Source organism: Erythrolamprus reginae, chromosome Z, assembly GCF_031021105.1.
Source record: "Erythrolamprus reginae isolate rEryReg1 chromosome Z, rEryReg1.hap1, whole genome shotgun sequence".
Lineage (NCBI taxonomy): Eukaryota > Metazoa > Chordata > Lepidosauria > Squamata > Dipsadidae > Erythrolamprus > Erythrolamprus reginae.
Genome location: NC_091963.1, coordinates 127,699,422 through 127,770,582, shown reverse-complemented (window position 1 = coordinate 127,770,582; position 71,161 = coordinate 127,699,422). Strand labels below are relative to the sequence as shown.

Genomic DNA, 71,161 nt, shown 5'->3' with positions numbered 1-71,161 from the left:
TCTGGAAAGAAAAAAAGCCTATGGTGGAGGGGAGAGGGACACCCCAGTCCCCCCCCCCATTTCTTCACACCTGGCGGCAGCAGTTCTCCCACTACCACTCCCCTGGCAGCTGTGGTAAGAGTTGCACTGGCCAGAAATGCTCCCTTATAAGAAGTCCAAGGCACCAACATTTGCCAGCATGAACAGCCATGCTGGACACTGTCTGGAGCGCAAGGCTGGGAGGAGGAGAAGGAGCAACGGCGACACACCATTGGCACTGGCAAAGTTTGGCGCAGGAGGCCTCCCAGTCCAAAATGGGCTGGGGGAGAATGTGTGGGAAAGCACATATGTGTGTGGGAGTCATGCACGCATGCACAGGTGGAGTATGCATTGCATTGTGGGTGCTGGCATGCATGTGTATTATTGCGGGCATAAGACATACACATTTTTGGCATGCAACCAGAAAAAGGTTTCCAATCATTGTCCTAAATCATTCCAGACAAATGGATGTCTGCCTTCTTAAAAACTTTCATGATGGATCACCGACTCATTTCACTCATTAATTGTTCTTACTGAACAAAATGCATTAAGTATGCCTTTTTTTTACTACCGGTTCTGTGGGTATAGCTCTATGGGCATGGTGTGGTGTGGTGTAGCTTGATGGACGTGGTTTGGCGTGGCAGGTGAAGGATACTGCAAAATCCCCATTCCCTCCCCACCCCACCAACCTGCTCTTCAGTTTCATTCTCTTTTTCAGGGCAACAAATAATAATAATAATAATAATTTATTAGATTTGTATGCCGCCCCTCTCCGAGGACCAACTGATCAGCTGGGATTAGAGAGGCAAAGAATAGATCAGGGTCAGGGTCAGCCGAGAGTCGTATTTGCCAGTTCTCCAAACTACTCAAAATTTCCGCTACCGGTTTGCCAGAATCAATCAGAACCGGCTGAATGCCACTTCTGGTATGTTCCTATTTATAGCCTAACTAATCCACCCAAAGTTGCTTGGTAAAGAGATGGGCGGCATACAAATTTAACAGATGAATAATCAATACCATCTTTAAATTATCTGTGCAAACTCTTCTGAAAAAAGAGTCCCAGTAGTTTTTATTGAAGAAAGGAAAAAATAGTTACAAACAACCTAGTTGCTTTCTTCAGCAGAATGCTCATCTCCGAGACCCATTGACAGTTTTAGTATCTATCAGTTAAAGTTATTTAAATATGTTGGTATTTCCTTGACAGTTTGTAAAACACACAAACAGCTATCACTGCCTGGAGCCATAAATTCTCAAATATTATTCTGTCCTACATCAGTTGCAATGTTAGTAATTAGGATTCAGTTGCAATAAAAACAAAGTAAAGATAGATGGTGGTTGGCTGGTTATTGTGATTTAAGTTCTTAGTCAGTTATAAGTTCCCCAATGTGTATCTTACATTTTTTTAAAGATTGAAACCTGATATAATTTCTGTAGAGACTCACATGTCACTTTGCAGCCATAAATTAGGTTTTAGTGGCACTTCCTCACTTATTTGATTTTACTAGAAATGACTTTATAAATTATTAAATGCTGAATTTCCTGGCAAAGCTTGCTTCAATCCATTAATTCAGGACTTACCTTTCACTTTAAATAAACATTTAAACATTTGCCAGATTAACATTTAAACAGTTACATCATATCTCAATCTAGTAGATTATTTATTAACCTGTACTCAGCCTATTGGAAATTGTCCCATATCTTTTACATGCGTTTGTATATCTAAACATTAGAAAAGGCAGATTTCAAGAAAAGGTTCATAGTCCAGGTATTTGGGTTATTGGGCTTCTTGTAGTTTAAATCATCATAGAATATAAAATTATATCCATGTGCTTAGTGTGGTTCCCACTGATGCCATGAGCTTCACTAGCTTATTTGATTCCCTGGCTTGTGTTGGAAGAGACTTGGTATTGTCTTCTTGTCAAGTGGGGAAAAATGGATAATTAGTTAGAACAGTAGTCTCCAAGGATGGCAACTTTAAGATTTTTGGACTTCAATTTCCAGAATTCCTCAGCCAACCATGCCACATGTCTAAACATTACCAACATTGGAGACCCATAGCTTAGAAGAACTTGAAAACAGCTAAGAATGGGAAGCAGCTTGAATATATTGGTGGTGGTATACATTGGCCACCTGTGGACCCATTGGCCCAGTTCTGTGTTAGCAAAAACTTCAGAAGAGAAGGATTTAGGGGTAGTGATTTCTGGCAGTCTCAAAATGGGTGAGCAGTGTGGTCGGGCAATAGGAAAAGCAAGTAAGATGCTTGGCTGCATAGCTAGAGGTATAACAAGCAGGAAGAGGGAGATTGTGATCCCCTTATATAGAGCGCTGGTGAGACCACATTTGGAATACTGTGTTCAGTTCTGGAGACCTCACCTACAAAAAGATATTGACAAAATTGAACGGGTCCAAAGACGGGCTACAAGAATGGTGGAAGGTCTTAAGCATAAAACATATCAGGAAAGACTTAATGAACTCAATCTGTATAGTCTGGAGGACAGAAGAAAAAGGGGGGACATGATCGAAACATTTAAATATGTTAAAGGGTTAAATAAGGTTCAGGAGGGAAGTGTTTTTAATAGGAAAGTGAACACAAGAACAAGGGGACACAATCTGAAGTTAGTTGGGGGAAAGATCAAAAGCAACGTGAGGAAATATTATTTCACTGAAAGAGTAGTAGATCCTTGGAACAAACTTCCAGCAGATGTGGTTGGTAAATCCACAGTAACTGAATTTAAACATGCCTGGGATAAACATATATCCATCCTAAGATAAAACACAGGAAATAGTATAAGGGCAGACTAGATGGACCATGAGGTCTTTTTCTGCCATCAGTCTTCTATGTTTCTATGTTTCTATGTGGTGACAGGACTTGCAATGAATACAATAGGTGGCAAACATCATCTGTTCTTCCATTATCTAATCACTGAGAGGTCCATAACAGCCACAGGACAGACTGAAAGGACGTTTCTTGTGATTTACCAATAGACTCAAATCTATCTTCGAGAATGGCCAAATACATCTCATAATCTGAATATTTAATGAAAAGTTTATTTTCCAGAATTTTTTGTCTGGGATTCAGTTGAACAAGGGATAGAGGCTTGAATATATCATAGAAGATCAGAAGAAGTTTTTTCAGAATGGCTGAAAGAGAAGTTGTAGATGAACTTTGTGCTTGGTTATTTGAGGCAGTGGCCCAACCTTCCACTCCCAAGGCAAATTCACCTCTGTACCTTTCATAAAATCCACAATAAAAAAATAACTATCCTTTTATCTACATCCAATAAAACAAGGCAGTAAGCAACAAGTGTGAACTCTACAGGCCTTTCAACATTATACATGTTGTTACTACACCTAATTGCAAGGCAATGTTTGTGAAATGGAATCAATAATTTTATTATTCTACCAGGATGGGAAAGACAAGGTCTGGCCTTAAATAATTTCAAACACTCCCATCATACTTCGTTCAAGGCAGCCTTCCTCAATATGGTGTCCCTTTCCAGTGATGGGATTCATCCAGTTTTCACTGGTTTGGCAGAACCTATACCTAACTTTTTATTGAGTTTGGCGAACTGGCTCTGAACTGGCCAGATTGCATTCATATGCCTGCAATCGCTTGATGAAATCTGGCTTTGCAGCAAGCAAGGAAGTTGGTGGCACATGAATACACATTAGTCTGGTGTCTCAAAAAAATCTTAATTTTAATTCAAACTGTAATAACGCAGGTCTTTAATCTAGCTTTTTTAACTGCAGCTCAGACATGAGTTTTATAGAGATGTGATCACATTTAGCAGCTTCTGTTCCTGCTTGCTTACACGCACACAATAGATCAATAGACTTCTGGTAGGAAAACGGACGGTTCAATTTCAGAAGGTAGATAACCTGGGGCTAACTTTGAAAAGTGTTCGGAAACTTCAGATCATGCAGAATGCAGCTGCGAGAGTAATCATGGGCTTCCCACGGTATGCCCATGTTACTCCAACACTGGGGGCAATTCTAATCTCTGGGGGGAGTTGGTTCCAGAGGGCCGGGGCCGCCACAGAGAAGGCTCTTCCCCTGGGCCCCGCCAGACGGCATTGTTTAATTGACGGGACCCAGAGAAGGCCCACTCTGTGGGACCTAACTGGTCGCTGGGATTTGTGCAGCAGAAGGCGGTCCCTGAGATAATCTGATCCGGTGCCATGAAAGGCTTTATAGGTCATAACCAACACTTTGAATTGTGACCGGAAACTGATCAGCAACCAATGCAGACTGCGGAGTGTTGGTGTTACATGAGCATATTTGGGAAAGCCCATGATAGCTCTTGCAGCTGCATTCTGCACAATCTGAAGTTTCTGAACACTTTTAAAAGGTAGCCTCATGTAGAGAGCATTACAGTAGTCAAGCATCGAGGTGATGAGGGCATGAGTGACTGTGAGTAGTGAGTCCCGATCCAGATAGGGCCGCAACTGGTGCACCAGGCGAACCTGGGCAAACGCCTCCCTTGCCACAGCTTAAGTTTCTCTAATGTGAGCTGTGGATCGAGGAGGATGCCCAAGTTGCGAACCCTCTCTGAGGGATGCAATGACTCCCCCCCCCCGGGCTGATGGACGGACAGATAGAATTGTCCTTGGGAGGCAAAACTTACAGCCATTCTGTCTTATCAGGGTTGAGTTTGAGTCTGTTGACACCCATCCAGACCCCAACAGCCTCCAGGCATTGGCACATCACTTCCACTGCTTCGCTGACTGGACAAGGGGTGGAGATGTAAAGCTGGGTATCTTCTGCATACTGATGATACCTCACCCCATGCCCTTGGATGATCTCACCCAGTGGTTTCATGCAGATATTAAATAGCAGGGGGGAGAGGACCGACCCCTGAGGTACCCCACAAGGGAGCAACCTAGAGGTCGACCTCTGACCCCCCACTAACACCGACTGCGACTGACCGGAGAGGTAGGAGGAGAACCATTGAAGAACAGTGCCTCCCACTCCTAACCCCTCCAGCCGGTGCAGAAGGATACCATGGTTGATGATATCGAAAGCCGCTGAGAGATCAAGAAGTGCCAGGACAGAGGATAAACCCCTGTCCCGGGCCCGCCAGAGATCATCCATCAGTGCGACCAAAGCAATTTCCATGCTGTAACCAGGCATGAATCCTGACTATTGAGGGCCTAGATAATCAGCTTCTTCCAAGGATCGCTGGAGCTGGAGTGCCACCACCTTCTCAACAGCCTTCCCCATAAAGGGAAGGTTGGAGACTGGGCGATAGTTGTTGAGAATGGCTGGGTCCAGGGAAGGCTTCTTGAGGAAGGGGCGCACAAGCCCCTCCTTGTAGAGATCCGGGAAGGACCCCCTCCCCAGAGAAGCATTGACAATCTCCTGGACCCAGCTCTGTGTCACCTCCCTGCTGGCTGAAACCAGCCAGGAGGGACACAGATCCAGCAAACAGGTGGCGGAACTCACAGCTCCAATGGCCTTGTCCACTTCATAAGGTGTCACCAGATCAAACTCTTTCCAGACAGGTGGACAAGTATGGGCCCCAGTCACCTCGACTGACTCATTGTCAGTCGACTCTGTTTTCCAATTGGAGTCGAGGTCCACTTGGATCTGAGTGATTTTATCAGCGAAAAATGTGTTAAAGTCCTTGGCACTACTCTGCAAAGGCTCCCCAACTCCCCCCTGATTAAGAAGGGAGTGGGTCACCCTAAACAGAGCGGCCAGGCGGGATTCTGCTGATGCAATCAAGGCGGCATGATACGCGCATCTTGCCGCCATGAGCGCCACTTTGTAAGTCTTAATATGAGCTCTTACAAGTGTTCGATCGGATTCGGACTTACTCTTCCTTCATCGCTTTTCTAGCGTTTCAACTCCTGGAGCTACTCGTTGAACCATGGAGCTCTACGGGGTCTAGTGCCGCAGAGAGGTCGCAACGGCGCAATTGGGTCAAGGGCCTCCGCTGCAGCCATGTTCCAGGCCTCAGCCAGAGACTCTGCCGAACTGTGTACGAGTGTATCTGGAATAACCCCAAGTGCCTTCTGAAAGCCCTCTGCATCCATCAGGAGTCTGGGGCGGAACAACCTAATCGGTTCCGCCTCCCTGCAGGGGAGGATTTGAGCCAGGAAGTCAAGCTGCAATAGAAAATGGTCTGACTATGACAAAGGCAACACTTCTAAAGTCCTTAGTCTCAGACCATTACTCAGTTGCTCAGAGAGGAATATCATGTCGGGTGTGTGCCCCCCCTCGTGAGTTGGACCCTGTACTACATGGGTCAGGTCCATGGCTGTCATGGTGGCCATGAACTCCCATGCCAATCCTGAGGTTTCGCCGAGCGACGTCAGGTTAAAGTCCCCCAAGACAATAAATCTGGAGTACCCCACCGCCAACCCGGCTACCTCCTCGTGTAGCACAGGCAGGGCTTTTGACATGCAGCTGGGAGGCAGGTACGTGAGAAACAAGCCCACCTGAACCCCTAAGTCCAATTTCACCAAGAGTGACTCGCAACCCGCAATCTCTGGAGCAATGAATCTACATAGGCAAAGGCTCTCCCTGTCTATAATAGCCACTCCTCCCCCCCTTCCCCGGGGCCGAGGTTGATGCCATATCTGAAACTCGACTGGCAAATTTCACAGAGAGGAACTTTTCCTTCCGAACCCAGCCAGGTTTCAATTACACATGCCAGGTCGGCCTCCTCATCCAGGATCAAATCCCGGATGAGGAGAGTTTTATTTACCACCCACCTGGCATTGAGCAGCAACAACCTGAACCCAGGGCCAGAATTTATTTATTTATTTATTATTTAGATTTGTATGCCACCCCTCTCCGAAGACTCGGGGCGACTCACAACAAGATAGAACAAATCATAAATAATCCAAATAACATTAAAATATTTAAAGATTTAAAAGAACCCCATATACTAACAGACACACACACAAGCATACCATGTATAAATTGAACATGCCCGGGGGAGGTGTTTCAATTCCCACCAGTGCCCAGGGTTGAGCTCACGGAGCCAGAAAAGCAGCGATCCCTCGTTCCCCTGGAACGGCTAGCTCCATGGCTCCCGCCATATCTGCCTCTCCCCAGCAACCCCGGGATATTCCGACCCTCTTCTACCCCAGAGATAGATGGTTTTAGGATGTTTAGTCTGCAAAGGAGAAGTCTGAGAAGAGACTTGATAGGTGTCTACAAATATCTGAAGGGCTGTCACAGAGCAGAGGGATCAGCATTGTTCTCATTAGCACATGGAAGGACTAGAAAAAATGGAATGGAACTGCAAGGGGGTAGATTTAGATTAGATATCAGAAAAAGCTTTCTAACAGTAAGAGTGATAAACCAGTGGAACACTTTGCCACAAGAGGTGGTAGGATCGCCTACACTGGAGGTCTCCAAACAGAGACTGGACAGTCATCTTTCTGGGATGGTTTAATGAATCCTGCATTGAGCAGGATGTTTGTTTGTTTGTTTGTTTGTTTGTTTGTTTGTTAGACCCCTGGAGGGCTCTTCCAACTCTATGATTCTATGATTGTCAGCCATGAGAGTGATTTAGATTAAGAAACCACTGGGTGGAGCTCTGAGATGGGAGCCTTCAGCTGAGTTGCTACTCTGACTGGAAAAGGAGAGTGACTCACCCCCAGAAGCAACAGCTCGATGACTGATTTGCTTATAAGTGAATAGTAACAGGAGAAATCTAAGACGATAATTCAGAAACTTTCAGAAAGCGCACAGTCTGTAACGGCTAATGGCCTCTGAGTCAGAGGAAAACAGTTGCCAAGCTGAGAATTGCACACAGGAATGCCTAGATATCCACAAAATCCCACTGCGGCTGTGTGAAGGGCTAATTGGGTCCAAATCCTGCCTGGCAACTGATGATGCCCTGTAACTAAAATGGTGGCCAGCAGTCTTGGCCAATAATCAAAGGGCTCAGTCACTCAAATTCAATGGTGGGAAGCATAGTGATACTGAGAATTCCCCGTCTGGCACACACAAATGCAATATTAACTGCTGTGGCCGCAGAGGGGCTGAGCCTCTCACTGCGAAGCATATAACGCCAAAATTGCAAGGGATGCCCGCTGAGGGCAGGGACCCTCTGTGGGTCAAATGAGACCCTCTTCAAGCCAGTAATGGCCTGTTTCCCAACTTCTGGTGGGCCCAATGGACTTGTGTTTCTCCCTCTCCAGACTCCAAAGGCTTCCCAGGAGCCAGACCCCCCCTCATCCCCCTGGAGGATCTTTGGAAACCAAAAGCGCCCTCCAAGAGCCTCCGTGTGAGCCAAAAATCAGCTGGCCGGCACACACATGCATGTTGGAGCTGAGCTAGGGCAATGGCTCATGTCCAACAGATAGGGCTCCGCGTGCCACCTGTGGCACCTGTACCATAGGTTCACCATCACTGTTCTAGGATATGCTATCCAAGGTGTAAAAGATGTAAAAAAAATATGTTGTTGGAATTGAGTAGGTCTACTTTAATGAAAAAAAGGACTGGGGGATTCAAATAATTTAACAACCGTGGCTGGTTGGGCATGGCCATAGTGGATATGGCCAGGGTGTGTGACAGGTAGCACTCAGTCTCCTGCACCCCCCTGGGAGCACAAACAGTCCATGGGGGGGGAGACGTGCCACCCCTGCACCCTGTTTTCGGACTTGTAGGGCTCCCTGCAGACTCCTGGGAATGAGAACAGGTTGCAGGGGGGCACGCCCAGCAGTGGGCTACTAACCGGAATGCTAAATTGTGCTTGCCACCGCGGCTCGTAAGTGCTTGCGGGGCCAACGCAATTTTGCTTCAGCACCTGTGGAGGTAGCAAAATCACACATGGAGCCGCAGGTGCACCCATGTTTTGGCATGTGCGGAAGTAAAAAACCTTCACCGAAACACAGGCGCACCTGTGGCTATGTGCGCAATTTTGCTACCTCCACAGAAGTCAAATCATGCCCGCCACTGGCCATTCCACATCCCCTGTGCTCCATTTTGGGCCTAGTAGGCCTCTCTGAAGCCTCCTGGGGGTAAAAACAGGCTGCAGAGGGGGAGGCTATGCCTTACCACCACCCCACCCACCCCATGCCCCGTTTGAGGCTTAGTAGGCATTCTTGCAGCTTCCTAAGAGAGAAAATGGGCTGAGAGCTATTTTGGGCGTAGTGGCCCTCTCTGAACTTACCTGAGAGCCAAAATGGGATTCCTGGAAAGGGTGGAATGGGAAGAGGCAGGGCAAGGCCAGCAATTAAACTACCAGTTTGCCTGAACTGGCCCAAACCGACTGAATCCCACCACTGACTATGGGGGACATAATATCTCAGGAATCTCAAGCTAATCTCCAGACTGCTATTTATAGTAGCCTCACTAATTACCACAGCCCCACCCAACCACAGGTGGCCTCATTTTCTTTGATAATAATCTCTCAGTTGTTACTGCCTATGCATCACTCTCCACATGCGTGGCTGTATCGTTAACTCTTGTTCCGAATCCAAGGAGGAGCTAGATAATTGATCTCCTTCTGAGCTGTCTGCCACACTCTCCTCCTCCCTGTCACTCATGTCTTCTTGGTCAGAGGAGCCTTCATCATCAGATTCTACCGGGAGCAAAACAGGCCTGCAGCATGTGGATGTCTCCCCCACACCCACAGTCCTTGGGGCAGGAGCTGGGCCAGAGCTAACCACATCATCCCCCACCCACAAACTTGTCACGTTGCCCACTCAGATTGTGCCAGCATGGCAACTCCTTCTTCCGCTTTCGCCCAGGTGGTGGACATATGATGACCTTGAACTTCTCTACAGAATGCTTTGTAGCTGCATCTGTTCCCTCATAAAATCACCCCCGTCCCAAGTTCCCATAAACATCAGGCCTTCTACAGATAGTGTGGCAAGCTGTTATTTATCACCAACTTCTGCGCCAGCTTGACGGATGGCCTCCCCTCAAGAAAAAATATATCCTGCAGCACAGAGAGAGAAAGATCACAAGAAGGTAATCGGTTTAATCCCCTCCCCCAATGTTGAGGGAATTATTTGTTTAGTAGAATGATGGCGTTCAGGAAAAAAACTGTTCTTGTGTCTAGTTGTCTTGGTGCTCTGTAGCGACGTTTTGAGGGTAGGAATTGAAACAGTTTATGTCCAGGATGCGACACTGCCCTCTTTTTGACTCGGGCAGTATGCAGGTCCTCAATGGAAGGCAGATTGGCAGCAATTGTTTTTTCTGCAGTTCTGATTATCCTTTGAAGTTTGTGTCAGTCTTGTTAGGTTGCAGAACCAAAAAACCAAAATACTAAAAAAACCTAGATTGGAAGCAGGACAAGTACAAATAAGATTGAACATTGACTAAGCAAATCTCCAACCAGTTCTGGACTACATATAATGAAGAAAAGCCTTGAAAAGTTCTAAAAGCTTTCCTATTTTGCATTATCTTTAAATAATATCTGTCTTATATATATTTTTGGATTACTTTTAAGAATGCTTGATATTTCTTTAAAAATTGTGATTGTTAGAGTGATTGAAAAAAATTATGAAGTTTTACTAGATTGATTATAGATAATTGATTAGCTTTGAATTGTAAGTTTAAATAACAGTAGTTAAGACAAGACTATAAGAAAAGAAAAAGTAAGGGGAAAAAGTAATAATTGAAAATTTGTGTAAAGCTGTGTGTAAGATAAAAATGGCTACCTTAAATGGGATGACCAGACTAGGGGAAAAACAATATTGAATCCAGTTATTTATTTATTTTATTGATTGATTGATTTTGTCCAATACACAATGAGGGTTTTAGTGGGTATACACATAGTAAAATACATGATGAAGGTTATAGAGGATATACTCATAGTAAAATATATCTGAGAAAGAATAGAAGAGAAGATATAGGAACATATCAATGAACATATCAATGAAAGAATAGAAGAGATATAGGAATAGAAGAAAGGTATAGGGGATATAGGAGAGCAATAGGACAGGAGACGGAAGGCACTCTAGTACACTTGTACTCACCCCTTACTGACCTCTTAGGAATCTGGATAGGTCAACCATGGATAATCTAAGGGTAAAGTGTTGGGGGTTTGGGGATGACACTATGGTAATGAGTTCCACGCTTCGACAACTCGGTTACTGAATTCATATTTTTTACAGTCAAGCTTGGAGTGGTTAATATTAAGTTTAAATCCTCACCAATACAAAATCTAAAAGAAACAATGACAGAAATGGAAAAAGAGGATAGTGCAATACTTAATATCCTAAAATATACAAGCAATATTACAAAGCATTCAAGAAACTATAGTTACAACTCAGCAATCAATAAATAAAACACGGGAAACAATTGCTAACAATTGCAAGGAAACAAAATCTCGTCACATAGAAATAAAAACAGAGATGGGGAGATGAAAGAGGAAATGAAAAATATGAATGATAGAATTGAGAAAATTCAAAATAAAAATATTAGAAAATGAAAGCAAAATAAAAACAATTGAAGTGAAAATGGAACAAATACGTGATCTGGAACAATCAATCATGTATTTAGAGTGGGAAAGGGCAGCTCTCCAACTGCATTTTCAAAATATACAAGAAGAGAAGGATGAGAATGTAAAAAAAAAAAAGTAGAAATACCGGCAGCAATGGTACAAATAGATAGATAGGAGATTATTTAAGAAATAGATTATGCTTATCGGATATAAGAATAAATTGCTGAGAGAATTTTTTTGTTTTGATTTATATACCGCTTCATAGTGCTTTACAGCCCTCTCTCAGCGGTTTATAGAGAGCAAGCATATTGCCCCCAACAATGTGGGTCCTCATTTTACTGACCTTGGAAGGATGGAAGGCTGAGTCAACCTTGAGCCTACTGAGATTCGATCTGCCAAACTACTGGCAGCTGGTGATCAGCAGAGGTAGCTTGCAGTACTGCACTCTAACCATTGTACCACCGAGGTTGATGAATTGCGTGTTAAAATTTATAAGGAGAACAACTAGGGAGGATATTCTAAAAAAAATCCCAAGAGGAATGATTTACTTACATGGGAAAAGAGGTAATAATTTTAAAACAAATCAAAAAGAATTAGAAAGGCAAGACAGTAATATTATTTCTTAACAGCATAACTTATAAAGAATAATATACCATTTAGGTGGCTATTACTGGAAGGCATCCAAATAACATGGCAGGATAAAAGAATAAAAATTGATTCAGTGGAGAAAACACAGGATTTTATGAAAAATGTATTCAAAAAGAGAACCAAAAAAAAAAAAGGAAGGGTAAAGAATAAGAGGAGAAGAAACTATGGAAGAAAGACAGCAAGGAAGAGACGAGGAAAGAATACAAGATGTAGTAAGAGAATCTAGGGTCCCAAGGAAGTAATTTAATCTCGATCAATATCAATGAATTTAATGCTCCAAAAAAGGGGGGGGGGAACCTTTGCAAAATAAAAAAAATGGATTTAGATATTATATTGCTCCAGGAAGTCCATATTAAAAAATGAACATAAAAAACTATTGGACAATAAAAACACACATATTTTTATAACATTATAAAATTTTATAAATATATTTTATAAAATTATATAAAAATATACACATCTTTATCAGTTAACAAAAAGGAGTAGCAACATGTAACCAGACAAAATAAAATCTAAATTTATTTATGCAGATGAGGAAGGAAGAATTTTAATAGTTAAATTGGAAATAGAGACAAAATCTGTATTTTGATCAACATATATGCAGTAAACATGAATCAATATGAATTTTGTAAGGCAGTACATAATAAAATTACAAAGACTCTCTGTCCAAATAGGGCCGCAACTGCTCACTAGGTGAACCTGGAAAAACGCCACCCTCGTCACAGCTGAAAGATGCTGTTCTAATGTCAGCTGTGGATCGAGGAGGACACCCAAATTGCGGACTCTCTCTGAGGGGGTCAATGATTCCCCCCCCCCAGGATAAAGGATGGACAGATGGAATTGTCCTTGGGAAGCAAAATCCACAGCCATTCCGTCTTGTCAGGGTTGAGTTTGAGCATGTTGGCACCCATCCAGACCCTAACAGCCACCAAGCACTGGCACATCACTTCCACTGCTTCACCGAGTGGACACAGGCTGGAGATGTACAACTGGGTGTCATCAGCATACTGACGGCATCTCACCTCATGTCCTTGGATGATCTCACCCAATGGTTTCATGTAGAGTCATATCTTACGAGTCTGGGTGGGATTCCGTTGATGCAATCAAGGCGGCATGATATGCGCATCTTGCTGCCTTGAGCGCCACATTTTAATTTAATAAAAGCTCTTAAAAGTGTTTGATCAGACTTGGACTTACTTTTCCTCCATTGCTTCTCTAGATGTCTCTTCTGGCATTTCAACAACTGGAGTTCCTTGGTGAACCAAGGAGCTCTCTGGGGTCTAGTGCCACAGAGAGGTTGCAACGGCACAATCCAGTCAAGAGCCTTCATCGCAGCCATATTACAGGCCACAGTGAGCGACTCTGCCAAACTGTGTACAAGTGAATCTGGTAAACCCCAAGCACCCCCTGAAAGCCCTCTGGGTCCATCAGACATCTGGGGCGGAACCACCTAGTCAGTTCCACCTCCCTGCAGGGAAGGATTGGAGCCTTGAAGTCAAGCTGTAGCAGAAAATGGTCTGACCATGACAAGGACAAAACATATAAGCCCCTTAATCTCAGACCAGTACTCAGCTGCTGCAAGAGAAATATCATGTGAAGAGCGTGCTCCCCCTCATGAGTCAGACCCTGAACTACTTGGGTCAGGTCCATGGCTGCCATGGTGGCCATGAACTCCTGCACTAACCCAGAGGATTCACTGAGCAATGGCAGATTAAAATCCCCCAAGACGATAAGTCCGGGGAACTCCACCGCCAGCCCGGCTACCTCCTCGAGCAGCACAGGCAGGGCTGTTGATACGCAGCTGGCAGGTACAAGGGCAAAAAGCCCACATGAACCCCTAGGTCCAACTTCACAAAGAGGGACTCACAACCCGCAATCTCAGAAACAGCGAGTCTGCATAGGCTAAAAATCTCCTTGGCTATAATAGCAACTCCTCCCCCTCTTCACGCAGCTGGTGCCAAACCTGAAACCCAGCTGGGCAAATTTCAGAGAGAGGAACTCCTCCCTCTGGGCCCAACCAGATCTCATTCACACAAACCAGGTCGGCCTCCTCATCCAGGATCAAATACCGGATGAGGGGAGCTTTATTTACAACTGACCTGGCATTGAGTAGCAACAGCCTGAGCCCAGGGCTCGGATTTCGCTCATCACCAGTACCCTGGGTTGAGCACATGGGGCCAGAACAAGGGATCGATTTCAAACAGCAAGTTCTCATTCCCCGAGAGTGGCCTACCCCATGTCTCTCGCCATATCTGCCTCTCCCCAGCAGCACCGGAATATTTTAGCCCTTTACCACCCCAGAGATAGACTCCCCCAGACACACACCTAGGATAAGATTAAGGTGACCAGATGTCCTGCTTTTGGACAATTTGTCCCACATCCTGCGGTGTTTTCAAAAATTCCCAATTTTTTTAAAAAAACGGGATGGCTGATCACCTTAAGTGAAGGGGAAGGATCGGGCCAATCTGCAATGGTCTTGGGCTTGGAGACATTGGCCAGGAAGAGCGCCACCCCCAACATCTGACATCCAAAGGTTTGGCTGTGAAGAGGCAACTCCAGGCTCCGAGCGTGCTCCCTGAGCGAGGAGGGCTGGACCATAAAAAAGACTAGCACCGAGCAGCTCTTCCCAGCACCGCAGATGGAGTGGTGTGGGCTGGTGGCTCTGGCTCCTGCTCCTCCTTGCTTGGTTCCTGCCTCCTCCACTGGCACCAATCTCAGGAAAACAGGCGAAGTTCTACTAAACGATCACCAATCTCTCTCTCTCGTAAATTTGGGGAACAACCGATCTGACCTCCAAGGTTCCCCCCCTCTCCCAGCAATTGTTTTGCCTTCAAATTTCTAGGTTCTATCATATCTCAAGACCTAAAATGGTCACCTAACATCAAAAACATCATAAAAAAGCACAACAAAGAATGTTCTTTCTGCGCCAGCTCAGGAAGCTCAAACTGCCCAAGGAGCTGTTCATACAGTTCTACAGAGGAATCATTGAGTCTGTCATCTGCACCTCTACAACTGTCTGGTTTGGTGCTGCAACCCCACAGGATCGACACAGAATTCAGAGGATAATCAGAACTGCAGAAAAAACCATTGCTGCCAACCTGCCTTCCATTGAGGACCTGTATACTGCATGAGTCAAAAAGAGGGTGGGGAAAATATTTACTGACCCCTCACATCCTGGACACAAATTGTTTCAACTCTTACCCTCAAAACGTCGCTACAGAGCACTGCACACCAAGTCAAGTAGACACAAGAACAGTTTTTTCCCGAACGCCATCACTCTACTAAACAAATAATTCACTCAACACTGTCAGACTTTTTACTAAATCTGCACTTCTATTCTACTAGTTTTTCTCATCATTCCTTTCACTCATTTCCTCCCATGTTGACTGTATGACTGTAACTTGTTGTTTGTATCCTAAGATTTTTATTAATATTGCTTCTTCATTGCTCATTTGACCCCTATGACAATCATTAAGTGTTGTGCCACATGATTCTTGACAAATGTATATTTTATTTTATGTACGCTGAGAGCATATGCACCAAGACAAATTCCTTGTGTGTCCAATCACACTTGGCCAATAAAAATTCTATTCTATTCTATTCTAAGCATCGGTGCTTTTTGCAAGCTGGTTTCATACCCTGGTTGAAGCCTGCGTGAGTTTAGGCTCATGCTGCCATCCGTCCATCTGTGTTATCCCCCGCCCGAACAGTGTCCAACTTTCCCAAGGTAATAATCTGGTCACTTTAGATAATATAGAAGAAATAGAAGTTAAAAAAATATTCAGATAAAACCAATGAACAGGAATACAGAAGATAGAGAAATGTTAAACAAACCAATTACTTCTACTACTTGCCCCTGTAGGGATGAAAGGGTTAGGCCAGAATGCTTGCAGGGTCACAGGGGAAGAAAAACCCAATTGCAAACTACCACAAAAACTTAGAGGCAATCCCAGCATGGCAGTCAAAAGGGAATAACAAATGTGAAGCAGGCTCCCAACAGAATAATAAGCTGAAGCTTGACTGCAAAGCTTATTTTGGAGGACTTTGTTCCACATACCGATGATTAGCCTATCTACCAGCCTGGATTCTGGCTCTTGTATTTGCACTTGGCGAGAAGTGCTCTGAGCCAGGTTGCAAATTGGCTTATCGTTTCTCCCTTAGCTTATTTGGAACACTTGAATTTGTGCCTGTATATTCTGGACAGCTTGGTCGGTTTGAAGTGGGCCTTCAGCTTGGCTGTTAAGGTGGCCCATGGTACCGATCTTACCAGGTCTGGATTTGTGAGTGTTTTGGCGAACTCGTAGCTAAATGGCCCGCAGCTCTTTAGGAATATCGCATGATTCATGTTGTCACTGGCATCCTTGTTGCTGGACGCTTCCAAGAAGTTTTCAAATTTCTCCATATAAGTGTCCCAGGTGGTTTTCTCTGGGTTGAAGAATTCTGGTGCCTGAGCAACTGAGGATGCTTCCATGACTTCATTGAGCATTGGTTCTAGTTTCCTTCGTCGCCAATGTTAGATTCAAAATAAGTTGCAGGACACGTGGTCACCTGATTCTTCTGTATTAGGAATCAGCTCGTGTGGAACAGAACTTGCAACAAAGTATATGGTAGGATTCACAGTTAAAGAAAAGGTGCACGGCTTGGATTTCTCTTTTTAAGGGATTTTTTCTTGCAGGCATGGCTTTGACAGCCGCTAGAATTTCCCGGCCGCAGTTTAGCCAATCTGCGGCCGGTATGTAAATGATACGGTTTAACATACAACATTACCATAACCTATTTACATATTGGATATTTACATGGGTACACAACACCATCCTTCTTTAATCTGTTATTTGCCTTGCCTTGGAGATCCTGTAGTTTGGTCACCCTCCCCACTCAATTTTAGTTTAAAGCCCTCCTGACAAGTTAGGCCAATTGTTTTCCAAGGACATTCTTTCCAGTCTTAGTGAGGTGTAACCTGTCCTTTGCCAAAAGCCATTTTGGAGGGAGCACAGTCCATGGTTTAGGAATCCAAAGTTTTTTTGGGTGACACCAACCCTTTACAGTGGTTTACTTGTAGAATTCTTATTTCTCTCACTGGATGTTGTCCTTTCATTGGTAATATAGACGAAAAAACAACTTGTGCACCTATGTCTTTGACTTTCTTGTCCAGCTGATCATAGTGCCTCATTATTGTTTTCAAGTCCTTTTTTATGTGGTTTATTCCTACATGGAATAATAGTGGGGGTAATAGTCTGTGGGTTTTATTATTTTGGTTAGTTTCTCTGCTACGTTGATGATTTTCACTCCAGGGAGGCAGCATACCTCTCTGGATTGATTGTCTAGTTGATTGCCTACGCAATCTGATTGTCTGATTGATTGATTGATTGTCTGATATTTTTGATTGTCTGATTGTCTGATTGATTGCCTGTGTGAGGTCAAGCCTAACAAAAATCTTTCTGTTGCCCAGGGAGTGTAATAGATGCTGTACAATATGTACAAGGTAAGCAGGGCTTTATTAATTGTCCCCTTGTGGTCACACGTACCGTGATTGAGCCATCCGGCTTCATTGAGGTCACAATGGTTGTTTCCCAGGTGGTGTGGTCAACTGGTGCCAGAAACTCTTGGGCTATCAATTTATCCAGTTGCTTGTCAACCTTAGGTATGAGCGTGAAAGAGACTCCGCAGGGCTATAGCTTAATAGGGGTTATGCTAGGATCTAGGTTAATTGATATGGGCTTGCCCTTATATTTACCTATCCCTCCATTGAAGATGGTCTGGAATTTGGCCATGAGTCACAGGAACAGTTCAGGACCTTTATTATCTATTAGCTGGAACTAATACAGACTCCGGCAGGCTGCAGGGAAGCTGCTTTTAAGGACTTTCCTTAAACGTGATGGCCACTGTCAGGGGTTTATTTCTCCTGCCGCTAGATTAGCCAATCAGCAGCAACTATGTGAATAATCACTACATCCGTAAGTACGTAACATAGATAGTTTGGTGTAATGGTTAAAAGGTTGGACTAGAAATAGGAAGATCATGAGTTCTGACTTTCTTCAGGTGCAAAAGCTACCGTAATAGGTAACTTTGGTCTCTCTCTCTCTCTCTCATTTGCAAGATGCAAATTGATTCAGGGAACATTTCCTGAGTCTCTGCTGATTAGAAGATGTATACATCATCAAATTACTAATCCTTGCAGAAATTTAAGGAAACAAAAGAGAAAGTGGGTGGAGACAGACATGGATTTATATAGTGCAGAAAAAACCTTGACTTTGATTCATAAGGAACTCTGGAGCATAATCTTTGCAAAGCTGGAATACTAAATCCCAGATATTTATGGTCGTATCTCAGCAGATCCTTCTCTTATAAGCTCCATTCTCCTGCCTTCCTGGCTCAATCATGGAATATTTAAGAAGAGCATTGGAAGAGTTTGATCCTAGGTTACTCAGACGCTCAAAGCTGGTGGAAGTTGAAGGAACCTTTTTACTTGATAATACTGCTGCCAACCTGAAGCTCCTAAGGAATTTTAAAGCCCAGCCTGACGACCTTCTCATTTGCACTTATCCCAAAGCAGGTAAGTGAGGAGAAGACATGAAAGATCATGATGTAAAATTTTGGAGGAAAGAGCTACAAAGCTTAAATTAAACAAGAAGCCCAATCTCTAATTAGCTCTAGAATAGAATAGAATGGAATAGAATGGAATAGAATGGAATAGAATGGAATGGAATGGAATGGAATGGAATAGAATTGAATTGAATTGAATTGAGTTGAGTTGAATTCTTTATTGGCCAAGTGTAATTGGACACACAAGGTCTTGTGTATATGTTCTCAGTATACATAAAAGAAAAATATAGATTTGTCAAGAAACAAGTGGTACAACACAATGATTGTCATAGGGTCAAATAAGCAATGAAGAAACAATATTAATAAAAAATTAGGATACAAGCAACAAGTTACAGTCATACAATCCTAAATGGGAGGAAAAGGATGATAATGATGAGAAAAAAATAGTAGAAATAGAAGTGCAGACTTAGTAAAAAGTGTTGAGGGAATTATTTGTTTAGTAGAGAGATGGCATTCAGGAAAAAACTGTTCTTGTGTCTACATGTGCAGTGCTCTGTAGTGATGGTTTGAGGGTAGGAGTTGAAACACTTTGTGTCCAGGATGTGAGGGGTCAGTAAATATTTTCACCACCCTCTTTTTGACTCATGCTGTATACAGCAGTGATTTTCAACCTTTTTTGAGCTGCGGCACATTTTTTACATATACAAAATCATGGGGCACATTGAGTGGGGCGGGGAGTGGGAAGGCTAAAAAAAAGTTTGGACAAAAAAAAAAATCTTTCTCTCTTCCTCCCTTTCACTCTATTTCTCTCCCTCTTTCTCTCTCTTCCTTCCTTCCCCTCTCTGGTCCATCCCTCTTTCTTTCTCCCTTCCTTCCTCTCTTTTTTGCTCTCTTTCTATCTCTTCCTCCTTCCCTGCCTCTCTTTCTCTCTCTTTCTTTCTTTCTTTCTTTCTCTCTTTCTTTCTCTCTCTCTCTCTTTCTCTCTCTCTCTTGCTTTCTTTCTCTCTCTCTTTCTCTCTCCCTCTTGCTTTCTTTCTCTCTCTTTCTCTCTCTTGCTGAGCTTCGCGGCACACCTGACCATGTCTCGCGGCACACTAGTGTGCCACGGCACACTGGTTGAAAAACACTGGTATACAGGTCCTCAATGGAAGGCAGGTTGGCAGCAATTGTTTTTTCTGCAGTTCTGATTATCCTCTGAAGTCTGTGTCGGTCTTGTTGGGTTGCAGAACCAAACCAGACAGTTATAGAGGTGCAGATGACAGACTCAATGATTCCTCTGTAGAACTGTATCAGTAGCTCCTTGGGCAGTTTGAGCTTCCTGAGTTGGCGCAGAAAGAATTATCTCTTCATTCCTCATATCAGGGACTACCTGGGTGCAAGAAATAGTGGACATGGTGCAGCATGGAGGAGACAAGCAGAAATGTGCAAGGGCTCCCATGTATGAACGGATTCCCTTCATAGATTTGTTTCCTATGAAGCCCATACCTTCAGGTGAGTAGCAAGGTCCTGCTTCATGGAGGTGATGGGAAAAGTTTTCCTTTCCATGAGCCTGAATTATGTTCATCCATCTCCTCCCCACCTCCCATTTTGCAGGTTTAGAAATGGCAAAGACAATGTCTTCCCCACGCACCCTGAAATCTCACCTCCCGGTCCAGCTTCTACCACCTTCCTTCTGGGAACAGAATTGCAAGGTTAGAACAACTGTTATAGAATCTCAATTTTTCAAGGTAGACTCAATAAGGAAATGAAAGTAATGCCAGCCAATCCTACCTTTGTTATAAAGTTATAATAGCAAAATTTTGCAAGCCTAAATGCACTTCCCTCTTCTTTTCATTTACCTTCATGAGAACTAGGGAGAGTCTTGTCTGAGATGTTTTCTTAGGTTACAGTTCTGGTCCAAACTCATGTTTCTTTTATCTGACCAATATCTTGGTAGAGGAATTTCCTCCTATCTTCATGGTCACACCTTCTGCCCATTATATGGGGAAGCAAATCTTAATTCTCATCTGAATTTAGCCTCAGTACCTTTTTCAGCTTGCTCAATTAAACCAAGAGCGTATATGATCATAAAAGATGATACAGTATGCAGGAATATAGAAATGAAAGTCTTAATAGTTTGAACTGAGTAGATGAGAGTTTGAAGCTTAGATAGAATCATTTTATATGCTGGAAAAGAGGCAGAGATAGGAATAAGGCAGAACTAGGTGTGCGTTTGTATGTGTATGATTTGATTATTTGCCATCAAATGTGTGTCAATTCTTAGAAACCATAAAGATTTGTTTATTTGTTTGTTTGTCAAGCATGAATAGGATACTAGCAGTTTGTATAAATATAACATAAGTAAAAAGTAATGATAAAAGATGACAGTAAGACAGGGAGGGTAGGCACAGGGGTGCACTTATGCAGGCCCCTTGCAGACCTCTTAGAAATGGGGAGGGGTCGACTGTAAACAGTCTAAAGTTAAAGGTTTGGGGAAGAAAGCACAGAGTCAGGTAGTGCATTTTAGGCATTGAATTTTAAATTTTATGTATGCGTGAATTTACCTGTACCTACTTCACTTTTGTTTATGTTTATACCAATATCTGCTATTTTGTATATACAGTGATACCTCGTCTTACAAACGCCTCGCCATACAAACTTTTCAAGATACAAACCCAGGGTTAAGATTTTTTTGCCTCTTCTTACAAACTATTTTCACCTTACAAACCCACCGCCGCCGCTTGGATGCCCCGCCTCCGGACTTCCGTTGGCAGCGAAGCGCCCGTTTTTGCACTGCTGGGATTCCCCTGAGACTACCCTCCATGGGAAACACCACCTCCAGACTTCGTGTTTTTGTGATGCTGCAGGGGAATCCCAGTAGGTGAATCCCAGCAGCACAAAATGGGCACTTCGCTGGCAATGGAAGTCCGGAGGTGGGGTTTCCCATGGAGGGGAGCCTCAGGGGAATCCCAGCAGCACAAAAATGGGCACTTCGGCTGGCAAAAGGGATGAATTTTGGGCTTGCACACATTAATCGCTTTTCCATTGATTCCTATGGGAAACATTGTTTCGTCTTACAAACTTTTCACCTTAAAAACCTCATCCTGGAACCAATTAAGTTTGTAAGACGAGGTATCACTGTATTTTGAAAAAACAAAACAAATAAGTAAAATATGAAAAACATATTCTAGAGTCTTTATGATGAGCCTCTTGCTGCTCTCTGATCTTGCTTGTTCTCTTGCAGACGTTTTGTTTCCCTAACCTAACCAGATAACATCATCCGTCTTTATTATTTTCTATTCTTTCTGTAGGTCATTTATGTAGCTAGGAATGTTAAGGACACCATTGTTTCCTACTTCCACTTTCACCGCATGAACAAGGCGATGCCAGAGCCAGGGAACTGGAATCAATTTTTAGAGAACTTCCTTACAGCAAAGAGTAAGTAGAAAGTGCAGAAATAATAGGAATGAAAAGCATGTGGGAACTGAATACTGGCTGAATTCCTAACAGTAATATACCATCGTGCCATCACCATCAATTTCTTTCTTTATTAAATTTACTTCCCACTCATCTCAACACTAGAGGACTCTTGATAACAGTCATCATCGGACCTACAGAAAACATGAAGTATAGCTACTGAACTACTCTTGAGAAAGAAGTATGAAGCTCCCTCTGCAAATGATAATTTTGTGACTTTGGGGGGAAAATGTTAATGATTTCTCCGCCCCCCTAGATTCCTAGAGAGGCCCCATGGAGGCTTCTCCCCACCTTTTCTGGCCCTTTTTCCTCCTAGGAGATTCCCAGAGAGGCCCCAGGGAGGCTTCTCCGTGCCTTTCCTGGTTACAGTTTCGGAGGCTCGGGCTTGTAAGTGGAAACACCCGGTTCTTATCTAGAAAAGTTCGTAAGTAGAGACATTCTTAGGTAGCTGTACCATTGTACAGTTAAATCTGAGAAGCTATGTGCCATCATTTCCCCCAAGAACTATAGTTCTTATCGTTTCCAACCAGGATAGTTCAATGCCCAAGAAAGCCATTTTGTGGGGAAAACTGGTAGAGCCTAGAGCAGGGGTCCCCAAACTTTTTACACAGGGGGCCAGTTCACGGTCCCTCGGACTGTTGGAGGGCCGGACTATAAAAAAAACCTATGAACAAATCCCTATGCACACTGCACATACCTTATTTTAAAGTAAAAAACAAAATGGGAATGTACTATTTAGAGGGGGAGGGAAGTCTGAAATTCACAAAAGTTTATGTTTTGTTTTTAATTTTCTTTGGTTAACATCTGATTGGCTATATAAGGTTTTCTTGGTTTATAGAAAAATGTGTAAAGAAAGAAGGAAGCACTTTGTCATAATGGTTAATACGTTAGAAATATGATTGGTGTTGCACTTTTTGAAGGAGCATTAAGGAGGAAATTTAATTAAAAGAACAGTATGTACCTGGATGACAACTTTAGAAAAAAAACGTTTGCAACTTTTTTGATGATTGATATTAATTACTAACAAAATACCGCATTTTATTCATGGAAAATTAGATGGTACACTGTATTGTTTGAATGTATGTTGAGAGAATTTTTTTTTAAAAATTACACCACCCAAAAAAGTCCTTCCTTCCTCCGCCCTTTCATTTATTTCATTCTTCCTTCCTTCCTTCCTTTTCCCTCCATTTCTCCTTCCCTCCTTCCTTCTCTCCCTCCCTCCTTCCTTCCTCTTCTTTTCTCTCTCTCTCTTTCTCACTATCTCTCTTGCTATTTCTCTTCCTCCCTCCATTTCTCTCTCCCTCTCTTTCTCCCCTTCCTTCCCTCTCTCCTTCCTTCCTCTCCACTTCTCTTTTCCTCCCTCTTTTCCCCTACTCTTTCCCTTTTCTTTCTTTCTCCCCACTTCTCTCTCTGTCTTTTCCCTCTTTCACCCTCCCTCTTCTCTCCCCACGGAGAACTTGCCTGACAAGCGTCTACCCCCCCGACCCCGGACTCCCATTCAATCCCCGTTCAGAAAACGGGAGCTGGCAACTCAAAGAGGAGGAGGAGGCATGTGTGTGCATGTATGTGTGTGTGTTGTGCCCAGCTCAGCTTTTGGCAGGCCTTCCTTTACTTCGGGTGAGCTTCGGATACGGAGGTGCATCAGCGAGCAGGCACAGAGACTTACCACCTCCTCTGGGCACAATCCCCACCTTGGCGGGAGGCACCAATGATAGACACAGGTAGGGAAGGAGAGGGAGCCGCTGAGCCTCTTTGAAGTTCGCGGCGGAGTGCTCAGCCTCCCCCCCCCCCAGGTGGATGGCAGGCTGGCAGTGGAATGGGGAGCTCGCGCATAGGCGTGTTTGAACCTTCACAGGTGGAAGACTTCCCTGCACTTTCCTTGTTGCTCCCCGCCACAACTCCAATGCCCAGCTCCCCAGTGCAGCCTTGGAAAAGACTGCACGGGGGGTTGTTTTTGTGTGCGTGGCAGCATGCCTTACAGGGGACATTGGTGTGGTCCCTGGACATAGCCAGAGAAGCCGGGTGGTGCTCAGAGCCCACAGGGGTTTCTCCAGACCGACAGACTCACCTGCGGGCTGGATAAATGGCCTCAGCGGGCCGCATGCGGCCCCCGGGCCGTAGTTTGGGGACCGCTGGCCTAGAGTTAGGAAGCAGAAGGGAAAGAGGGGTAAATCAAGATTCTCTTGACATTTTTTTTTCTTTTGCAGTTGCCTGGGGCTCTTGGTTTGAGCATGTCCGAGGCTGGTGGGAGGCAAAGGACCGTCACCCAATCCTGTATCTCTTTTATGAAGACATAAAAGAAGTAAGCTGCTTATGCCTGCACACATACACACAGAATACATTTGCACCAAACAAATTTCAAACATGAGATAATGGATAACAATACAAGCTGTACTGTAGGGCCTAAGGCAGTGCTTCTCAAATAGTGGGAACATCCACCCACCCACCCACCCCCAGGGTGGGGTGTAGTGATGCCAGGGGGGATGCATGATCTGCAGGGAGTAAAGGTTTTTTTCACCGGACAATAGCACACAGCACAGAGCAGGAGATACGAAGTGCAGATAACAAGCCCTCAAGAAACTCCATAGAAAAATATTTAACAGGGATAAAAATAAAGGAGGAGAGAGATGGAGATAATGAAAGAAATGTAAGTCTCCCAAAAGCTAAAATGAGGAAAGATGATGAAGCGTATGTAGTGCTTGGCTTCACTGTGATTCTGATGGGAGATGAGGAAAGACCGGTATGTTTACTGTGTCCAAAAATGTTGGCAGTGGAAAGAGTGAAACCAAATAAATCAAGGCATCACTTAAACACATTACACCTCAATCACGTTGATAAGCACTTGAGTTTTTTCAGTGAAAACATGCTGAATATTGCAAACAATCATCTTGGCAGAGAGTTGGGGAGGGGCGCAAAATGTTTACCCCTTCTTGGGGGTGAGGATAACAGAAAATAATTGAGAAACACTGGCCCAAGGAAAGTTCATTCTGCACTGAAAGCTATCTTATTTATTTATTTATTAGATTTGTATGCCGCCCCTCTCCGGAGACTCGCAGCGGCTCACAACAACAAAACACAGTACAAATCTAATGATTAAAAACAGTTTAAAAGCCTTAATATAAAAACAATCATACATTCCAAACATACATAAAATGGAATGGCCCAGGGGAATCAATTTCTCCATGCCTGACGGCAGAGGGGGATTTTTAGGAGTTTGTGAAAAGCAAGGAGGGTGAGGGGCAGTCCTGATCTCTGGGGGGAGTTGATTCCAGAGGGTCGGGGCTGCCACAGAGAAGGCTCTTCCCATGGGTCCCACCAGACGACATTGTTTCGTCGATGGCACCCGGAGAAGGCCAACTCTGTGGGACCTAACCGGTCGCTGTGATTCGTGCGGCAAAAGGCTGTCCCGGAGATATTCTGGTCCAATGCCATGAAGGGCTTTGTAGGTCATAACCAACATTGAATTGTGACCGGAAACTGATCGGCAACCAATGTAGACTGCGGAATGTTGGTGTGACATGGGCATATCTAGGAAAGCCCATGATTGCTCTCGCAGCTGCATTCTGCACGATCTGAAGTTTCTGAACACTTTTCAAAGGTAGCCCCATGTAGAAAGCGTTACAATAGTCGAGCCTCGAGGTGATGAGGGCATGAGTGACTGTGAGCAGTGACTCCCGGTCCAGGTAGGGCCGCAACTGGTATGCCAGGCGAACCTGGGCAAACGTCCCCCTCGCCACAGCTGAAAGATGGTTCTCTAATGTAAGCTGTGGATCGAGGAGGACACCCAAGTTGCGAACCCTCTCTGAGGGGGTTAGTAATTTCCCCCCAGGGTAATGGACGGACAGGTGGAATTGACCTTGGGAGGCAAAACCCACAGCCACTCCATCTTGTCTGGGTTGAGTTTGAGTCTGTTGACACCCATCCAGACTCCAACAGCCTCCAGGCACCGGCACATCACTTCCACTGCTTCATTGACTGGACATGGGGTGGAGATGTACAGCTGGGTATCATCAGCATACTGATGATACCTCACCCCCATGCCCCTGGATGATCTCACCCAGCAGTTTCATGTAGAGTTATATCTTACCAGTCATAGATCTTGGTAGCTCTCAGCAACAGTGACAAAAACATTTTAAAAATCTCAAAACAATAAAAACACAAATCCCAGTCTCCTAAACCAACACCATATATAAGAAACTATAAGCAGACTTATACTTGAGGAGGGAAGGAAGATTAGCATTTTAAATCTTCCAGAAAGGTTGGGGGAAAGGGCCTGCCAGATCTTGGATGGAGTAGCTGCTTCCTAAGTCATGCTTCCTGCTCCCACTAGATGACCTTTAGGGGAAGGGACATGATGGATAGATGGATAGAAACATGATAAACTGGTCCTGTAGCATGCAGGGTTTTATAAATGATAATAAGCATTTTAAACCACACCTGGAAAGATACTGGAAACCAGTGCTATATATGTATAATATGGGCAGATATGATAAAATCCAAAATATCATAAGATAAAAGGTATACCAGGTACTCAGGTAGGGCCCGAAGATGAGTTATTAAAAATGCCCGTTTTGTTGGAGCTCAGAGCTTATTGTGGATTGCCTCTTGACTAACCAAAAAAAGAACAAGCTCCATTTTCTAACCATTTCAGTCAATAAAGTATCAAAACATAGCCAGAATTCTCTCCATATTTGTATTAGGATCCAATCAGAGAAATCCAGAAGATCGCTCACTTCCTCAACTTTAAACTCCCAGATCCACTTCTGAAGAAGATCGTGGAGCATACAAAGTTTGAAACTATGAAAAACAACCCCATGGCCAATTACATCACTCTGCCTGCCTTCGTGATGAACCAAGCCTTGTCCCCATTCATGAGAAAAGGTGAGGTTCAGAACTGAAGCTGAATTTTACCTGCCTCCAATAGGAGGGGCTGGTTAAGCTCATAATAGTTTTGAAGGAACACTGTGACCTGGGCAATTTGCAAATCTAATCATTTCAGAACAGAACAGAATGGAACAGAAGGTGGTAATAATTATTTCTGTATGTTCAAAGATGCCGCTATACCTTTTAGGGTGTATCTTATTTTTAATTGTTTAATTTAGCAGCATACATGGATTTGCAGAGATGAAACAAGATTATCTGGATTTTATCTTTTATGTTTTATCATTAGTGTTGTTTCAACCACAGGCGATGCAGCCATGGATAGGAGGAAATGGTTGGGAAGAATAGGTGTGAAATGGTGGGGAAGAATAGGTATAAAATGGTTGGGAAGAATAGGTGTGAAATGGTTGGGAACAATAGGTGTGAAATGGTTGGGAAGAATAGGTGTGAAATGGTTGGGAAGAATAGGTGTGAAATGGTTGGGAAGAATAGGTGTGAAATGGTTGGGAAGAATAGGTGTGAAATGGTTGGGAAGAATAGGTGTGAAATGGTTGGGAAGAATAGGTGTGAAATGGTTGGGAACAATAGGTGTGAAATGGTTGGGAACAATAGGTGTGAAATGGTTGGGAACAATAGGTGTGAAATGGTTGGGAACAATAGGTGTGAAATGGTTGGGAACAATAGGTGTAGATCATATAAAAAAACGGAGGTTTCAAATCAGAAATCTATTGTGCAAACAAGAGTTTTTTCTATTTGGTCCATTAGATGGCAGTCACAATTTGTGATTTTTTTTAACTTTTTATTTTTGGAAAGAAGGTAAAAAGTTGAATCTTTTGTCTAGACCTAGGGTAGGCAAAGTTGGCTTTTCTATGACATGTGGACTTCAACTCCCAGAATTCCTGATCTAGCATGATTGGCTCAAGAATTCTGGGAGTTGAAGTCCGCAAATCATAGGAGAGCCAAATTTGCCTACTCCTGGTGTAGACCAGTGTTTTTCAAGCAGTGTAGTGTGCCGCGAGACAGGGTCAGGTGTGCCGGGGTCTTCGCGCCTTCTTTTTTGCGGCTTACTTCTTCGCAGCAGGTGAGCTTTGGGCAGTAGCCGGGGGCAGCGGCTGTGAGTGGGAGCTCCAGGACGGAGGCACCGGCAGCGCCCTGCAAGGCTGGAGCTTCCCTGGCGGCGTCAAGTGACCTTTGGGGTCCGGCGGGAGGGCACCGGGAGCGGGAGTGTGCCAGCAGCAGCGGCACCGGGCAGTAGCCGGGGGTGGCAGCTGAGAGCGGGAGCTCCAGGGCGGAGGCACCAGCTGGAGCTTCCCTGGCAGCGTCAAGTAACCTTTGGGGCCTGGCAAGAGGGCAGTGGCACGGGCAGCAGGAGTGCGCCGCAGCAGCAACACCGGGCAGTCGCCGGGGGGCAGGGGATGCGAGCAGGAGCTCCAGGGCAGAGGCACCAGCAGTGCCCACCCAGCTGGAGCTTCTGTGGTAGTGTCAAGTGACCTTTGGGGCCTGGCGGGAGGGCACCGGAACCGGAACCGGCAGCAGGAGTGCGCCGGCAGCAGCAGCACTGGGCAGTAGCTGGGGGCGGTGGCTGCAAGTGGGAGCTCCAGGGCAGAGGCACCGACGGTGGCAGCTTAACATGTTGCTGGACGCCATACATGCTGGCACTGCTGTTGCCAGCGTGGTGTATGAGAGAGAAAGAGACAGATAGCAAGAGAGACAGAGAAAGAGAAAGAAAGTAAGAGAGACAGAGAAAGAAAGTAAGAGAGAGAGAAAGAAAGCAAGAGAGAAAGAGAAAAAGAGAAAGAAAGCAAGAGAGAGAGAGAAAGAAAGCAAGAGAGAGAAAGAAAGCAAGAGAGAGAGCAAGAGAGAGAAAGCAAGAAAGAGAGAAAAAGAAAGAGAGAGAGAGAAAGAGAGGGAGGGAAGGAGGGAGAGAGAAAGACATAGAGGGAGGGAGGGAGAGAGAAAGAGAGCAAAAAAGAGAGGAAGGGAGAAAGAAAGTGGGATGGAGAGAGAGAGAAAGAGGAAGGAGGGAAGGGAGAGAAAGAGGGAGGGAGAGAGAAATAGAATAATAGGGAGGAAGAGAGAGAGAGAATTTTTTTCTCCAAACTTTTTTTAGATGCGCCCCCCCTTCACCCCCCCACTCAATGTGCCCCAGGATTTTGTAAATGTAAAAAAATTGCCTACTCCTGGTGTAGACCAGTGTTTTTCAACCAGTGTAGTGTGCCGCGAGACAGGGTCTTCGCGCCTTCTTTTTTGCACCTCAAAAAAGGTTGAAAATCACTGGTCTAGACGGTAGGATATGAGTTAATAGTATAACAGAATGGGAAAAAATCCTGGAGTTCTTCTAGTCCAGGGGTCCCCATTCTCCAGGACCTGGCCCACTACTGGGCCATGAGCTGTTCACAGCTAAGCCACGGAACTGGCAAGCAAGTCCATATGTGTCTATCCCCACTTGCGTGAGTAGTGGGTGATTGTGTACATGCACTCAATTTATAAACAGGGCTGTTTTTTATCTTGTTTTGGATCTTGGAGTCTTAGTAGACAACCAGCTAAAGTCAGCAGTATGCAGCGGCAGCCAAAAATGCCAATGCAATCCTAAATTGCATTAATAGAGGAGTTAGAGGAGGTACTAATACCACTTTATAAAGCCTTAGTTAGACCACACCTAGAGTCCTGCATCCAGTTTTGGTCATCACAGCATAAAAAAGACATTGAAACTCCAGATAATGTACAAAGGAGAGCAACCAGGATGATTAGGCGACTGAAGACTATAACATACGAACAGCAGTTTCAGGAACTGGGCATGGCCAGTCTGGTGAAGAGAAGGACCAGGGGAGACATGAGTCTCCAGAGATGGGCGGCATACAAATCTAATAAATAAATAACAGTGCTACAATATTTGAGGGGCTACCACACAGAAGAGGGGGTCAGACTGGAAGTGCGTTTTCCCAACTTCCAGTTTGCCTGTGTGGCTGTTTTTTCCCCATCCAAGGGTTCAGTGAGGCCTGTACGCATGGATGGAGGTGGGAGGGGGGATTGTGCACATACCAGGGGTAGTGCATATGCATGGGGGGAAGTGAAGGGGTGTAGGCACGTGCATGCATGCTACCACACCCTTTTGGCACGCGAACCAGAAAAGAACTCCCATCCAGATCCTCATGGGATGCCTTGGTTGTAAGGTTATAATAACAAAGTTTTGCAAGTCTGAATGCACTTCCCTTTTCTTTTCCTTTATCTTCATGAGAACTAGGGACAGTCTTGTCTGAGATGTTTTCTCAGGTTACAGTTCTGGTCCAAACTCATGTTTCTTTTATCTGACCGATATCTTGGTAGAGGAATTTCCTCCTAACTTCAAGGTCATGCTTTCTGTGCATTATTCGTCCAATGACCATAGGAGTTGGAGAGCCACCACTTTCTCAACAAACTTTTCTATAAAAGTTAGGTTGGAGACTGGATCCAGGGAAGGCTTCTTGAGGAGGGGTATCACAACCGCCTCTTTTAGCAGCTGCGGAAGGGAACCCTCACTCAAAGAGGCGTTGATCAACGCCTGGATCCAGCATCGTGTCACTTCCCTATTGGCCCAAACCAGCCAGGAGAGGCACGGATCCAGTAGGAGCTTATCGCTCCCATGGCCTTGTCCACTTCCTCAAGTGTCACAGGCTCAAATTCATCCCACATTATAGGACTAAGATTTGCTCCTATCACCTCGGTTGGCATTACCCAATCAGAGACCAGGTCCATCCGAATCTAAGTGACTTTGTCCGCAAGAAACTGAACACATTCCTCAATTCTATCGTGTATGAGCTCATACGCTCTTTCCCCATTTAGAAGGAAGTTGGTCACCCAGAAAAGGATAGCTAGGCACGATTCTGCGGATCCAATTAGTGCGGAAAAATGCAAACATTTTGCCGCCCATATCACCACTAGATAAGTCCTAATAAAGGCTATTAACAGTGTCTGGTCAGATTCAGATTTACTGGTCCTCCAGTGCCACTCTATTAATCAATCAATTAATTAATTAATTAATTTATTTGTCAAACAAGTATAACATAACATAAGTAGAATGTAGTAATAGAAAGGATAATAAGACAGTAGGACAGGGACATTAGGCACATAAGTGCACTTATGCACACCCCTTACAGACCTCTTAGACATCTCTTTTGGCATTTCATCTCCCAGAGCTCCTTGATAAACCAAGGAGCATTGTTTGGAGAGGTCACATAGGTGCAATCCGGTCCTGTGCCCCCGATTAGGCCTTATTCCAGGACTGACCAGGGATTCCACTGGATTGTGGGCAAAAGAGTCAGGTTTTTCCCCAAGCACCCACTGAAACCCTCTGGGTCCATTAGATGTCTGGAATGGAATACCTATAGCTTGAGCTCCTGAGTTCGAGGCTGCAGTTCAGTTCCAAGTCCAGCCCAGCTCCGGTGCACGTCACATTAATGCAGTTCACAAATGCTCCTCTTCCAGTTCTAATCGGTTCTGCCTCCTTGCGATGGAGGATTGGTGTCATAAAGTCTATCCTTAACAGAAAATGATCTGACCACGAGAAGGGAGAAATGTTATTACTCCTTAATATCAGATCATGACTCCACTGCCCCAAAAGAAACACCCAGTCAAGCATGGGTCCCCACCTCATGAGTACTACTTGGGCCAGGTCCATGGTTGCATTGGAAGCCATGAACGCCTATGCTGCATCAAAAGATTTCCAAGTGACAGTAGGTTAAAGTCCCCCAGGGCCCCAAGCCTGAGGAACTCCACTGCCAGCCTGGCTACCGTATCTAGCAACACAGATAAGGCTGTTGTCATACACATGGGAGGCAGGTACATTAGCAACAAACCCACCTGAACCCCTAGATCCAAATTCACAAGGTGAAACTCCCACCCAACAAGCTTGGGTGCAGGGATCCTGTGGGGGCTAAGAGTCTTCCAGACAATAATTTCTACTCCTCCATCCCTTCCCTGGAGTCATGGCTGATGCAGCACCTGAAACCTCTCTGGGCACATTTCTGAGATGGAAATACCCCACTTGTGTCCCAGCCAGGTCTCAGTTACACATGCCAGGTTGGCCCCCTCATCCAAGTGTAGATCCTTTGTTGACAATCACCCTGGCATTAAACAGCAGCAATCTGAAGACCCTGACTTCCTCTGTCATCAGTTATACGGGGTAAGCTAGATGAATCAGAGGAGCCAGAACAAGTAATCACTGTAAGAAAGCAAAATAGCCCTCGTAGCTCTTCAAACCTGCTTCTGTCCTCCGCACTGTCCAGATCGCTCTACCCGTTGTTCTCAGACTCCAATTGCTGTATGAGCAGGATTACAATGTCTGGGAGTTGTTCCCAGTATCTACAGTTCTCCAACCCCCAGGCATTTAATCATCTATCTCAGCACCAAGGTGTCATTCCAGCATGTCTAGTTCTAACAGCGTCTCCAGCTTGTCTGCTCGTGTCCAGGTGCCATCTTCACAGCTCTTTGCGGCTTCCAGCAGCTCTTTCCAGGCACCCAATGTTCCAACACCTTCGGGCAGACGATACCTGGCTCACTTGCAAACATGGGTAGGTGAACCTTGCTATTGTTTTTCCAGTTTTTGCTATACAGCGTTCCCTCAATTTTCGCGGGGGATGCGTTCCGAGACCGCCCGCGAAAGTTGAATTTCCGCGAAGTAGAGATGCGGAAGTAAATACACTATTTTTGGCTATGAAAAGTATCACAAGCCATCCCTTAACACTTTAATTGCAATTTCCCATTCCCTTAGCAACCATTTAGATTATTATTCACCATGTTTCTTTATTAAAGTTTATTTTAAAAAGTATTGGACGAAAGTTTGGTGATGACATATGATGTCATCGGCCGGGAAAAACTGTGGTATAGGGGGGGAACCGTGAAGTATTTTTTAATTAATATTTTTGAAAAACCGTGGTATAGACTTTTCGCGAAGTTCGAACCCGCGAAAATCGAGGGAACACTGTATTGTGATGGGGGAAAAAACCATAGCAGGCCGCAGAGCGCTTGTCTTCTGCTCCTCAGTTGCTGCAACCAGAACTGAGAGCCTGCGGTTGAAGGTGAAGTAATGACTATATCACCTTCAACCACAGCAATACACAAGCACGTAATAGATTCAAACTAAATGTAAACTACTCCAAATTCGACTGCAGAAAATACGACTTCAGCAATAGAGTGATCAATGCCTGGAATGCACTACCTGACTTTGGCTTCTTCCCCAAACCCCCAAAATTTTAACATTAGTTTGTGTACATGCCCCCTCTCCCCGATTGTAAGAGATCTGTAAGGGGCATACATAAGCGCACCTCTTTTATCGTTACTTTTTGGAGTCCATTGCTTTTTGGAGTCTTCCAAGGTCCCTTCCAACTCTGTTGTTGTTGTTGTTGTTGTTGTTGTTGTTGTTGTTGTTGTTGTTGTTATTATTATTATTATTATTATTATTATTATTATTTTAAAGGGTCTGTGGCAGGGGTGGGTTCTGGATTTTGTTGCTGCCGGTGCCACCAAGAGAACCAGCTCAGGGGCATGGCAGGCCTGGGTTGCTGTCAGTTCCAGTGAGCAGACCCTCAAGTTACCAACAGTTCTATAGAACTGATCCAAACTGGTAGGAACCCACTTCTGGTCTATGGTGAAGAAAAGCACTCATGTGCAGTTTTAGAGGGGAAGACATTTTAGAGACAGAATTCAGTATGGCTCTGCCCTGAACCATCTCATTCCAAGTAGCTCCACTTTAGTACTAATTGTTTAGTTATGACGGACTTATCTGCAGCTACTTGTGACCCAGATTCAGATTGTGGATTTATACATAGATTACCGTGCTGAGCACATAAAAAACAAGATCCACAATCCACTGCACAACATCCAACATCTCCCAATAAGAAAACAATCCCACACACCATCAACCAAGACTAGATAAGCGTGCCCCTTACTTCCTCAATCCAATCCAACCCTAATCTCAAATCCGACCGTGAAACCCGCAGAGAAAGCGGAGTAGCTATATTCTACAAAAAGACACTAAACCTAAAAAATATCCAAGTTACATATGATCTCACCCTTCCTGAAACCATTTTCTGTGATCTGTCCTTAAATACTACACTTCCACACAAAGTAGTTTCCTGCTTTGTTACAGAGCCCCAGACTACGACATCATACATGCAAACAAATTAACCTCACTGCTAGTGTGGGCAGCCTCCTGCCCATATCCCCTTATCTTTCATGGATACTTCAATCTACCTCACATTAACCGGACCCTAAACAAATGTATGACTGAACCCATCCATACAACTCTATACAATGCTGTTACCAATCTAGGACTTGGCCAATAGTAATGAACAACTGCCTTGACCTCATATTCTGCAATTTATGGACTACAAACAAAAGAACCCTTTTCCAACAGTGATGACAGCATGATAGATTTTAGCCTCAATCTACACCATTGCAAGAATCACCTTAATAATGGGACAATCAAGTACAACTTTTAAAAAGCCAACTATGAACTCATAGACACTGACCTCTCAACTCTTGACTCTATTCTCTGGCTGTAACACTGCTGATAACCTCTATAAAATCTTCTTGCTCCAAGTCAAGAGAACTATCAGACTACATGTACCTCTAATAGGCACCATAATCAAGAAAAACAAACTACCCATATCACTAAGGAAGCTGCAAACCCCCCAAGAATCCCTCTGGTGAAAAAACAAAGCAGGCTATATAGCTAATTTCAAAAACCACTACAAAACCATGGCCAGTTCATGCAACCGTTCTTTATATGTTTTAGGCTCCAGTCCCCTAATCATCTTTGTTGCTGTTCTCTGCACTTTTTCTAGAGTCTCAATATCCTTTTTGCATCGTGGCAACCAAAATTGAATGTGTATTCCAAGTGTGGCTTTAGTAAGGCATTATAAAGTAGCATTAACACTTCACGTGATCTTGATTCTATCTCTGTTAATGCAGCCTAGAACTGTATTGGCTTTTTTGGCAGCTGCTGCACACTGCTGGCTCATATTTAAATGGTTGTGCACTAGGACTCCAAGATCCCTTTCGCAATTACTACTACTACTACACAATTACTACTGTTGAGCAATGTACCATATATACTGTACCTGTGTGTTTTGTTTTTCATGCCTCAATGTAGAACATTACTTTTTTCACCAAAAAAAGGATTTTGTCAAAATCCTTCTGTATTTTGTGCCTATCTTCTGGAGTGTTGGCTATTCTTGCCAGTTTGGTGTTATCTGCAAATTTGATAAGTTCCCCACCAGTCCCCTCGCCCAAGTCATTGATGAAGATGTTGAAAAGTACCTGGGCCTAAAATACTGCATACATCCCTCCATGCAGATGTGAACACAAAGTTAATGAAATTAGGTCTGCCAGAGGGACTGCGTATTTGCAAGAATAAAACACTCACACATCCACACCTATAAACTCTCCTCAAGTGTCACCTTAGAGTCAGAACGTAGATACAGTTTCCTGAACAGGTTTTCTCTATCTGTACCCTTTTTCTCTGCATCCTGCCCCTAAATGAAAACTGTTTTGCTTTTAGGAATAAATATTTCTTCTTCCCTCATAGCTCTCTGGATCTTATTTTTATTATTTATTTATTTGTTTGTTTAATTAATTAATTAATTGATTGATTGATTGATTGATTAATTAATTAATTATAATGTTAAATATTATATATTTATTTATATCGAGTCCCAGTTCGAGTTGTAACCCCAAATTATTCTCTGCTCTTCATCACATGACTGAACTTTGTGCGACCAGGCCACTTTTATAACCATTTAAGAATTCCACAATCACACGGCCACTTTACATTTTGCCAAAAACCAATGTTTATTTAATGGTTCACTTAACAACTTCTCTGTTTGCTTGATAACCATTGCAGTTGCTTTACAATAATTTTGGCTATTTAATGATTGTTGCAAAAAAAACCCCAAACCATAAAATTGAGACAGTCATATGATCGGCCTATTTTACCACCATCAACAGGGCCGCCGATAGGCCAGTATTACTACTACTGGTGTCAGGGGCCCGGCCAAATTGAAAAATGGGGGGGGGGCATCAATATTGTGCAGTGGGCTTCAGCAGGCAAGAAACAAACCAGAATAGCTACAACAACATTTATTGACTGAAAACTGGAGCTGAGCAACTGCAAGCAAATCCATTTAATTTATACTCTGGGCCCACAAGGCCTTAACCAATCATAATACTTGAAAAAGCCTGCCCAAATATGAATGTTCTGAGTTTCCCTGCAAAACAGTTGGAGTTAGCAGTTAGGGTAAGGTGACCAGATGTCCTGCTTTTGGCAGGTCAGTCCCACTTTTTAGTAATTTATCCCGCATCCTGCGAGTTTCAAAAATGTCCCGATTTTAACAAATCTCCATGTTAACAGATCTCCGCCCAGCAGTTTAGGAGAAAATTGAAGTGGCGTAAAGCAGTGACGACCAGGCATTTGACAAGCCTCGGCAGCTCGGGAAGTTCTCCTCTTCCTCCGCCTCCCATGTCAGTCCTTCTGGCCGGCTTCTTCCATGTGAAAGGCCTAGGCGGCTCAGCTGGTGAGCCTCTTCTTCCCCTTTCCTCCTCTTCTTCCTCTGCCCTCCCCCTGACTTGGCCATGGCATGTGGCATGACCTTAAAACGGACTCTCGATTTCGACACTTTGCTGAGCCCAGCCTCGTTGAAATGATGGTGGAGGAAGGAAGAGAGAGAGAAATAGAGTGAGAGGCAGGAAAGGAGGGAGAGGGAGAAACAAAGAGATAGAGAGAGGGAAGAAGGGAGTGAGAAAGAGAGAGAAAAAAGAGAGGAAAGAAGGAGAGAGGAAGAAAGAAAGAAAGGGAAAGCGAAAGAGAAAGAGGGAGGAAGAGAGAGTCAGAAAAAAAGAAAGGGTTTTTTTGCTTCATATAGACCAAATTTTTAATCAAGAAGCCCCCCCCCCTTCCCGGTCAATGGTGCCCCGCTTTAGTAATTTTAAAATCTGGTCACGTTAGGGTGGCAATTGTAGAGGAAAAGTGGCTATAGTTTGCTAAACAGATTTGTAATTCAAAGAGAAAATGTTGTTGTTTTGTTGTTGTTAATTTCCTCCCCCCCTCCCCTCATTCTATCCACTGCTCTGTTATAGTCCATCACAGCAGTCCCCAAACCTTGGGGTACCTTGAACCAGTTCTGTGGAGAGCAGTTTTTCCATGGACCAGGTGGGAGTGTGGTTGTGTGGTTACGCATGTGATGGGTGGGGTTTCACTTGCTTCTTGGCAGGCCATGTCAGTCCACAGATTGGGGGTTGGAAGCCCTGGTATATCATAAGTCATAGAAAATCTGAATGCTTTATTAATTGGACAATGTGAACATGAGTTATTTTGGGAAAAGTTAAATGAGTGGAATGATTTGCCGTATTTTTCAGAGTATAAGATGCAATTTTTTGCCCCCCAAAAGAGGGTGGAAATGTCAGGGCATCATATGCACCAAATACAGTCATTTTTTGCTTCCTGAAACTCCACCCCTGCAACCCATTTTTGTAAAAAAAATTGACCTTTTTTTTTCCAAAAATGGGGTGTTCAGAGGGTTTGAGAAGCCTGCCTTCCTCCACCCACTAGGAGCACTCAGCAGGCTTCCCAAACTCTCTGCATACCCTGTTTTTTGCAAACAAATGGGTGAAAAAATGGGTCTTTTGTTGCAGAAATTGGGGCATTTTTGCCTTCCCCCAGCCCCTAAGATCCCTTTGCAGAATTCCCAAACCTTCTGCACACTTCATTTTTGCTAGCATGAGTGGGGGAGGAATTCTGGGAGTTGAAGTCTAGAAGTTTTAAAGTTGTCAAGGTTGGAGACCCCTGATTTAAAAGTTAGTTTCTCTTGAGCAGGGCTTAACACAACTACATACTGTATATATATGTCAGGGCCCGGCCAAATTGAAAAATGAGGGGGGGGGGGCGATTGAAGAAGATCGGTAACATCTGCGTTGTGCTGGTGAGTTGGAGTGCTAAGGAAGCTAATGGGATTCAGTTGCAAAATTGTTACAATCGGGACCAGGCAAGAGCACAGATCAGCAAAAATGCCTAATTTTCTCTATTTTGCCTGAAGAGCTTCATAGCTGTTAAAGATGAAGTTTGGATCAGAGCTAATTTGGTATACATTTTGATTATGGTGTTAGATTTTTTTCAAAATTGTTCCCTTCTAAGTGTGAGGAAAAGATGTGTTGCTTTGGAGTTGACATGTTTTTGGAGCCGTCTCGCCATTTTAGATTTGAGAAGCAAACACCATCCTAGATTCGAGAAGCAAGCATTGTGGGAAGTGGGGAGATTTGAATATGCAAAGGAGAAGCTGGGTAGAGCCACTAAGGACTTTTCAAAAAACAAACAACTACATCATATTTTGAGACTTGTGCAGAGAAGATCTGAAGCGGGAGTTTGTTATTTTACATTTTACATTCTAACTTATGTTAAATGCATACACAGTAATATCTCACCGTATGTTTAATAGATATGATAACATCCTAGGAAAAGAAGAAGAAAGAAGAAAAGAGAAAGAAAATGTGTTCTTGGGGCCACAGACATGCTATTTGTTAAGAGACATTATACATTACACATTTAAAAGCTTAAATATATTAAGTTATGGAACTTAATAGCAGGTACATGTCTGAGAAAAAATCTTGGATTTTTTGCACATTTGCTTCATAATATGGATTTGATGATACATGAGGGTATGTTCTTTTTTTATAAAGCAATTTTAAAATTTTGAAAACTTTGGAAAATGCTATAAGAAGATAGGTGGAGAGGTTAATGAGAAGAAGAGGGAAGGGTTTTTTGCTCTTCCCTCTTCTTTCTCTTCTTTTTTCTTGCACTGTGCTTTTCTTTTTCTTTTTTTTCATCCTGTTGTGTCTTTATATTCATAGTTACCTTATCTACTTAGTGTAATTTTCTATTTTCTGTTTATATCTCTTTGTGTTCTTATTTTTTTATAAATTTAATTCTATTTTTTTAACTTTATTTTTAATTTTTTATATAAAGGAATTAGTAATTAGGTTTTTAATTGGATTAATTGGACAATATTTGGTTATCCTATTTGTTTTGGTTTTTTTCCCTTTGATTATGCTACCGCAAGATGTTTTCAATTTTTTAAGGAGTATTTTTTAATAGGCGCTAATTATCTGTAAAGGGTTGACTTTTTTTTACACCTATGGTGGAGTTTATGTATAGTTTTAAACATTATTGCGTATAATTTATCTTCTGGTTAGCTGTTATTTATTGGTATTATTGTGAAAACAAATATTTTTCTAATGTGATGCAGGAGTATTTTGTCTTTATCATTTGTGCCATCTTATTGCTGCTTTTAATATTGATGGCAAAATTAATAATATTTTGTTAATTTGGTGTATTTGCACTGTTCTGGTTATTTATTTATATGTATGTAATATGTTGATGTCACTTGAATATATTTTCTGCGTTATTAACATATTATTAATCTGTCAAACAAGTGTACCTTGTTGTAGTGGTAGGCATAGTTCCCTCTAAGCTGAGCAGTGAGCAATCGCTCACTTAAAAATCATCATCAACTCAGAGTTTTCCAAACCTGCCCAGAAGCCGAGAGGGAAAGAGTGAGAGGGAAGGAGAGAGAGAGGAAGGGAGAGAAACAGATAGAAAAAAGAGAGGAAGGAAAAGAGAAAGAAAAAGAATGGGAGTAAGGAAGAGAGAAAGAAAATCAAAATCTAGTTTGAAACTAGCTCAACTATTTAAGTGGCATTTTGATATTGATAGAGTTGCCCTATTATGAGCTCACTGTTATAGACACACAGTACAGTATTTTATTTTGAAATTCTCTGAGGCAAAACAGGGTGGGTTTTTTATTTGTTTGTTTGTTTGTTTGTTTGTTTATCTATCTATCTATCTATCTATCTATCTATCTATCTATCTATCTATCTATCTATCTATTTATTATTTCTGTGCCGCCCAGTCCCGAAGGGACTGCCACTCAGACACTATACTTTTCCGCCCACCCCCCCAAAAAATTAGAGGGAACACTGGTGGTAGGGTTTAAATTTCTTTTGTGAAAGGTAAATTTAATACTTAATTGGTATGTCGCAAAATAAAGGAGTTTTAAAATGGCGGGGGGGGGGCAGACACTTAGGCTGTATGGGGCCCCAAAATTCCTGATGGCGGCCCTGTATATATTCAATGCATAACAATCAAAACTTGTGACCTTAAAGAGCAGGCTCCATTGCCAACATAAATTAGAGACTACCTGTATTTCTCTGACAATCTTTACTGACATGCAGATCCAGTGTTCTATTTGTAATCCACCTCCCCACATAAGCTCCCTTCAATCTCTTTGGGAACAGGTTGTTCCAGTGGTACTACTACGTGATCCAAAGTTTCCAAGCTGTTACCTGGAGGGACCCTCCAAAACAAAGAAGAATGTCCACTGTATTGTTGAATGATTAAAATAGTTGTAAAAGAGCTCAGAATACAGAAGTTACCAGTTTTATTTCTCTTGGATTGTTTCCCATCTATAGGTATTGTAGGAGACTGGAAGGAACATCTTACTGTGGCTCAAAATGAAAAGGTGGATGAAATCTCTTCCCAGTTATTAGCAGGCAGTGGCCTGGTCTTCCGCACTGAGCTGTAAGTCTTCACCCTTGAGAATTAATGCAATTAATACCTGCCTGTGTCATTTTGGTGCGTTCAATAAAGAGTCTACTGAAATATAGCTTAAGACCACATACCTTGTCACTGTACTTTGGGATTCCTTTTCTCCTGGACAGTCAGGAGTCCCACTTCATCCCTCAGAAAGAGGAAATCCGAGTCAATTTGTTATAAATTCTCTGGCCTCCAAGGCCATCAGCAAAGGAAAAGTTCTCCCCATCTTCCTTTCTCCCCTCTTCTCCTGCTATCATGAATTAGAGTTACCTCTCCCCCCAACGAAACCCCTTATATTTTATTTAGGTAGTTGGCAAGATGGTGATGAAGACCGATGCATAGACTGAACCTGTGTAGTCTAGGTAATCAAAATAATAATCAAAATAGTCTATATACGGTAATCAAAAATCACAGTATTGGAGTTAAATAATCTGCAACTGAACTAATTCAAACTAAATAAACTAATTCAAATCAACAATATCAACAATATCTACGAGACCGCCTTCTGCCGCACGAATCCCAGTGACCGGTTAGGTCCCACAGAGTTGGTCTCCTCCGGGTCCCGTCAACTAAACAATGTCATTTGGTGGGACCCAGAGGAAGAGCCTTCTCTGTGGCGGCTCCGACCCTCTGGAATCAGCTCCCTCCAGAGATTAGAATTGCCCCCACCTTCCTTGCCTTTCGTAAACTCCTTAAAACCCACCTCTGTCGTCAAGCGTCCCCTGCCTATGTAGTTTTCTGTGTATGATATGACTGTATGTATGTTTTTTATATATTGGGGTTTCTTGTTTTTTAGACTTTTTAAATGTATTGTTGTTATTTTAGAGTTTAACTATTAGATTTGTCATTATATATTGTTTTTACTATTGCTGTGAGCCGCCCCGAGTCTACAGAGAGGGGCGGCATACAAATTTAATAAATAATAATAATAATAATAATAATAATAATAATAATAATAATAATAATTAATAATAATAATATTAAACAAATCAACAATATCCAGAGCCATCAGAAGCAAGGGACAAGGAAATCCTCCAGCCACAAAGAAACTACAATACACCGAGGAAAAGAACGAATGCAAACCTGATCCCCAGAGACGGTAAGTGATTGTTTCCCCACTCAATCCTTTTTGCACCCCAGTCCCTTCATCCTATCGGGCACCCAGCGAGAGCGATTGAATCCCCAGCGCACCCCAGCTTCTTCAGTCCAACAGTCTCTCCTCATACCTGATACCCAGTCCCCAAAGCGGCGCGGCGGCTCCCAGCTGATTCCACCAATCAAAACCCCGAGCGCAGGCACCCAGCGGAGTGGCGGCTCCCACTTGATTTACTGTGCTCAGCCTAAAGCCGAGACAGAAGCCCAACAATCCTTCCAACTACCTTCAGGAACAAAGCCTATCCTGCTGCTAACTAATCCCGGCGCCCAGGGCAAACAGCAGCTTCCAACTAATCAAGTTGTACGATCTGATCAAAAGATCCCTAGCTGACACTGTTCCCAGCCCTGTAGATCAGGGGTCCCCAACCACCGGGCCGCGGACCAGTACCGGGCCGCGGGGCATGTTGCACCGGTCCGTGGAGTCAGCAGCTGTCGGCCCTCATGCTGCCACCCCCTCCCTCCAGCGCTTCGTCTCCCGCTGGGCAAGAGGCCTCGGGAGGCAGGTTCTGCCGGCCACAGGACGATGGACAGAGGGGCGGGAAGGACCGAGAGGCTCAAGCCTCTTTTGGCTTCTGCCGCGGGGCGCTTTTGCGTTTTTGGCTGGGGGGAGGCAGGAGGGCCAGCCTGACCCCCTGTCTCCAGCGCTTAGCCCCCGCTGGGCAAGAGGGCTTGGTAGGCAGGTTCTGCCGGCCACAGGGCGATGGCGGGAAAGAGGGGCGGGGAGGACCAGCACCCCCATGCTTAATCCCGCCCCCAACCACACCCCTTTCCACCCCCACCGGGCCATAGAAAAATTGTCTTGCTGAAACTGGTCCCTGGTGGAAAAAAACGTTGGGGACCACTGCTGTAGATCACTGAAACAGCGGCAGGAGTCTAGCCTGCATAGGAAAAACTCGGAGCCCTCCAATAATCTCTACTCCTCAGAGTAGTGAGGCCAGTTGGATCCCCTCAGAGCCCCTCAGCTACCTCCTCAGAGCCCCTCCAGCCCCAATGTGACTTTTACGGACCCCAGGGAGTTGACCGGTCGCCATTACGGGCAAACTAACCAGGCGGCCATCCAAGGACAAAGCGATCACATGACCAGAACCCGATAGAGCAAACCAGAAACCCCAACCCGTGCAGAACTTGTCCTGAACTCACCAGTGCCTCCACTTACTCAACGTTAGGAATCATGTCAACAGCAAAAGGACTCTGAATAAATATTAAAAAGAGTCCAGCCATGGCAAAAGGACTTCAGAAGACGCCTGACCCCCAGCTGTGCAAAGCCATCATTAATTACCTGATCCTAAAATTCCTAGCTGAGACACTCAACAGTAGGAGCCCAGCCTGCAGCGAAAGACCCTGCTAATGCCAGAGTCTAGCTGCTAGTGAAGGACCCTGGAAGATGCCTGATCCCCAGTAAAACGGAGGACTCTGAAAACACATTCCTTCCAACTTTAAAACTGCAAACTGCAATTAGCAGCTGTACAATAGCAGCTCCTCAAACTGCAATTAACTTTTATCTTACCTTGTAAGAGAAGAAACCCTCAAGCATCTCTGGCCATTCACATTCCATCGCCCCCTTCCCCAACCAGAGTGATACAAAACAATAAAGCTACAGGTGTCTCTTGAGTTCGGCCCGTAGTTCACGAGAGCGGATGCGTTGAAGTAGAGTTAGATCTGGTCTGGATCAGCAGTCTTTCAAAAGTCTGCTTGAGACATGGTATTTTAATGCTCCAGAAATAAACCGATGCAGCATTGAAGATATTCTGACAATATTTTGTTCATTTATTAAATTGATATGGCAACCATCTCACTATTCAAAGTGACTCCCATTCTTCCCTCTCTCCTGCTCTCCACACTTTCAGAGCAGCAGGGGCAAAACCATGGCTGGGGTGAATGTTCTGTATGAAAATTACTCTGCTAAACAAATAATTCCCTCAACACTGTCAAACTATTCTCTAAGTCTGCATTGCTATTACTATTAATCTTCTCATCTTTCCTATCACCTGTCTCAGTGGTGGTGAACCCATGACATGGTTGCCACAGGTGGCACGCAGAGCCATATCTGCTGGTATGTGAGCCGTTATTATTATTATTATTATTTATTAGATTTGTATGCCGCCCCTCTCCAAAACATTATCCTAGCTCAGCTCCAATGTGCATGGCAGCCAGCTGATTTTTGGCTCGCCTGGAGGCTCTGGAAGGGCATTTTTGGCTTCCGGAGAGTCTCTGGGGGGATGCCTCTGAAGCCTGGGGAGGGCGAAAAATGAACCTATCAGTCCCACCAGAGATTGGGAAATGGGGTGTTTCAGGCCTCCAGAGGGTCCCCGGGGGATGCGGGAGAGGCTATTTTTTCCAGCATTGAATTATGGGTGTGGGCATTCGCATATGCACGATAGCACATACACACGTGCTTTGGCACCAGAGGGAAAAAAAGGTTCGCCATCACCGACCTATCTCCTTCTACTTATAACTGCATGACTGTAACTTTGTAGCTTATATCCTTACGGTTTATATTGTATGTTTCCCAGTATGATTTGATTACTTATTTGTACCCTTTGGCTATCATTAAGTGTTATACCTTATGATTCTTGATAAATGTATATTGTCTTTTTATGTACAGAGAGCATATGCACCAAAGACAAATTCCTTGTGTGTCCAATCACATTCTATTCTATTCTATTCTATTCTATTTTACTCTATTCTAAATGGTGCATGTCCAACTCTTGAAGCATCCTGCTTCTAGGAAAAACATCTGTGCCAGTAGTTCTGGCTACCAGCTAACAATTTGAATGTTCATTGCAGACCAGGGGTGGATTCCACTTTCCTTTCGCTACCGGTACGCATCGCAACGCATGCACAGAAAGAAATTTCAAGCCGAAAAACAGCTGAGAAGCCATCTAAACCAGGAAAAAAGCACTGATTCTATCACTGCGCATGCGCAAAAGGACACTTCAAGCTGAAAAAAGGTGGTGGTGAAAAAAAGGTGCGCATGGATCAGGAAAGATGACACCGGAGATATAACATTTAAATTGCCAAGCTTGAAGAACAGTGTTCTAGAGGAAGGGAATGGGACAATTTTCCAAGAACAACTTGCCATGGCTAACTCACTGCCGCCCGCTCACTACAGTCAACACAATAACTTATTGCAGGATAATTCAACAATTCAGTTTAATTACTGTATTTTTGGACTATAAGATGTACTTCTCCCCCTCCAGAAAAAGTGGGTGCAAATGTCTGTACATCTTATAGACCGAATATGGCCCTATTTTTGTTGTCCCAAACCCCCTGTTGCATCCCCTTTTCACTAAAAAGAGGTTTGTTTTTTGTACAAGAGGGATGTGTGGAAGGATTGGGAGGCCTGCAGAGTGCTAAGCAATGCAGTTATAAAGTTAGCGAGAGCAATCATGGGCTTCCCTAAGTATGCCCATGTTACACCAACACTCCGCAGTCTGCATTGGTTGCTGATCAGTTTCCAGTCACAATTCAAAGTGTTGGTCATCACTTATAAAGCCCTTCATGGCATCGGACCAGAATATCTCCAGGACTGCCTTCTGCCGCACGAATCCTAACGACCAGTTAGGTCCCACAGAGTGGGCCTTCTCCAGCTCCCGTCAACTAAACAATGTCGTTTGGTGGGGCCCAGGGGAAGAGCCTTCTCTGTGGTGGCACAGTCCCTCTGGAACCAACTCCCCCCAGAGATCAGAATTGCCCCCACCCTCCTCGCCTTTTGTAAGCTCCTTAAAGCCCACCTCTGTCGTCAGGCAGATATTCCTTCCCACTATACCTATACAATTTATGCATGGTATGCTTGTGTGTATGCTTGGTTTTTAATAAGGGCTTTTAGTAATTTAAATATTAGATTTGTTTTATGCTGTTTCTTCTTATTGTTGTTGGCTGCCCCGAGTCGAGGGACGGCATACAAATCTAATAAATAAATAGAAACATAGAAACATAGAAACATAGAAGTCTGACGGCAGAAAAAGACCTCATGGTCCATCTAGTCTGCCCTTATACTATTTTCTGTATTTTATCTTAGGATGGATATATGTTTATCCCAGGCATGTTTAAATTCAGTTACTGTGGATTTATCTACCACATCTGCTGGAAGTTTGTTCCAAGGATCTACTACTCTTTCAGTAAAATAATATTTTCTCATGTTGCTTTTGATCTTTCCCCCAACTAACTTCAGATTGTGTCCCCTTGTTCTTGTGTTCACTTTCCTATTAAAAACACTTCCCTCCTGGACCTTATTTAACCCTTTAATATATTTAAATGTTTCGATCATGTCCCCCCTTTTCCTTCTGTCCTCCAGACTATACAGATTGAGTTCATTAAGTCTTTCCTGATACGTTTTATGCTTAAGACCTTCCACCATTCTTGTAGCCCGTCTTTGGACCCGTTCAATTTTGTCAATATCTTTTTGTAGGTGAGGTCTCCAGAACTGAACACAGTATTCCAAATGTGGTCTCACCAGCATTCTATATAGTGGGATCATAATCTCCCTAAATAAATAAAAACCAGAGGTGCAGAGCCCAAAAGGTTTTCCCCCTTGTTTTCCTTTTCAAAATCTAAATGCATTTTATACTCCCGAGTGTCTTATAGTCCACAAAAAATGGTAGTTGAAATACTTTTTTAAAAAAGTTGATTTTTGTCATTCACATATTTTATTTTGTCCCTCCTTTTGCGTTCCTTATTCTATTTCACCATTTTTTCAATATCAGTGTAGCTCTTATCCTGTTCAAGTTGTCCTGAAGAAAGTTGACCATGGCCAGTTGTCCCACAACAAATTGGCTGCGGTGAGTTGGCAGTGACCAGTTCACCACAGCGAGTTTTGATCTGGGTGAAAGAAAGAATGAAGAGTAATAACAAATCATTACATGAATTGGACTTTTTGAGGTAGTTGAATTTAGCTTATATTTAGAACAGTGCTTTTCCAACTTGACAACTTTAAACTGTGTGGACTTCAACTCCCAGAATTCCCCAGTCAATTCTGGGAACTGAAGTCCACACATCTTAAAGTTGCAAGTTGGAAAAACATTAAAAGAAAATAGTCATGGTACTTCTGAGAGTAAAATGTATAAGTAAATTTAATTGGTGCAACCACAAAATTTGCTTAAATGAGGGGATAGCAATACTGATGGTGTACCAACATGAATCAATCAATATAATAAAATGCATTTAAAACTTTCAATAGTCCCTTTGCTACCTGGGTTAAATCTTAGCCGTAGGAACATTATGAAAAAAGAGTCTGTCATTCTATCTTTTTGATGAGGTTGGGTGGGGCTTTGAAAAGTCAAATAAAAAATGTTCAACCTCCACAAGCATGGAGTTGAAATCTTGTCTTTTTGTATGCATAGGTAATCCTTGGTTTACATCAGTTTGTTTAGTGACTGAGGAGACAACAGCAGTGAAAAAAAAGTGACTTACTGTATGACAGTTTTTTATACTTATAACCAACGCAGCATCCCCATGGACATATGATCAGATTTCAGATGCTTGGCAACTGGCATGTACTTATGACAGTTGCAGTGTCCCAGAGTCATGTGATCATTTTTGGGTGACCTTCTGATAAGCAATGTCAAGGGGGAAATCAGATTCGCTTAAATACCTGTTGCTAACTTTATAACTGCATTGCTTAGCATAAATGAGCCGGGCTGGCGCAGTGGGTAGATTGCAGTACTGCAGGCCACTAACACTGACTGCTAGATCTGCAGATCAGCGATTCAAATCTCATCACCAGCTTAAAATGAGGACCTGGTTATGGGAACAATATGCTGGCTCTGTTAAAAAGTGCTATTGCTAACTGTTGTAAGCCGCCGAGCATCTAAGAAGAAGGGCGACAAACAAAATCAGTCAGTCAACCAATCAATCAAATAAATAAATAAATAAATTGTGGTTACAAGTTCAGGACTATCTGTAATTAGAAACTCAATGAACATATCTCAATGGACATAATGTGTGTGAGTGTATATGGGATCTTTTTGAAATGTGATTTTTAGCTAATTGTTATAATTTTTATAGTTATTTAGATTTCTTGTATATTGTTATATTTAATGTTGTATGCCGCCCTGAGTCATCTCGAGAAGGGTGGCATAGAAATCTAATAAATAAATAAGTAAGTAAGTAAGTAAGTAAGTAAGTAAGTAAGTAAGTAAGTAAGTAAAATAAATAGGTAAATAGATAAATAAATAAATAAATAAATATTTTGTAAGCTGCTCTGAGTCCACTGGAAAAGGGCGATCTAGAAATCCAAACGAATGAATGAATAAACTAACAAATAAATAAATAAAGTTGCTTATTTGACCCCCTATGGTAATCATTAAGTGTTGTGCCTCCTGATTCTTGACAAGTGTATCTTTTTCTTTTATGTACATTGAGAGCATATGTTCCAAGGACAAATTCCTTGTGTGTCTAATCACACTTGGCCAATAAAGAATTCTATTCCATTCTAAACATCTCTGAGCTGTGGTTTGAAGTAAGTAAGAAAGAGAGGAAAGCATTTGGCTCTGCTGACAATGCAGGTAGCCCTTGCTTAATGACCATTCATTTAGCCAATAAAATTACAAAAGACCCCCTTGCCCCCCTCCAAAACACTACCACTTACACAAATGACTACCATGGCACTGCGGTGGCCATAACTTTGAAACAAGGTATGTGGTTTTAAAGTTATGGCCACTGCAGTGCCATGGTCATCATTTGACCTTATAACTGATCACAGGGATACTACAGTGCCCCATCCAGCCTCTCCATCTGGCTATATCAGGTTCCTGGAGACATTGGGCCCGCTCCCCAACAATCACCCATCTCTCACTGCCCATTTATTTATTTACTTATTTTATTTATTTTGTCCAATGCACAACAATACACAATGAAGGTTATATAGAGGTTATACTCAGGTAAAATATATTAGAGAAAGAATAGAAGTGAAAATTTAGGAATAGAATATATCAATTAGAGAATAGAAGGATATTATGAGAGTAGTATAAGAAGAATAGAATAGAAGAATAGTAGATATGATATTATGAAATATAGGAGAGACAAAAGTACAGGGGACGGGAGGCACACTAGTGTGCTTATGCATGCCCCTTACTGACCTTTTAGGAATCTGGAGAGGTCAACTGTGGATAGTCTGGGGGTAAAATGTTGTGGGTTTTACCTTTTGAAAATCCCCAATCCTCATTGTGAGAGAAGGTCAGGTCACTAAATCCTGGCTGCCTCCTGGAAATGGTCACCATTTTGAGAAGGCCCACAATTCCTTGGGGTGATGGCAAAATGGAGGCCAGGTCTGGGAGGGCTCTCACCTGACCCCCATTTTGCTGTCCTAAAACAATTTGTGAAGCACCGAGGAAGCCTCTGGAGCTTTTCACAACACTGCAAACCACATTAAAGAAGCAGAAACAGAGTGGTTCATCCTTGGACATCCCAGAAATGGCTGCCATTTTCAGCTTATCCACGAGTGCTGATCTTCTACCAGAAAAGCTGCAAGGACTAGCTACACAATAATAAATTGTTCTCCTCAATTGAGGTCTGAGCCTGGTGTCGAAGCTGATGAAAAACACCAGACATGAGGTTCGGGTTGTGTTTCTTTTTATTGAAGCGCTCCAAGAAAAGAGGTCCTGGCTAGAAAATGCCAAGGAACCCCGAACAGTAGAATTAAAAAAGCATTATACATTTTCATTAAAGCAGAAGGCAGGATAAAGTGGAAAATGTAAAACAAATCAGCTAATAAACATTTTAGTAATGATCTAACTATGTGTGTGTGTATGTATGTATGTATGTATGTATGTATGTATGTATGTATGGATTGATTGATTGATTGATTGATTGATTGATTGGATTTGTATGCCACCCCTCTCCGGAGACTTGGGGCGGCTCACAGCAATAATAAAACAACATATAATAATAATCCAATACAAAAAACAGTTAAAAGCCCATTATTATAAAAAACAAACTTACAGACAGACATATCATGCATAAAATTGTAATGGCATAGGCATAGGGGGAAAGAGTATCTCAATTCCCCCATGCCTGGCAGCAGAGGTGGGTTTTAAGCAACTTACGAAAGGCAAGGAGGGTGGGGGCAATTCTAATCTCCAGGAGGAGTTGGTTCCAGAGGGCCGGGGCCGCCACAGAGAAGACTCTTCCCCTGGGTCTCGCCAAGCGACATTGTTTAGTTGACAGGACCCGGAGAAGAATCACTCTGTGGGACCTAACTGGGCGCTGGCATTCGTGCAGCAGAAGGCGGTCCCTGAGATAATCTGGTCCGGTGCCATGAAGGGCTTTAGAGGTCATAACCAACACTTTGAATTGTGACCGGAAACTGATTGGCAACCAAAGCAGACTGCGGAGTGTTGGTGTAACATGGGCATATTTGGGAAAGCCATGTATGTATAAATGTATGTATGTATGTAGACGTCTATGCTGCCCAATTTATTTAGACTTCTAGGCCGCCCAATGGCTTACAACAGTGTAAATCACAAGTAACAATAACAATAAAAAGAAGTCAAGAAAAATGAATTAATTCATTGGTCTATTGGTCTCTAGCCGTCCCTATTCCTAAACCTTGGGTGATGAATTCTCCAAGAGCTATCTAATACACATTGAATTTGTTCCAGGCTAGTGATGGTGAATCTTTTTTGGCTCGGGTGCCAAAAGGGTGCATGCACGCACAATATCGTGAATGTTCATGTCCAGACCCATAATGCAAACCCCTCCCCTTGTGCATGCACATAACCCCTGCACTGCATCCCACCCCTCCCTGCATGCACACAGGCCTCACTGAAGCCTCCAGATTTCCGGTAGACCCATTGGGTTGTTTTTCACTCTCCCCGAGATTCAGGAAAGCCTCCTGAAGCCTGAGAACTGCAAAAAACGGGCCAACGAGCCAACCAGAAGTTCGTTCCAGTTGGGCCGTTTTGCCATCCCCAGGGTTCAAGAGGTTTTCATGAACCTTGAGGAGAGTGACAAGGGCTGAAAATCAACTGGACAGCACACACATGCGCACTGGGGATGACATAGGGCAATGCATCACATGCCCTCAGATAGGATTTTGGGTCTACAATGACAATTAAGAAATACTGTACAGTACACCAAGAAAACTACATGGCCATAGCCACCAGGGGGAGCACAATATCTATGGACATTTTTATCTTTTTAAACCCTGGTGCTTGCAAAAATGGCACAAACAGTATTTAACTTGCTTCCTTCTTGCCTGCTGGATCAAAAGTTGTGCGGGAAGAGAGAAATAAGCATAAAACCTATCAGGAAAGTCTTAATGAACTCAATCCGTATAGTCTGGAAGACAGAAGGGAAAGAGGGGACACGATCAAAACATTTAAATATGTTAAAGGGTTAAGTAAGGTTCAGGAGAGAAGTATTTTTAATAGGAAAGTGAACACAAGAATAAGGGGGCACAATCTGAGGTTAGTTGGGGGAAAGATCAGAAGCAACGTGAGAAAATATTATTTTATCAAAAGAGTAGTAGATACTTGGAATAAACTTCCAGCAGATGTGGTTGGTAAATCCACAGTAACTGAATTTAAACATGCCTGAGATAAATGTATATCCATCCTAAGATAAAATACAGAAATAGTACAAGGCAGACTAGATGGACCATGAGGTCTTTTTCTACCATCAATCTTCTATGTTTCTATGAAATCTTTCCAAATTTCAACCCAAGTTTCCATGAAGGAAGCTGAGCCAAACAGCATAAAAATGGTGAGCCATAAAATCTATGGCTCTTGCCTATGGGATTGGAATATCAGGAAAGCATTATTTCTTTCTGCTGCCTTCCTTTTTTCTCCTTCCACTTTCCTTTGGAAATGCTTTTCCTACTAGTAATTTTTTAAGTAATTGAAAAGAAAATTTAAGTAAAAATTAGAGAGAAGTCTTTAAATTAAAAAACTAGACAATCCTTTCCCCATGATATAGTATAGAAGAGAGAGAGAGAGAAAAGAGTGTGAGGGAGGAAGGGAGGGAGACAGAGAGACAGAGAGAGAGGGAGAGAGAGGGAGAGAGAGGGAGAGAGAGAGAGAAACCAAACAACTCAATAAGAGAATTTCAGCAAAACGAGATTTAATGTAAACAAGAATCAGTGGGTGTTTTGTTTTGTTTTTTTAAAAAGGACAATAATGCTTGGATTCTCGTTTGATTGTGGATCCATGAATAATTTTATTAAATGCAAAGAAGAATAATCAATTATGCCAGGGGTCTCCAACCCTAGCAACTTTATGACTTGTGGACTGCTCTGGCTAAGGAATTCTGGGAATTGAAGCCCACAAGTCATAAGGTTGCCAAGGTTGGAGACCCCTGATATAAGCAGGCTTGATTGAGAAGGCTGTCCGGAGAAGAAGAGATGCTTTTACAGCTCTGCACGGAAGGTCAGGCCACTGCCTTCCAGCAATTGACTGCAGAGGTCATCCAGCTGCTCACTTTGAGACACTGTGAAATGTTCCTTCCAGTCCCCAACAATACCTGCAAAAAGGGGGGGGGGAGAAACAAAACTCAGTTGCCAGGTTTCCCCTGCTACTTTTTGTGCTATTCTAATCCATCAAGATTTAGATAACTGGTCTTTTGTAGTAGCTTACCTCTCCTCCAATTTACTTTCCCACACCTCTCAGTTGCATTTCAACATTGCAAGGATCACTTTTCCAAAATTTGACACCCATCAAGGGTTTGAGACTAAAGCCTCCCCAGGTGTCAGCCATACAGACAGGAAATAAGACCAATAGGGCTATTCTACTTAATTTAAAGCTTCACTGAGAAAATCTTGCAAGTCTGAAAATGTCATTTCTTGCATCTCTTATACAGCTTGACAAAATTAGGGTGAGTCCATGCTGAGCTTCTTGCCCTTCCTACTGTCCAGCTGCAGATTGTGCTGTTTGTGACATAGGGACCTGTATATCCTGAGCATGTGAAGATAGATTCTGGTGGACTGAGTGGATGAAATCTACTAGATTAGGACAACAGTCATGAAGGAAGTCTTTGCAAGTGATGTGGTATGCTTGGCGGGCCCCAGGGGTAGAGCCTTCTCTGTGGCGGCCCCAGCCCTCTGGAGCCAACTCCCCCCCAGAGATTAGAACGGCCCCCACCCTCCTTGTCTTTTGCAAATTACTTAAGACCCACCTTTGTCACCAGGCATGGGGGAATTAAGTTATCCTTTCCCCCTAGGCTATTACAAGTTATGCATGGTATGTTTGTATGTATGTTTGGTTTTTTATAATAAGGGTTTTTTAGTTGTTTTTATTAATTGGATTGTTCATGTTGTTTTACCACTGTTGTTAGCCGCCCCGAGTCTGCGGAGAGGGGCGGCATACAAATCCAAATAATAATAATAATAATAATAATAATAATAATAATAATAATAATGGCATGGCAAGACAAGAAAGACCCCCTGGTCAATCACCATTGTGAGCGCTCCTGATCCACCTCAGGTCATGTCAGAATCTGATGAGGATGAGCCAGGCCCCTCTGGATACCCTGGGCCAAGGGAGTTGCCAGCTGATGCAGAGAGTCAGAGTGAGGGAGAAAGTGATCTGGATGAACCTGAGGAACCACCAGAGGGAGCTGATATACCAATGGGGGAGTGGTCCCAGTCAGAGGATGAAGAAGACATTAGAGTGGATGACCCACTCTTAGATACTAGATACAGGAGATTACTGAGAAGACAATAGAACTTGTATGGTAAAAGGAAATAAGCTTGCAATTTTAACTCTTGGAGGTTTGACGCCACTCCCAGCAAGTATAAAAGCAAAGGATTTGGGGAAATTTGGATTTCAATATTGCTTCATGGATGCTGTGTTAGAGTTAGGGTGCTCGAGAATGCCCCCCTGAAACCTGTTTTCTGCCTTGCTAAAAACCCTTTGCCAGATGCTGCATGACTGTTAGAAAATTGATGAGCTGACTTTTCTCTTGTATGTTGCCTTCCCTTTATTATCTCACTGGAATGCCATTAGGCCGAAGTTGGCGTCTTTCCCAGAACCTAATCTGATCATTTCGCCACAGAGAAAAAAAATACTCCCTCAACATTTTAAGAATCTGCTTTCTGCTTAACGCTGTGTTTCTCAATAAAAAGTGTGATTTAAAGCTGAAAATAATGGGTTTTAGTTGGTGATTTCACTCCGAAAGCCCGGGAACAGAACCACCACCCAGACCATCTCCAACTGTCCTGACTCTTTTCCTGCTATTAGAGCAAGATGGAATCTGGGAGGAGAGAGTGAGGCTGACTATGTGCACCTCTCCCTCACTTTAATCCAAGTCACATGCAAGTCTTGACATCCTCCACAAGATGTCAAGGTCCTCTTTGAAAACAATGGACGAACATCATACTGTCTCTTATCTGACTATTCCCTAGGCAGCATCTCTTTTCCTCACCTCCAAATATCTTTCCCACACAGTATACTTTTACCTCAGGTTCTGTCAGTGTTGCCAGGCAGGACCCTCGCTGCCATATTTAGAAAGTGAAAGATCTGATTGCTTATTCACTCTCCCCTTCTGCCCCCTCTGGTTTCCATCCTCACCTTTTCTGAGGAAGGGTGACACAGTGTGGTCCATGATATAGAGAGACACGGTACTATAATTAGCCATTGTGTTTCTTTTCATGGCCTCAAACCGGGTGTGCTCCAAAATCTGATTCAGAACTGGTTCTTGAACTTCTAATTCCAGGAATTTGGCTATTTTCCTCATTTCCCGAATTGGATCCTAGGGAAAGGGCTGAAATGGTTAATGGGAAGGAAAAAAGTGATAACGGTTACTGATAGGAGATTGACCATGTGTGTTTGAACATCTCAATCCAATGACTTTGGCGGCCTTTCTCAAAGGAAGAATTCTTAAAATCGTTTTCAAGCCTTAGGGAAACGTGGCATAAAAATAACAGAAACTAAGTGAACATTTCACTATACAATTCACATTTATCATCCAATTACAACAATAAGTGCCAAACTGGCAGCTATGTTGTGGTGCATACTGTAAATCTCCACACCACCAACTCTTGCCAAATCTTAAAATTCCACGGAACCCAACTGAGAAAGACTTGCCTGTATCATTGAATTCCCTCTCTGCAACATTTATATGGCAATTTTGTTATGGAAAGGGAAGTTTCTTGCCTCTTTCATGTCTTCGTAAAAGAGATAGAGAATCGGGTGACGTTTCTTTGCCTCCCACCAGCCACAGACATGGTCAAACCATGAGCCGCAGATAACTAGAAACAGACATTAGAGAACACTGTAAAATTTACTTCAACCTCTCTTCTCAAAGAGAAAGAAAGAAAATACAGTGGTCCCTCGATTTTCGCGGGTTCGAACTTCGCAAAACGGCTATACCACGGTTTTTCAAAAATATTAATTAAAAAATACTTTGCTGTTTTTTCCCCTATACTATGGTTTTTCCCGCCCGATGACATCATACGTCATCGCCAAACTGTCGTCCGCCTTTAATAAAAAAAATTTAAATAAACTTTAATAAATATGGTGAGTAATAATCTAAATGGTTGCTAAGGGAATGGGAAATTGCAGTTTAGGGGTTTAAAGTGTTACGGGAAGGCTTGTGATACTGTTCATAGCCCAAAATAGTGTATTTACATCCGCATCTCTACTTCGTGGAAATTCGACTTTCGCGGGCGGTCTCGGAACACATCCCCCGCAAAAATCGAGGGAACACTGTACAGGTTTGTTTAGTGACTGTGCAAAGTTAAAAAAGGGACTTCTGGCAGTTGCAGCATCCCCAGGGAATCCCATGCTTGGCAACTGACATGGACTTATGATGGTTGCAGTGTCCTGGGTCATGTGACCATCTTTTGTGATTTTCTGACAAGCAAAGTCAGTGGGGAAGCTAGGTTTCCTTAACAACTGTTTTACTAACCTAACAATTTCAATGATTCACTTACCAACTGTGTCAAGAAAGGTCATAAAATGGGGCAAAATTCACTTAATAGCTGTCTCACTGAGCAACAGAAATTTGGCACTCTGTTTTAGTCATAGATTGAGGACTACCTATAGAATAGGACTCATCTTATTCAACAAATTACAAAAATGCTAAGACTTTGGAAAAAGTGCAAAGAAGAGCAACTAAGGTAATTAAAAGCCTGGAAACTAAAACATATGAAGAATGGTAGCAGGATTTTGGTTTGGATAGTCTAGAGAAAAGAAGGACTGAGACATACTAGCAGTGTTCCCAAATATTTGAAGGGCTGCCACAAAGAAGAGGTGGTCAACCTATCCTCCAACGCACCAGAAAGAAAGACAAGAAACATTAGATGGAAGCTAATCAAAGAGGGAATCAATCTGGAATTAAGGAGAAACTTCCTAAAAGTGAGAACAATTAACTAGCGGAACAGCTTGCCTTCGCAAAGCTGTTGTAGGAAGTTGTTTTATCACCAATGTTCCCTCCAATTTTTTTTCAGTGAGGGCGGAAAGGTATAGTGTCTGAGCGGCAGTCCCCTTGCGACTGGGCGGCATATATATATATATATATATATATATATATATATATATATATATATATATATATATATACATACATACATATATATATATATACATATATATATCAAAGCTCCACCCATGGAATTCCCTATTGGGATTCCCCACCTCCTTTCCAGCCTCCAGATTGGCCGAAAACGCTGCTGCCGATCGCAAAAACGGTGTTCCGCCGAGCGCCGCCGCCCGGCTGTAACCTTCTGAAACAGCCGGATGCTTCTCGGCGGCCTCCAGAACCCGAACCCGAACTTCCAGGTTCGGCGTTCAGGAGAATGCCGAGAAGCCCCCCGGCTGTTTCAGAAGGTGACAGCCAGGCGGCGGCGCTTCTCAGCGACCTCCTGAACCCGAACCCGAAATGTTTGGGTTCGGGTTTGGGAGAACGCCGAGAAACTCCCCGGCTGTTTTAAAAGGTGACAGACAGGCGGCGGCGCCCAGCGGAGCGCCATTTTGTGATCTGTGGTGGGTTCGTAAGCCAAAAAAGGTTCGTAAGAAGAGTCTAAAAATTTTCGTACCCTGGGTTCGTATCACGAGGGGTTCGTATCACGAGGTACCACTGTATATCTAATTTAAAAAATAGCAGTAAATGTGCACGTCTGAAGAGTCTCTCAAATTCTAAACTTTTTCAGTCATGGCCCACAAATTGGTGACACCTGTACCATTTTTCCTTGATAATTTCTTTTTTTTTTTAGAAAATTTTTATTAAAGTATATACAATTAAAATAATTTTACCATGCCAATAAGAGGGTTTTTTGCATGGTTATAACATGGTTTCCACTTGATCAAGGTGGAAGGTGACGTGGTTTGGAAGAAATACAGGTAATCTCAGCAACCGGTTAGGTCCCACAGAGTCGGCCTTCTCCAGGTCCCGTCAACTAGACAATGTCGTTTAGTGGGGCCCAAGGGAAGAGCCTTCTCTGTGGGGGTCCCAGCCCTCTGGAATCAGCTCTTCCTGGAGATATGTACTGCCCCCACCCTCCTCGCCTTTCGTAACGGTCTTAAAACTAATTTATGTCACCAGCCTTGGGCCGATTAAATCTTAGCCCCTGGCCAACGAATGATTGTATGATTGTTGTTTGAATGGGTGTGATTGATTTTAATATATTAGGGATTTTAGATAGTTATGTAATTTTAATTTAATTGGATTAATGTTATTGTAATTTACTGTTTTTATATGTTTTAAGCCACCACAACTCTTTGGAGAGGGGTGGCATAGAAATTCAATTAATCAATCAATCAATCAATCAATCCTCAAGTTATGACCGTAATTCAGCCCAACATTTCTGTTGTTGAGTTTTCCTCCCTTTTGTCCGTGGATTTTGCTTGTCAGAAGGTTGCAAAAAGCAATCCTGCGATTCTGCAACGGTCATAAATATGAGTAAGTTGCCAAGCATCTGAATTTTGATGATATGACCAAGGGGATGCTGCAATGTGTGAAAAATGGTGATAAGTAACTTTTTTCAACACCATTGTGACTTTGAACAGTCACTAAACAAACTGATATATATCAAGGACTAGCTGTAGTTCTTTAGCCGCGGTTTTACTCACCTTTCCCACCAAGGAACTTATCCAGAAACTCTTCCCAGTTTCCTGGATGTGGCAAGGTTTTGTTCATGTGATAAAAGTGGAAATACGAAACTACGGTGTCCTTGACATTCCTGGCAATATAGATTATCTGAAGAAAAGGGGCAAACAAACGAGAATGCAAAGGCAATTTTCACTGCAATCATGTGAGGTCCAGAAAGAATAAAAAGAAAGAAAAGGCCAAACCACAAATATTGTTAAAGAACTCCTAACCACTTACAAACTTTGAAAGTTGAAGGAAGAGTGTTGATTTGGTCAAGATTTCATAAATTCTTGATCAAGTCGTAGATACCAAAGCTGAACCCAGCATCCCCTTAAGTGATCAACAACCCAGGAAATTGCTGAATGAGAGACCAACTCGGCACCGCCATCAGCTGGGTAGGCTACCGCGGGGAATGCCCCAGCCTACCCAGTGGCCATTTGGGTGTACTGGGGGGTTGGGGGCTTGCTCTCCACCCCCCGGCTTCCCTTGACCCCCGAGCTCACCACACAACAGACACCTACCCACCCTCCGCTCAATCCAGCATGCTTTTATAGGTCGCCTGGTTTGGGGCCGAGTAGGAATTTTTTGCAATCTTATAGCATTTATTTTATTTAATTGAATTTGTATGCCGCCCCTCTCGGAGGACTCGGGGTGGCTCACAGCATTGTTTTTTCGCCTACTCCATCGTGGATGAGGGAAAGGACAGGGAGTCATTGCTCACAGTCACTCATGCCCTCAGCTCTCTACATGGGGCTACCTTTGAAAAGTGTTCAGAAACTTCAGATCGTGCAGAATGCGGCCGAGAGAGCCATCGTGGGGCTTCCTAGATTCGCCCATGTTTCTACAACACTCCGTGGCCTGCACTGGCTGTCGATCGGTTTCCAGTCACAATTCAAAGTGTTGGTAATGACCTTTAAAGCCCTACATGGCATTGGGCCAGAATACATCTGGAACCGCCTTCTACCGCACGAATCCCAGCGGCCGATAAGGTCCCACAGGGTTGGCCTTCTCTGGGTCCTGTTGACCAAACAATGTCGTTTGGCGGGCCCCAGGGGAAGAGCCTTCTCTGTGGCGGCCCTGACCCTCTGGAATCAACTCCCCCCAGAGATTAGAATGGCCCCCACCCTCCTTGTCTTTCGCAAATTACTGAAGACCCACCTTTGTCGCCAGGCATGGGGGAGTTAGGATATTCCTTCCCCTAGGCCATTACAAGTTATGTATGTTATGTTTGTGTGTATGTTTGGTTTTTATAATAAGGGTTTTTAGTTGTTTTATTAAATTGGATTGTTACATGTTGTTTTTTATCATTGTTGTTAGCTGCCCCGAGTCTGCAGAGAGGGGCGGCATACAAATCAAATCAAATCAATCAATCAATCAATCAATCAATCAGTCAATAAATACATTTGTGGTTACAGGGTGCATCTGTATGTAAATAGGTTTTGACTCAATGATTGGATGTATATATACTTCGTCACTATATGGCAGAAACGGGGCGGAAAGGGTATCAGTAGCAACTGTGTGTTCTCCTTTGGGCATCTTTTGTAAAATGATTGGCAACCCCGTTGCACAACTCATGCTTTCTCATCAGATGGAGCGGTGTGAAGGGGATGCCCTTGGGGCTCACCTACGTCATTTCCAGTTCCGGGTCATGCAGGGTGAGCCCTCCCACATGCTGGCCGTGACCTTATGGGCTGGGTATAGGTGGGGCATGCCTCACCCTGACCTGGCATGGAGTTACGCCCATTTAGTTGCCCAAGCATGTTTGTGTTCAGGAAACTCCACCCCATTTAGCGACTCCTGCAGGTTTTTCTGTTAATATTTAATAAAATGACCCATTTTACCCAGCTTTGTGCCCGAGTGTACATTTCCCGTCCAAGGCAACATGGAATTTTGATTTATATTAAGCTGCTTTCCTACCGTTCCAGTCCCACCCCATTCCAAGTGTCCTGACCTTGCACTTTTGTTCCCAAAAGGATGGAGCTAGGAGATGAACTGGGAGGTGGCTTTTGAGTGAGCGTGGAGAAGGTCTTGCTTCTGCATTGTCCAAGTCTGAAATGACATTATTATTATTATTATTATTATTATTATTATTATTATTATTATTATTATTATTATTATTTAGATTTGTATGGCGCCCCTCTCCGAAGACTCAGGGCGGCTCATAACAACAAAAACAGTAAAAATCCAAAATTAAAAACAATTTTAAACCCTTAATATAAAAACAATCATACATCTCATACAAACCATAAAGCGGAAACGGCCCAGGGGAATCAATTTCCCCATGCCTGACGATATAGGTGGGTTTTAAGGAGTTTGCGAAAGGCAAGGAGGGTGGAAGCAGTCCTAATCTCCGGGGGGAGATGATTCCAGAGGGTCGGGGCCGCCACAGAGAAGGCTCTTCCTCTGGGTCCCACCAGACAACATTGTTTCATTGACGGGACCCGGAGAAGGCCAACTCTGTGGGACCTAACTGGTCGCTGGGATTCGTGCGGCAGAAGGCGGTCCTGAAGATATTCTGGTCCGATGCCATGAAGGGCTTTATAGGTCATAACCAATACATTGAATTGTGACCGGAAACTGATTGGTAACCAATGCAGACTGCGGAGTGTTGTTATAACATGGGCATATTTGGGGAAGCCCATGATTGCTCTCGCAACTGCATTCTGCATGATCTGAAGTTTCTGAACACTTTTCAAAGGTAGCCCCATGTAGAAAGCGTTACAATAGTCGAGCCTCGAGGTGATGAGGGCATGAGTGACTGTGAGCAGTGACTCCCGGTCCAGGTAGGGCCGCAACTGGTACGCCAGGCGAACCTGGGCAAACGCCCCCCTCGCCACAGCTGAAAGATGGTTCTCTAATGTAAGCTGTGGATCGAGGAGGATGCCCAAGTTGCGGACCCTCTCTGTGGGGGTCAATAATTCCCCCCAGGGAAACCAGCCAGGAGGGACACGGATCCAGCAAACAGGTGGCGGAACTCACAGCCCCAATGGCCTTGTCCATTTCATCAGGTGTCACCAGATCAAACTCCTCCCAGACAGATGGTCAAGGACGGGCCCCAGTCACCCTGACTGACTCGTTGTCAGTCGACTCTGTTATCCAATCGGGGTCGAGGCCCCCCCAGATATGAGCAACTTTATCAGCGAAAAATGTGTTAAAATCCTCGGCACTGCTCTGCAAGGGCTCCCAACTCCCCACTGGTTATGAAGGGAGTGGGTCACCCTAAGCAGAGCGGCCGGGCGAGATTCCGCTGATGCAACCAAGGCAGTATGATATGCACATCTTGCCGCCTTGAGCACCACTTTGTAAGTCTTAATGTGAGCTCTTACAAGTGTTCGGTCGGATTCAGACTTACTCTTCCTCCATCGCTTCTCTAGACGTCTCTTCTCTTATCCAAACATTCTGGCAAGTTTTGACAAAGACTCTCAGCATTCTCTCAGCAGATGCTTACCTGAAGGAAAGGTGATTGGAGGAAACATATCTAGAAAGGGCATCCGCTTGTAGATGGGGGCTTCAGCACATTTCTGCAAATTGTCTGCATTTTGGATCATATCCACAGTCTCCTGCAACCAGGTGCTCCCTGGAAAGAAGAAGAGAGTACAAAACGGAGAGTTCATAGGAAGTGTAAAACCTTGAGGATCTACTCTTCCACGGGCAGCCATAGCAGGATCAACGAAGTCAACAAGGCTGTCAAGATCATGAATTGAAATCCTCTTTCTGTGTGTGTGTGTGTGTGTGTGTGTGTGTGTGTGTTTTAAAAGGGGTGGGGCTATAGTGGTGTGCTCATAGTTGCCATCTTGACTGCTCTGAACCCTTTACCATTGTCTTTTCACCATCTTGATGTTTAGAGTTGCTAAAGAGAGAGTTTCTGAGAAACCAATGTTACCCTTAGAAGAGAAAAAGTAAGTTAAGATTAAATTCAATAACAGAAGAAAAAGAAAGAAAAGAAAAGGAAGAAAAAAGAAAGAAAAGAAAGAAAAGGAAGAAAGAAAGAAAGAAAGAAAGAAAGAAAGAAAGAAAGAAAGAAAGAGGGGGAAAGTAAGTAAGTAAGGAAGGAAGGAAGGAAAGGAAAGAAGGAAGGAAGAAAGGAAGGAAGAAGGAAAGAGAGAAAGAAAGAAAGAAAGAAAGAAAGAGGGGGTAAGGAAGGAAGGAAAGGAAAGAACAAAGGAAGGAAGGAAGGAAGAAGGAAAGAGATAAAGAAAGAAAGAAGGAAAGAAAGAGGGGGTAAATAAGGAAGGAAGGAAGGAAAGGAAGGAAGAAAGGAAGGAAGGAAGGAAGGAAGAAGGAAAGAAAGAAAGAAAATAAAGAAAGAAAGAAAGAAAGAAAGAGGGGGGAGGAAGGAAGGAAAAAAAAGAAAGAAATAGGGAGGGAAGGAGGGAGGGAAAGGGAGAGATATCACATCATCCCAGAGAAATAATAGAAGCGGGGGGGAAACAGAATACACTGGATCAGAATAACATACAATATATTTCCATCAGTCTGGTGTGCTAAATCAATTGTCATCAAACTTATTTTTTTTCCTTTTCTTTCTTCAAGCCTTTTTTTTTGCTCTAGTATCAGTTGTTTTGTAAGACCAATAATAAAAAAGGTCCAATTTTCAATTTTTGTAGGCCCTTTAAATAAAACGCTTAAGCAGCACAGCAAGTAGACCTTTACTTCGAGTGCCATTTTGGGGGGACAGAAACCCTCTCCCCACTTCAATATCAGGGCCCCCCTACTTATCTCCTTGACATTTACCTGCTTTGGGGTAAGAGCAAATGAGAAGATCATCCGGCCGTGCCTGGAAGCTTTTTATCTGATCCCAGTGTTTTGCAGTTGTCGTGGGCAAAGAGACTCCTTCGATTTCCGTCAGTGAGCAACGCTTAACAAATTTGGGGTCCAAATCTTCAAGATTAGAAGGTAGCTCCATATTCTGGTTGTGGAGAGAAAAGATAACATCAGAAAATTGTGCTTTCTTGATTTTATCCTAGTCATCCTATCAGTGGCTTTCCTCTTCTTCATTCAATTGTCTAATCTTACCAACAGGTGAAGATTTTTCTGGCCCTCCAATGTCCCTGTTCTTCAAGTCAAACAATTCTTCTTTTTATATGCCTCAGTGTTTGGCTTTCTTCCAGCTCTGCAGACCCCAGCTGACTAAGTAGTTAATAATAAAACGGAGAAAAATATTTGCTTACTAATATTACTTAAACCTAAATCTGCACTTTTAACCAGGATTTCCCCCTATGTTAAATGAATAACTTAGCCACTCAGCTTTTATTGTTTCAACTTGTTCAAATTCAAATTATTTCAAATGGTTTCAACTCCTACCCTCAAAACAGAGCACCGCACACCAAGACAACTAGATAAAAGAACAGTTTTTTCCTGAACGCCATCACTCGACTAAACAAATAATTTCCTCAACACTGTCAAACTTTTTACTAAGTCTTTCACCCCTCATCATTCCTATCATCCTTTTCCTCCCATTTATGACTGTATGACTGTAACTTGTTGCTTGTATCCTAAGATTCTTATTAATATTGATTATTTCTTCATTGCTTATTTGACCCCTATGACAATCATTAAGTTTGTACCACATGATTCTTGACAAATGTATCTTTTTCTTTTATGTACACTGAGAGCATATGCACCAAGACAAATTCCTTGTGGCCAATAAAAATTCTATTCTATTCTATTCTATTCTATTCCCCAGCTCCATTCATTGTCAATTGCTGTATCAGTCAAGAAGTGATTCCAGATGTGCTGAATGTCAGAGAGGATGAGTCACATTCCCTGTTCTATCCCTGGTTGCTTAAATATTGTTGCTGTTTAATAAAATATGTATTCAAAATAAAAATTCTGGATGCTTCTATATATGCAATAGTAAATAAATATATTAAGTATACTTTTTCCTAGGGTTTGAAATCTTTTGTATTATTTAGGGAAATTTCCATATCTATCCTGGGTGCAAACAGTGTTCTATACAAAAGTATTTAAGCCTTAAGACTAATTGATCTTCCAACTGTGTAATGCAGAGGTCTCCAAACTAGGCAACTTTAAGACTTGGGGACTTCAACTCCCAGAATTCTCCCATTGCCAGCGAAGCACCCATTTTTGCACTGCTGGGATTCTCCTGTGGCTCCCCTCCATGGGGAAACCCCACCTCCGGACTTCTGTGTTTTTGGGATGCTGCAGGGGAATCACAGCAGCGCAAAAACGGGCGCTTCTCTGGCAACAGAAGTCCGGAGGTGGGGCTTCCCAGCGAGGGGAGCCTCAGTGAAATCATAGCATCGCAAAAACATAGAGAGGGGTTTTGAGGACTTTGGTGTTTTTGCAATGCTGTGATTTCACTGAGGCTCCTCTCGCTGGGAAACCCCACCTCCGGACTTCCGTTACCAGAGAAGCGCCCGTTTTTGCACTGTTGGGATTCCCCTGCTGGGATTCCCCTGCAGCATCCCAAAAACATGGAAGTCCGGAGGTGGGGTTTTCCATGGAGGGGAGCCTCAGGAGAATCCCAGCAGTGCAAAAATGGGTGCTTCGCTGGCAATGGGAGAATTCTGGGAGTTGAAGTCCTCAAGTCTTAAAGTTGCCTAGTTTGGAGACCTCTGCTTTACACAGCTGGAAGATCAATTAGTCTTAAGGCTCTCTACTGGGAGATTCATGGTTTGCCACTGTGAAAACAGACTGCTGGGCTAGAAGGACCTGGGGTCTGATCCAACACAGCGCTGCCTACATTCTTTTGTTCAGGTTAAATACAGTTTATATCATAACTTTTCACTCAGGTCTTCTTACTTTTGCTTTGCATAGTTAAGACATTTGGTAAGAAAACCAGAGATCTTGATCAGTAACTTTTGCACAAAATTGTTTTATATGTACAATCCGTTAATTGAGCTGAAAATCAGCTGGATGCTCAGTTTACATATAGGAGAAATATCTACCTGAAATATACAAGTATTTTCAATTCTGCCACAAAAGATATGCTCCACCCATATCTATTGAAGTTAAATCCCAGGGTTGGCAGTTCTTAAGAGGGAGGAGGAAGGGGAAAGCTTAAAGTCCACAGCACAGATGAAAAAGCAACTGGATCTGACACACTACATTGTGGCAACTGCGGCAGAGGAAACAGAGCTCTGGCAGAGGTGGCCAAGGAATACCGTACAGTAATAACATTTTTACTGTGTTGTGGAAGGACCTCAAATCAGAGATGGAAAACTCGGATACTAGCAAACGCCCCAAACTGGTGGAATTTGAGGGTATCCCAATACTCAAAGAAACGGTAGAGAATTGGAACCTCGTAAGTGGCTTTCAAGCTCGGCCTGATGACCTTCTTCTCTGCACTTATCCCAAAGCAGGTAAAGTTGAGCCTAGGAGGATGATTGGCAGAGCTACAGGAGAAGGAGAAACAGGAAATGTGGATAGCCATGACAGCTGGATGAATTCTCTATAGCTTTTTTTCTTCCTTCCTGGTAGGGACCACATGGATACAGGAAATTGTGGACATGGTCCAACATAGAGGAGATGCACAGAAATGTGCCCGGGCATCCATTTACGAGCGGATCCCCTACATAGAACTTTTCCCTCCAAAGCCCGTCCGTTCAGGTGAGTCTCGCAGGCACAGTGGGGAAAAAGTAGAATTAAACACTGTACTGTGCAATTTGTGAATATCTTCTCTGACTTTGCAGGCTTAGAAATGGCATTGGCAATGCCTTCCCCGCGAACCCTCAAATCTCATTTTCCAGTTCAACTCTTGCCAACTTCCTTCTGGGAACAAAATTGCAAGGTTAGAACTAGGGGAGGGGAGGAATTCTTTACTCAGTAAATCATTGCTTACTGTGGAGGTTCATTCTATAATGCTTTCATACATAGTGGGCCTAATTTCTAAGCAGATGTAAAATTGGTTGATATACAGTAAATGAATTAAATACAGTTAATTAAATACAAAAATACAAAAAAAAAAAGTTCCAGCAACAATCAAGAAAGAAAAATTTCAGCAGTTAAGAAGGAATAAGTCTGAAACTTTTACACTAAATTTTGCTTTCCACTGGATCAGATTTAGGTAAAGTTATAGCACCTAATCAACTTTGACCGCTCTTGAAAAATTAAGCAGAATTAAATTTGATTGCTATTCGGAAGGGACCCAGACACATAAAATAGTTCCCCATAAGTTTTATTTTCACAGATGATTTATGTAGCCAGAAATGCCAAGGATTGTGCTGTCTCCTTCTTCCATTTCCATCGCATGAATAAAATACTTCCGGATCCAGGAACGTGGGAAGATTTTCTGGAAAATTTCATTGCTGGAAAAGGTAAATAGAGGCTGTTTATGTAAAGAAAAAAACGCCTTACCTGAATGTTTTAGGAGAGCAGGTGATCCTGATAACCATTTCATTGAGTTCCATGATACAGGAGACAAATGAAACTTTCTGGTTAATAACACACATGGTGAAGAGTGAACAGGATCTGGTAAAAAGAAGATAAAAATACAAGAAAATCTGGTATTATTTTTTCCCTAGATTGATAGTGTAGATTTGCAGTTCAGAATTACATAACATTTCTATTTCTAATTTGAGTTTATCTTTGCAGTTTGTTATGGCTCATGGTTTGACCATGTTCGTGGTTGGTGGGAGGCTAAAGACCATCATTCAATTTTGTACCTCTTTTACGAAGACATAAAAGAGGTAAGCATCTCTCATATGTACAATACAGAAGTGAGTTGTTGCCCGGACAGGGGGGAATGCAGTGGGATAGCGAAAATGGAGCTCCACTCCAGAGTACCCAATTTGCACTGAAAGAAGTTTAAAGAAATGCAGGGCACCCTGTATAAGCCACGTCCACAGTGTGGTAGTAAACATTTTCAAGTTTCAAGTTTTATTGGATTTATATGCCGCCCCTCTCCGAAAACTCGGGGCGGTTAACAACAATCATAAACAATGTACAATAAAGTCCAATACTAAAAGCAAATTTAAAACCCCTTAATATATAAAAACCAAACCTACATACAAGCATACCATATATACAGTTGTGACGGCCTAGGGGGAGAAAAAGTCTTAATTCCCCCATGCCTGGCGGCAGAGGTGGGTTTTAAGTAGCTTACGAAAGGCAAGGAGGGTGGGGGCAATTCTGATCTCTGGGGGGAGTTGGTTCCAGACTGTCGGGGCCGCCACAGAGAAGGCTCTTCCCCTGGGTCCCGCCAAGTGGCATTGTTTAGTTGACGGGACCCAGAGAAGACCCACTCTGTGGGACCTAACTGGCCGCTGGGATTCGTGCGGCAGAAGGCGGTCCCTGAGGTAATCTGGTCCGGTGCCATGAAGATTTTGGTAGCCCTTCACTGCGTACAAACCAGGAGCGGGTTCATCCTGGTTTGGACCATATTTCCTGAACCATTAGTGACCTGCTGGTGATGTAATTTTGGCATCATGGATCTAGTTCTGTCTGTGGCGGTCCATGCTTGCCGCCATCTTTTTAAATGAATTTTTGGCCAATCCCACAAAAAATGGGGAGGTTGAAGGCCACATAAATACATCTTTTCTCAATGAGACTTTCTATATTCTCACAACCTAATTCACGTTACGTCTCATTCTAATCTTTCCTTCCCTCCACAGAACCCAGCTCAGGAAATCCAGAAAGTAGCTCAGTTCCTAAATATAGAGCTTTCAGCGTCGGTCCTGGGTCAGATTGTGCAGCACACGAGATTTGAGAGCATGAAAGAGAACCCAATGGCTAATTACAGCAGCATGCCTTCATCTGTCCTTGACCAAAGTGTGTCACCCTTTATGAGAAAAGGTGGGGAGAACAACGATGTTTTAGCTCAGTGATGGTGAACCTATGGCACGGGTGACACAGGTGGCACACAGAGCCATATCTGCTGGCCCGTGAGCCGTTGCCCTAGCTCTGCTCCAACGTGCATGTGTGTGCTGGCCATTGAGTTATGGCTTGCAACAGAGGTTTTGGGAGGGTGTTTTTGGCTTCCAGAGTGCCTGCAGGGAAATGGGGAGGGTATTTTTACTCTCCCCTGACTCCAGGGAAGCCTTTGGAGCCTGGGGAGGGTGAAACACGAGCCTACTGGGCTCACTAGAATGGGAAATAGGCCATTTCCAGCCTCCAGAGGGCCTCTAGGGGGGGTAGGGGAAGCTGTTTTCACCCTCCCGAGGTATTGAACTTTGGGTGTGGGCACTCGTGCATGCACGATAGTGCGTGTGCACGGTCGTCCAGCACCCGAGGGAAAAACTGGTTCACCATCACTATTTTAGCTACTCCTGACTGTGTTGAACAGTGAGAGAAATAAATAGGAACTATTATATTGTTGTCCCAAAATAACGGGTCCAAAAGTGACAATAATAGAACAACAAAGTTGGAGGGGACTTTGGAGGTCTTCTTGACCAATCCCCTGCTCAAGCAGGAGACCCTGTGATGTTCGTCCATCATGTTCGAAGTGGATCTTGACATCTAGCAGGTTGTGGGCTGTTTACGGTGTGACCAAGGTAGCTAGTAAGACAAACGCCTGTCCAGTCTCTTCTTAAAAAAAAAAATATCCAGTGATGGAGTACCCATAACTCCTGAAGACAAGCTGTTTCACTGATTAATTAGTTCTCATTGCCAGGAAATCTCTCCTGTATGTCTAGATTGGATCACTCATTGATAAGTTCCCAACTTATCCAAAGTGGAAAGGCCTCTTAGCAGTCAAGTGACCGTGAGAAAGAGTTCTGAAAACTGCGTCAGAACAGCATTTCTCAGCCAGGGCCATATGAGGATGTGCTGACTTCCATCTTCAGAATCTGCACATTTTAACAAGGCCAAGACTGAGAGGCAACTGGCCTTGAAGAAAGAAATCTGGAAATCCAAGAAAGAAATCTGGAAATCCAAGTTGTTGATAATATTGGTTTTTTTGTCTTTCTCTAAATATTTTCCCCATCTCTAGGCACCGTAGGGGACTGGAAGGAACACTTCACAACAGCTCAAAGCCAACAGCTGGATGAAACCTGCGCCCAAAAATTAGGCAACAGTGGCTTGCAGTTCCGTACAGAGATATAAATAGATTTCACAGTGCCTTTAAGTAAGACTTTTTCTCAGACTGATTTCTACTTGAGTAAAAAGAAATAATCACAAATTTGCAAGGAATGGAGAAAAACCCTTGTGTGATGGGTGGGCTTGCCATTTCATAAGCTTTTCCCTTGGGAAAAAAATTTTCCCCTGACTTTAATGGACAGAGGTAGCTTTCTGTGATGAGGAAATAAAGAATGAGTACATTTTATTTGAATAACCTTTGCATTGTGTCTTTTCCAAAAAAGTCTCAGAGAGGCTGATTTATGGTAAAGATACATTTAATCCTTGCAGGAATTCAGCTTGTGGATTGTGCAAGAAAAAGAAGAAAAAGAGCACAAAGGTGATCAGAAACCTAAATCAGAGCCAGACACAGCATAGCCTTCTCTCCTTGCATTGATCCCCTCTGTTTTTGGAGAAAATTTGCCGCAAATGGCCAACTTCCACAAATCTTCCACAAACAAAACTTCTCACTCTTGGACTTGCTAGGTAGATGGGTAGTCCTCATTTTAACAAACGCTCTGCAATTTTTTGAAGTTACTACAGCACTGAAAGAGTGTACTTATGACAATCCTCCAAATTCCAGCTGTCCCACCACCCCTGTGGTCATGGGATCACAATCTGACTGATTGGCAATCTGCTTGTACAGTACTTACGACAGTTGCAATGTCCCACAATCACGTGATTGCCATTTGTGGGATTCCTGGCAAGCCTTCTGCAATCAAAACCAACAGGGAAGCTATCAGAAAACATTTTAAATTATTTTGCTAAGTTGCCTGTACTCTCCAGTATCTGATATCAGCGATCTTTGGCTGAAGAGGAATTGTTCAGGAAGAAGGCAAGAAAATGTTACTTATAATTGTGATCAACATTAATTAAGCAAATAAATGAGCCATTCCTCCCTTCCCTTTGTTTCCAATTTAAGCCGAGGTGGCACAGTGGGTTAGCAATAGTACTGCAGGCCACTAAAGCAGACTGCTAGATCTGTAGGTTAGTGGTTCAAATCTCATCACCGGTTCAACCTTCCATCCTTCCAAGGTGGGTAAAATTAGGAGCCAGATTGTGTGGGGCAATATGCTGGCTATGTTAAAAAGTGCTATTGCTAACATGTTGTAAGCCGCCCTGAGTCTAAGGAGAAGGACGGCATAAAAAATGGAATGAATGAGTGAATGAATGAATGAATGAATAAATACATAAATAAAAATCCTTAAAATATTGCTTACATCATAGAAACATAGAAGACTGATGGCAGAAAAAGACCTCATGGTCCATCTAGTCTGCCCTTATACTATTTTCTGTATTTTATCTTAGGATGGATATATGTTTATCCCAGGCATGTTTAAATTCAGTTACTGTGGATTTATCTACCACATCTGCTGGAGGTTTGTTCCAAGGATCTACTACTCTTTTAGTAAAATAATATTTTATATCATCTGCAGACAATAGATCTAGTCCATCAGCATCAAGGCTTATGAATAGCAGAATGAAATAAAAAGGCAAGGGAGTGTTATTTATGATTGTGATCCCCCCGATTAAGTAAATTAATCAACCTTTTCTTCCTTCTCTTCTTCTCAAACTTAATCCTTAAAATGTAGACCACTTTGCACAGTAGAATGGATCTAGACCAGGTTAAAATTAAGGTTTATGAAGAACAAATAAAATAAGATGAATATCTATCTTCTGTGTGATAATCTTTATTTTTAGTCCTGGAAAGCATAATGTATAGGGTCCCCAATAGTCTGCTAAATACTTGGAGCAACCCTTTGTTTGGTACAAGTTCAGAAAAGGAAACCAAATCACCATGGAGTTCAGATCTGACAGCTAAAAATTATATCACTAATGGGCAATAGCCATATTAATAGCTTAAGGAAAGTGGTTAAGGCTCCTGGCTAGAAACCAGGAGTTGTGAGTTCTAGTCCCATTTTAGGCATGAAAATTGGCTGGCTGATTTTGAGACAGTCCACAATGTCCAGCTTTGGTGATCATTCATTTGGTCAATTCTTGTCACTACCAATGGATCAGTTCATCTGGAAAAAATAAGTAAATGCTGCCCTTATCAAAAAAAAAATATAACAATAACAACTTCACAATTCCTGGTTCTTAATTACTAGGCTAAATGAATGACGAAGTTGTGTATAGCTCATTTCTTAATTCTTGGGACCAAAACAGAATTAACCTCCCCGCTGTACCTGAGATAATTAAAAATCCACACAGCTATCAACATGATTGTGTGCGACGTAAGTGGTATTTTACTCCCATTCAATTCGCACAGTTTCAGCAGAATGTCAGGGGGAATTGTTGGCATGGGTGTCAAGACAAAGGAGTGTTTATGCATATGTTTTGGGAATGCCCGATAGTGCAGGAATTTTGGGAAAAAGTGAAAGAGGATATCA

The 71,161-nt window shown here is 43.1% G+C and overlaps 3 protein-coding genes across 4 annotated transcripts; 2 read left to right on the top strand and 1 right to left on the bottom strand.

The window, feature by feature from the left end:
* The first annotated feature begins 18,454 nt into the window (after positions 1-18,454).
* LOC139154580 (sulfotransferase 1C2-like) lies at positions 18,455-40,566 on the top strand. Its single transcript, XM_070729340.1, has 7 exons — positions 18,455-18,629; positions 19,982-20,110; positions 20,213-20,310; positions 21,910-22,036; positions 24,283-24,377; positions 26,776-26,956; positions 40,454-40,566. Exons 1-7 carry the CDS (start codon positions 18,455-18,457, stop codon positions 40,564-40,566), a joined length of 918 nt encoding a protein of 305 aa, XP_070585441.1.
* An 11,304-nt stretch (positions 40,567-51,870) lies between these two features.
* On the bottom strand, positions 51,871-62,825 carry LOC139153461 (sulfotransferase 1C2-like). The gene is made up of 8 exons (XM_070727422.1): positions 62,772-62,825; positions 62,490-62,664; positions 61,204-61,332; positions 59,707-59,804; positions 57,737-57,863; positions 54,821-54,915; positions 54,236-54,416; positions 51,871-52,190 (listed from the first exon to the last, which is right to left on the bottom strand). Exons 2-8 carry the CDS (start codon positions 62,659-62,661, stop codon positions 52,078-52,080), a joined length of 915 nt encoding a protein of 304 aa, XP_070583523.1. The 5' UTR covers positions 62,662-62,664; positions 62,772-62,825; the 3' UTR covers positions 51,871-52,077.
* A 1,933-nt stretch (positions 62,826-64,758) lies between these two features.
* Positions 64,759-69,673, top strand: LOC139153462 (sulfotransferase 1C2-like). 2 transcript variants are annotated; one of them, XM_070727424.1, is made up of 8 exons: positions 64,759-65,080; positions 65,199-65,327; positions 65,411-65,508; positions 65,908-66,034; positions 66,312-66,406; positions 67,331-67,511; positions 68,647-68,781; positions 69,063-69,673. In XM_070727424.1, the coding sequence occupies exons 1-7, from the start codon at positions 64,933-64,935 to the stop codon at positions 68,757-68,759; spliced, it is 891 nt and encodes a 296-aa protein (XP_070583525.1). In that variant the 5' UTR covers positions 64,759-64,932; the 3' UTR covers positions 68,760-68,781; positions 69,063-69,673. The 2 variants fall into 2 exon arrangements, with proteins under 2 accessions (XP_070583525.1, XP_070583524.1); XM_070727423.1 differs by having other exon boundaries at positions 64,790-65,080; positions 68,647-69,673.
* The last annotated feature ends 1,488 nt before the right edge of the window (positions 69,674-71,161 follow it).

Bases quoted from the DNA above. Each gene is read 5' to 3' on its own strand.
- LOC139154580 (XM_070729340.1), top strand. From the start codon at position 18,455: ATGGAATATTTAAGAAGAGCATTGGAAGAGTTTGATCCTAGGTTACTC. The intron at 20,311-21,909 runs GTTAGAACAACT...TTCTTTCTGTAG, and splicing joins TCTGGGAACAGAATTGCAAG to GTCATTTATGTAGCTAGGAA. The intron at 24,378-26,775 runs GTAAGCTGCTTA...TATTTGTATTAG, and splicing joins TTTATGAAGACATAAAAGAA to GATCCAATCAGAGAAATCCA.
- LOC139153461 (XM_070727422.1), bottom strand. From the start codon at position 62,661: ATGGAGCTACCTTCTAATCTTGAAGATTTGGACCCCAAATTTGTTAAG. The intron at 59,805-61,203 runs GTAAGCATCTGC...ATGTCATTTCAG, and splicing joins TCCAATCACCTTTCCTTCAG to ACTTGGACAATGCAGAAGCA. The intron at 57,864-59,706 runs GTCAGGACACTT...CCTTTTCTTCAG, and splicing joins TTTGGGAACAAAAGTGCAAG to ATAATCTATATTGCCAGGAA.
- LOC139153462 (XM_070727424.1), top strand. From the start codon at position 64,933: ATGGAAAACTCGGATACTAGCAAACGCCCCAAACTGGTGGAATTTGAG. The intron at 65,328-65,410 runs GTGAGTCTCGCA...CTGACTTTGCAG, and splicing joins TCCAAAGCCCGTCCGTTCAG to GCTTAGAAATGGCATTGGCA. The intron at 67,512-68,646 runs GTGGGGAGAACA...CCCCATCTCTAG, and splicing joins GTCACCCTTTATGAGAAAAG to GCACCGTAGGGGACTGGAAG.